We start from the raw sequence: 72,089 nt of genomic DNA, 5'->3' as shown, positions 1-72,089 counted from the left end.
GTGTCATTGATGTACTTTCCAGTTTTGGGCACTATCACCCTTCTTGACTCTGGGCATGCCCAATTTTTCTATGCAGCCTCCAATATGTTACCCAGTACAGCTCCCAACCTGAAAAAGGTTGCGCACCTCTGCATACATTGTTTAACAAAGTTTGATTTTTCTGTCAGTTCAATATAACTTATTCTACCTCACTCAGCAATGTAGAACCAACACACATTTTGTAAAACACACTTTGGCATTACTCAGCTGCAAGGATCATATGGTATAACAGTACTAGCCATTAGATAATGAATGCTAATTAAAAGATTGAACTCAGTTCTCAAATAGCATATGAGCAATTATTCTGCCCTCTTGTTTGGGTCTTTCAAATGCCCCAAGAAACTAGTTCCTGAATAATGAACTTAGAAGCTGAAAAGCACATCCAGAGCACAGATGCTCATACCCACATGACGATACTGCTATGTATAATTGTCAGCACAGCACACAAGCCAGGAAAGGGGCAGGAGCCATTTTTCTTAAGAATTCACTGTGGGAAACTAACCGTGCCAATTTCATAGCAGTTAGACATCTCATACCTCTGTAACAGAACTGATGGGGCTGTGACTTTTCCTACTGCTGGACTCTTTTTTTACAAGAATTTTCCCAAAAAATAATTACAGTAGGCTACCTCCAGTCAAGCTGAATCTCCTGACACACTCTGGTATGTCCAGGTGCATGAAGAGTTCTGAGCCATATTGGCAAGCACTTTCAGCCCAGTTCAAAGAATCAAAGAACAAAGAAAGAGGCTTCACATTTTTCTTGCCCAAAGGACAAGTTTTAGTGAGAAATTCCCTTTTAAAAGAACACAGTCCTGTGCTCAAATAAGGGGGAAAGAAAAAGGGGAAGCCAAGGGAAGGTGACGATTATTAATCAGAGTTCCAAATAAGATAAAGTCAATCTAACTTAGCTAGTTACAGATTATATGCTTTGAATACAGTCCTGAGTTTGAGCAAATGCAGAGTTCTTTCCAGAAAGGGAACACATCTGGTCCTCCTGATTAGAAGTTGTTAGGATGAGCCAGACTGATGGTGGTCTTAGATGTTTATGAGAATCAGAACCACAAAAGCCCGCCTTTCAGCTTATACTACTTGTTTTCTTCCATATCCTCGATTCCTGATTCCAGTGGTCAGGCCAGAAAAATAGAAAATTGCTTGGTGACTAGATGCTATACTTCTTAACAGCCCTATCCTTGAATAATCAAAGAGCTGACCAGTTCTGACTGGATAGAAGATTCTGTGAAAGCGACCTATTTAAGTTTCCTGGCATGGTGCTGTTTTGCTGGACACTCGCAGGCAATTTGCACCAATTGTGTAGGTTGTTTTGACCTACAATTCCCAACAGTCTTGAATGCATAGACAATGATGAGGGCTGGTGGGTGTTTTAAGCAAAAACATCTGGAGAGTGACTTCTTGTACTCCCCTGATCTAGAAGCATACTACTCTGAAGCCCATTTTAATAATGTTTTCAAACAAATAAGTCCTGTTCAGCTACATCACAAGAAGGGTCCTGACACAACAGCAGTTCATGTAGACGCTGCTGTGCCACAGAACCTCAGCAGTGCCTGTCCTTAATGCATATACCTTCAGATGTAGTTGATCAGCTTCTCATTAACTGCATAACATTCAAGGTGCTGACAATACTAAAGAAATAATTTATAAAAGATGAGAAACTATATTTGGGTAGAATAAGGACATAAGAGATAATGGAGAAAAATGAGAATATTTGGGTAGAATAAGGAGATGATGGAACATAGTGCACTAGACTAAAGTTGCAGAGGTCAATTTTCACTGTATTAAGCCAGGCTGGCAAATGGGGCTGAAATTTCTCTTTCACAGTGAAACATCTGCATCAGTCACATAGATGTAATTATAATGTACATATGGCTGTGCATTTAGATCAGAGAAAGGAACCATTTTCCAGTCAAGAACCATTTCCTGAGTTGAAACCTGCCAGGGCTTGCATTTCAGCAGTCAGATTTACCAGAGCCAAAGCAGGTGGGAGGCAAAGCCAAAGCAGGTAGAATTCCTAAACCCTGTGTTGGGAAGCAGGAAATGGGCTGAGATTCTTGTGAAACAAGGCTGAAGTCTGGGTCATAGGTTCACCACCCTGGTTTAAGTGTCCTTCATTTTTCCTGGGTTCTTGTGGTAAAGGGTTGCCTAAAAATACGAGAACCCATTCCCTGTTCCACCAAAAGGCTTAAAAAGTCATCACTTGTTCTTAAATGGCTCAAAATAACAGTGGGCTACGCTATATGCATGTAATAAAAAGTGTTAAATTACATTTTTCTTCAGCTTGCCTTGTTTAATTTTGCTACAAGGAAAGGAGCCTGCTCTGAAAAGCATTGACAAAATTTCAGAAATTGTTTTCCACTAATAATATGAATTGCTGTTAATCCCAGAAGGGCAAAGCTATGCTAGAGCATTCCCATCAGAGATGCTGCAAAGATGAGTATATTATTTAGAAATCGTCTAGAGGGGAAAATGTGGAAATTGAAATCCATAGAATCAGCACAGAAGCTGTCTTGGAATAACTTATTGTAGACTCTGAACATCTACTGCATCCCCTAGAGCAAATGAAAGAGAAGCAAAAAGGCAAGAAAAACAACAGAGTAGTAAAGTGGCAGCTGCAGGAGTTTGTTCAGACTTTAGAATTCTTTTAAAGTGGAAATTTGGCCCCAGGGACTATCACTTCCTAGCCGGCCACCCAAAAAGCCTGAAGTTGCTCCTACAATCTTGTATCCTCTGGGGTATTTCACAAGGCACACCTAATATTAACACAACACATAACATAATATTTGTATATTAAATGTGTGCTTAAAAATGGACAGAACAAGTAAAAATTACACTTCAAGTTAAAAATAGCCATTTATATATTTTCTGTGAAATGCATTTTCACTTCTTTGCACCCACTTTTGAGCACTTATAGCATGTTTCCTTTTTCCCAGTTTAAATTCTATCAAACTAGTGGGGAAGAAAGCATCTGTTAAACCTTTATTCCTGAAAAAAGTGAAACAATGTCTCTATTTCTACAAAATACTCAAGTATTCCCCTCAAAGGGTTTCAACTTTTGAAAAATCTCCCTGACTAATCTCGCTGGGATACTAGTTACTCATCTCCTTGAGAAAGGTTTCTCACGTTACTGCTTTAAGTGCATCTATTCTTGTATGCATGCCAATACATTAAAATGTAATGGAAAAATCACAGTTCATTCAGCTGCTTCTGAAGAACAACCTTGGGCCACTTTTCCAACTATTTTTGGACAGCTAACTCGCAAGCGAAACTGGGTTCTTGATGATAACCTCCAGCCCAGCAGAAGATTAATCCAGTCTACTACAATTACCAACCTCATGATTTTACTCCATATTGTATTTCTCAGATAACCTTTTAATGTGGCTGAGAGTGCCCCTAAAATGTTTGGTAACTTGGCACCATACCAGAATCATGAATAGGTATAGCTTATCTCTCTCTGTCCCATTCAGTGCACATTAAAAAGGAAGCTGTTTGGCAAAATGGCTTATCCAGATAGAACTGGTCAGCTCCTTTATAATTTTAGGGTAGTTAGGAAAGTAGGTCCAGTCACTAAGTAATTTTCTAGTTTTCAGAGTTATCAGCAAAAAGTTAAGCTCATCATATGTCTCAGCCAAACAAGAGTCAGTCTGCACTACAGAACTCAAAAGACTGGGTTCATGTGACATAACGACCCAGAATGAGTTGTTATCCACAATGGGCTATTGTGTCATGTGAACTGAAGCCACTCCAAACTTGTTCTTGAGATTCTACCACCTTGAGAACATGCAAATAGGAGAATCACCCAGTTTACTGGAGTAGTTAGCTTTGACAGCTCTGGGAGGTAATTCTCCATTTTTCATATGGAATTTAGAAAAGGTTAAACAAACAATTAGCAGGGAAGTGTACTGGTATATAAAGCCTGTTGTGAGGTATGGTTCTTTTCCTGAGTAAACATACTGCTCCAGAGTTCCTTTTCACAATGCTTTATTGCTACACATCTTCATTGAAACAACTCTGAGTTCACCCAACAACTCTCTAACACACCTCAACACACAACCCTTTCTCCTACACCAACCCAGAGGTGGGGCACTGAGGTCCATTACCTGCAGGCACCCCTCCCATTACTCCATCAACTGAATCTCCTACCTGTGCTGTCTCCTAGCAACTGGCATCACCTCCTCAGGGGGAGGGACCTCTACATCTGACAGACTGCTCAGCTCTTGGTGCACACCCTGGCAAGACCCCAGACTCTCCTATTCTCCTGTTGACAGACTGGGGTTCTCATCAGCTTCAGCTGCCAACTTCACCTCTTGCTGAGTTATCTCCCCATTCCCATGAGAGGGCTGGTCATCATCCCCACCCACCTGGAGGAACCCTCCTCATTCCTCAGACTTTTCCTGGCCTTGCTCTGATACTGTAGTTTTCCAAAACTCCTTCATCTTCACTCTGAATTCTCATTCCCTTCGAAGCTATAAACAGGCTGCACATGTGTGGGCAATTTTTCCCTATTCTCATGCATGACAAAGTCTAAATACCGGCATATTTTTCTGCCAAAAATTTGACAGCTCACCTTTTGAAAATTGTCAAATCGAAAATTAAGAGGAAAATAAACCAACCTGCAGCCTTTGTGGAGCAATGCCTCAGTGTGGGGCAGTGGTTAGGAGTGTGGGACTGAGACTCAGGCGATCTCAGTTCTAATCCCCACTCAGCCATGCAGTCAACTGGGTGACTTTGGGCCAGTCACACTCTCAACCCAACCTTCCTCACAGGGTTGTTGTTGTGGGGATAAGGTTTGAGAGCAGGAGGAGTTCTTTAAAAGCTGCGTTGAGGTCTTTAAAAGGGAAAAGCAAGGTATGAATCTAATAAATAAATAAAGCCTAATAAATAAATAAAGCCTTTGCTAGCCTGCACATTGTCCACCCAATTCCTCACTCCCATGCCCATAGCTGCAAATGTCCACACAGTTGCACAAGTGCAAGAAATACAGAAAGAATGAAAGATTCACAAATATTGGCAAAATGTGTGTGTGTGGGGGGGATAAAAATAGATTTGACCCACAGACACCCTTTGAACGTGCTGTTCCTTCTGAGGCTGCCAAAAGAGGGATCATGAAAGCCATATGAGTCGGGAGGAGAAGTGGGCCAACAACAGGCTGATCATTTGCCAGGTGCACCACTGATGGTTTGCATGACAAGCAACCCACTGTGGCTTATTGCCAGAGTGCGCCGTTGCGATGTGCAAACACAGCCAGGCTCCTCTAAAAATATTAAGTTGCTCATGCCTCATTGGATTGGTGATGGGATTCCCACTGGAGGCGAAGAGCCTCTCTCTCAGACAGTCATCTGGGCAATCGGCTCCGCATGTGCATTGGAATCCAAGACTCTACTCAAAATATAAGTAACTGAGTTAGACTTCTAATTTTATTTAGAATTTTGTTTGTGAGCTTGCTGCCTTCCATTGTTTTTTTCCCTTTGCTATTTCCTTTTGCCTCTAGTAAGCTTTTTTTGTATTTGGAAATTTCGCTGCATTGCTTTAGCAAGGAATTTCTCAGTAAAACTTTCCCCAAGTGTAGAGCCACATGGTTGCAAAATGTTTAATTGGGTTCTTGGTATTTTCACTAGGATTTTAGTAAGATCTGTGAGCTGAAGGGAGGAGTCCTTGGCAGTGGGGCTCAGAGACTCCTGTGTAGGTGGGTAAACTCATTAGGGTGTGTCAACATATTTTTCAAGAGGTTGCAACCTATCAGTAATTCTGTTTGGGGATGAATTCTTGTAAATAAGCAGTCCACTAGTTTTTTTAAAAAAATGTTATGGCCCATTAGAGATCCATTAGAGCAACTTGCTAAATTCTTAAGTTCCATAAAAAAGTAAAGTTCTCCAAAACCCAGTGAAGTTCAGATCTCACCAGAGCTGCATCACAAGAAAAGGCAGAAATGAAATCTTAACATCTCAGACTTTGGTGAGATCTTATCAGTTCTCCAGGCATTACTTATTTTCACACATTACAATTCCCTCAGGCATTAGAGCTGAGCTAAAAATACAGTAGGCCTGGTTGTTTGAAAATTGGCCATCTCTGCAACTTTAAATTCAAACCTACTTTTCACAGGAAATCAGTCCCACTGAGCCAATTCAATTAGAATTCAGCACTTCTGCTGAAAAGAGTTCTCAAGAATTGTTGTACCTGTGTTAGAATATATTTTCATATATATTGTTCTATTTTTATCTATTCCTGTTACCAAAAAGTGGGTTAAGGACAATATTAACAGGCATTCGTGCACGGTTTGTATTATATAAAACATTGCATAAAAATAAGAATACACAGTTGTAACCTAATCTGGGTTAGTGAGACCTTAATCTTTGGTTGTGCCTGTATGAACTAAAGATGCTCCATTGACTCGTGGTCTCATGTGTACCCCTTATTACCAACTGCTATTTTCTGGCCTTGGAACTTTGAAGCAGAAGCCAATTAGATTTGTTTATGCTAATCACAGTCTGCTACACATCTAAATGCCTTCCTTCCTGACTGTTATTATGCTGAATTTCAGGGGCGATCTTCCATACAGCAACCTGTTTGGGAATGCACTGAGGTAGCAGTGATTGATCCAGAAAGGGATCTTAAGGTTGTGCTTGACAGCTCAATAAGACTGTTGACCGACTGTGCTGCTGCTTTGAAAAGGCACCCTCTATGGTAGGCATAATTAGGAAAGGACAGGAAAATATAACTGCCAAGAACAAATTCCCCTTATAAACATTTTCAGTGCACCCACTTTTAGAATGTTGTGTACAGCTCTGGTTGCAGCCCCTGAAAAAAGGATGTTATACAGCTGTAAAAAGTGCAGAGAAGAGCAACTAAAATAATGAACAGTTTACAGCAACCCTTCTACAAAGAATGGTTACAACTGAAATTGTTTAGCTTAGATAAAAAGGCAGTAAGAGGAGACCCTGCCTAATATTTTCAGTTGGCAGGAGCTGTGCAGGCTAAATATCGATGCAGGTTTTTGCTTGTAGAAGCTGCAGTACCTTGATATTACCAAATTGCCAAGAGTTAAACTTTCAGCTTCTATGGCTATGCCCATATCTGGAACCTGCAATAACTATGTAAGCTAGGCTTGCATTTTTCTGTTGTCTGTATGGTATATATTTATGCTCTAAATACAACATTGTAATATTTAATGCATAGCTTATTTCATCCATATGTCATTCTGTTGTGGCATATTCCAAAGGGTCTGCTAGCAGTCATTCCCATTGCTGCAGAGAGAGAGAGAGAGAGAGAGAGAGAGAGAGAGAGAGAGAGAGAGATGAGTCATTCTGGGCCACTCCTTTGGGTGGGCTCACAACAACTCCCGGGCCCACTTCTTCCAGAATGGTTTCCTCAGTGGCCATTCCACTCAGACATTATGTAACTGAAAGTTTTGGTACTTGAACTGGTTTGTTTTCTTCTTCCTTCCTCTACCCTTTTCCTTTTGCATCATGTGTTTTCAATTGGAAACCTGAGGGCAGGGCATGCTGTCATTGTTAAATCTCTGTATAGCACCTAGAAGAGTATTTTAGAAATAATAAAATAAGTACAGCTATATCTTAATATGGATTAATGTAAAATATTTCAAATTATGTGACCATTGGAGCTATTTATTTATGTCAACTGGAATGTTGCTTTTGTTAAGTTCCAAACATGAAGGATGAGAATTTGTTCTGTACAGAAGAAAAAAGGGTGAAGAATTCTACCCCTCAGGAATAGTCTCAGAAACCCAAACTCATATCGTGAGGACTAAGATTCTGTGCAGATTTCCTAAAACATATTTTTTCCTGTGTTCAAGTCTGAAAACATTCCAGTCTTTCTGCAGTACCATCAGTTACTTGCCGCAGTGACATACAACTCATTAATCCGGGCCTTTTTCTTGATAGTTCCACAGAATGCTTCCGTCTGTTTTTATTTGTTCTCACTTCTCCTATTAAAAACTGCTCTGCCTCCCTCCTTAGATATCCCTTTATCTTGTTCTGTAATTTCAAATTGTACTCTAAATGACAGGTTTTAATCACAGAAAGCACCTTCCTCCTGAGGTGGGATGGGTAGATGGATATCTCTTTTATCTGCACTGGGTTTGCTTTGTGTGCTGCTGCCTGTTAGGACGCGACGAAAACAAAGTTATCAAAGCGAGGCATGCTGGTTCGTCTGACACAGATCTGCGAGACTGACACAGCCAAGCCACAGCTGACACCCAGGCTTCCTGCTTTCCTTTTTTCATGCTACTCTTCACCTTGGCAGGCAGCCCCAGATGACTTCATGTAGGCAGGAGGAGAAGCTGCCTCCAGATTCTGTGCTGTGTGGAAGACAAGGTGCTGGGGCCAGTTGTCTGGATCATTCTGTTGATCTATTTGGGTTTGGTATTGCTCAGCAAAGAATAGCAGAAGCAGCAGAGAGACAGACAGGAGGGGCTGCTGCATCTTGCCTTCTGTAGAGCATTGCCCATTCTTCTCTACTGGATGATTGTGGAGGGCAGCTCTGAAAACTGAAGTTCCCTGCTTACAGAACAGGGTCTTCTGGTGCCCCACATTCTTGCAACTGTAACTCAGGTAGCTGAAGGAAAAGATGGGGTAGAGTCTTCAACTCAGCCAGATCTATGAGCATGCTTTCCTCAGTTATTGCTACCACGGCAAGGTCTGATGGCTGCTAGGACCTAATATGGTACCAACAAAAGGGGAACAAGTTTTCAGGTGGTTTTTCTTACCTTGTCCCATACCATTCTTACTTTGGGAGTCCATTTTTTCTTTTAAAAAATAAATAGATATCCTACTAAGTGTTAGCCCCAAGGCAACTTGTCACTTCAGTCAGAAAATCCAAATCTCACCCTTCACCCCAGTCCTGTCCTGTCTAGATCTTACATTTGCTATAGGATATGGCATGGGATCTGGCAAATTTCCCACCCAGTTTTTGGTGTAATTGTCTGGGAGAGCAACTGAATTAAGGCAGGACCTTTGGAGAGTGAGTTTCCCTGTCTGGGGTCAGCTCTAGAATACAAGAAACAAATCTGGGAAAGCAAAATTCAAGGGGTGTTATGGGCTCATCATGACCACGCATCCTGGAAAAGCGAGAAGGATGCCTTATTCCAGGCATGGAAAGATAATCATAGATACATAGAAACAATGTGAGTCAGAAGGGGACTCCCAAGCCATCTAGTCTGACCCTCAGCTCCAGGTGGCTTCATTCATGTAATCCCCAACATGTGATTGTCCAAGGATACATGCCTAAAAATGAGAGTAGCCATTATGTGTTTTGTGGCAAGTTCTTTACCCACGACAATGCCTCATCAGCTCATTAACTTTCACCCTCTTGCTCCACACAGACACCATTTTACAATCAGTCATTCATGGCTGCACATTCTATCCCTGCAGCACAGGAGTGCCATCTCTTCCACAATTCAGTTTATTTTAAGGTGAATATACTATCTTCTCTCTGTCCTGTAACATATTTTTGCTGCTCTCATGCATTACCTGGAGAAGGAATATCATGCCAGTGGCATTCAATTGTGTTTGATCTTAATAATGCACTAAACATATTGCTTTTGGTCATCTGAAAAGCTCTGCAGAGTACAGAAATATATGATGATGAGCCACTGTGGCTCCAAACTCACATCCATCACTTAACATAGGAGACCAAGGGACAGGAACAATAAGAAATTGACACCTAACCTTCATACACAACCCTCTGCCCCTCCTTCAGTCTCTCTGTGTACACCCAGAAGCACTGATATACATAGATGATGGTAACTGATTTGGTTAGACTGCTGAGGAAAAAGTTCGCCCATCCTTCTGCAGTCCTCCACACAGCCTTGATATCTGATCCAGAGGGGTGAGAGATTATCTGCAGCAGATTCTCAAGGAGGATGGGGGAATGCAATGGGGAGAAAAAGAGAAATTCTTGTTCTGTGATGTTGTATTTCACCCATAAAGGGAATGGGATGACAGATGCTGTGATGATCATTGAGGCATTATTCTAATTTGCAAAATTACCATTAATTAGCTAAGCATGCTGATTAATCAATTATGATATTCAACTTACTGCAATAGATAATTATCATAATTTGATTTGCAGCACTCACTCTAACCAGCAGATAAGTTCATCCCCCGTTTTAGTTAAATCTGCCATATTTCACCATGGTCCACTGCATGATCAATCTGGAGAATAAATGATTTCTTAAGTGAAACTGCATGGTGCAGTGTCCTTGACTTGTGGAGTTATGTTCATTCCACTAACAGCGATGTGGCCTGTGGCGGCAGAGAGAACAGGGAGCCAGGAGGGGCACCACTCACATATCGCTTCCATGGCATTCTATGTCCAAACATGTTGCTGTATTTTTAAATAGTGAAAAGTGAAAACAAGGTAAGAATTCACCTGCGCCTCAGAGTGCTCTGCCAATATAAGTCCTGCTGAAATTAATAAGGTTTGTCCCAGCCAGAGCTTTGAGGACTGACTGAACTGCATGCCTCCTATTTCATCAGTCTGGACATGTAATGGAGTTTGGACAACAAAGCTGAAAGGGCCTCCCATTACACTCTTTTATCCCTTCCATCACAACAAAGCCCTAAACAACATTCCGTCTTAATTTCAGAACCTGTGTGAGAGAGTGAAAATACAGGGGAAGAAGCATGGGGGGGATGCTTTCTCCTCCTTTGACCGCACAATCAATATCTTCCTTTCACAGACATCCAGAGTGAAAGTGTCTCATTATCATAGAAGAATTTTCCATTGCTGTAACAAAACAGAGCTGTTCAAAAACAGAACCACTTGCCCCCTTTCCTCCTCCTTCCTTTCCCTCCCTTTCCTCTCTCCTGTGGCCTGCAGTCAGGAGAAACTGCCCAGGTTTGGCCTATGGCACTGCTGTCTCTCTGGAGACCCGTGTTAGAGGATTTACAGACAGAGAAGCCAATTACCAGCCGTCATTCAAGCCTCAGCCACGCTAAAACCTGAAGAGTAGTTATCCCCCACTTTCCCAAAGGACCCAGGCCATGATCTTCCTGAATAAGGACTTCCAGTAGTGTGCTGAACAGCCAGCCTTAGGCACGGGCACACAGACTGAAACTCTGCCATGTACATGGAAGTCCAACTCCTTTTCCTAAAGTCGTCATAAACCTCTCTCACACACTGTGGTTTCTGCTTATCAGAAGAGCCCTTATAACTGCATAAAAATGGGGTGGGGGTGGGGGTGGACATGGAAAACATGTGGCTGTTCTTTTTATCATTTCTTGTACTTGTTAATGTTTTATTAATATCCAGAGGGATTGTCATGTAACTCCATTGCAGCAAAAACAACCAAGGCATCTCTTGGTGCCTTAAAGACTACCAAATTTTAAGGGTGTTCAAGGATAGGCTGGACGTGCACATGGTGGGCATGTCGTGAGCAGAGCTGGCTGGTGCCGGAGGTCAGACTGGATGGCCTGGGAGACCCCTTCTGACTCGCTCTGTTTCTATGTTTCTAAATTTATTCTGGCGTAAGCTCACATGGACACTGTCCTTGTTATCAGATGCTTGAAGTGTTAAGCTCAAACATTGCATCATCTGATGTAAGTGAATGTTGCTCATGAGAGCTCATGCCAGAATAAATTTGTGGGTATTTAAGCTTCCAGAAGACTCCTTGTTGTTTTGCTTAAAGACTGCAATACTGTCTTCCTTAAAGGTCACAGACGTTATTAAAGATCGTCATATAATGGCACAGCACAGGACTCCAGAGCAGGTCTGCTGTTTTCAGGAACTTCTCCAAGGCAAAACAATACTAGACAAACAAGACAAGAACCTTGACTAAGTGCTACATCCATGAAAAAGCAACCCCTAGTAAGAGGTGTTCCTAAACAATCACCACTCAGTAATCTGCCTTCCTAACAACTTCACTCAAAGCTGGTAGACCATTTCTATCCATCCTGATCATTCAGAGGTGAACCAAGAAGAGAAATTTCCCCACATCTAACCCATGGAAGAGCCATCACAGAGGGGGCACATCAGCATTGATTGCAATATAGATAGGCATTGCTTTGTGGTTGCCAACTCCACCCCACCCCAAACAATCCCATTTCCTAGACCTCCATAAGCCTACTGAGAAAAATTGCAGAGCAAACTGTAACACATCGCTTTGGCTAGTGGATGGTATAAAAGATAGAAATATTCTTTATCCAGTCTGTAATGGGACCAAATCCTCCCCAAGTGATGGGGAGGATAAAATTATTTTGGCACAACCAGAATAAAATGTTTCTATTACATGAAGACGTTTCATGTATATCAGTTTTGCATAATAAACTGCCCAGAGAACTTGGGTTTCATGACAATATCATGTTAAAATTATTCTTAACTTTCTTAGCTCTCTCTTGTAAACTAACTTGGCATGGGAAACCAGGTTTAGCATACAACCTGTTAGACTACATATTACAATAGTACCTCTTCCCCAGAGTTAGACTGAGAGAGATAATTTTGAAGAGCATCTGGGAAAAGTTTACTGTACATTACTGACCTCTTTTAGAAACAGCATTCCCCAAGCTGGCATGTTCCAGTTATTTGTAGATACAGTTCCCATAATCTCCAGCCTGGGCTCACAGGAGTTGCAATCCAACACATCCGGAGGGTATCAGGTTGAATAGGATGATCTGTAGTTTGCATCACATGATTAGACAGCATTGCCACCTCACAGTTAAATATCACAGCCACTAATAGCGCAATCTCAGAAGTACATGTGAAATCAGTGGGACTAATTGTCAGAAAAGTGCGTTGCTTGTGACCTAATACACTGAAAAACATCAAAACCTAATAAGATGGTTGGAAGCTACAGATGGCCAGTTCCCCATGAAGTTAAATATTTTCTGCCTAACAGCTACTTACTGTTGGCTCTCACAATTTGGATCACACTTGTGGCAATAGGGTCTATTGCATGGTCTATTACCTTGTCAAATGGTAACAGAGTAAGAGGGTGAGTCTGCAAAGTGTAAACCCTTGACCATTGCGAAATGTCTAGCAGTTAACTGGAGTGCACTGGCAAACAAGAAAAACCTGTGAAGGTCAATGCACCAACAGGGGGTAAGCTGTAGATCTCCCTCTTAGCAAAGTAATGCCTGCATTTCAGTGTTCAGCTGACTCTTCTCAGTGCCCTTCACCTTTGGGATGCTTCCTCAGTCTCCAGCTAGTCCACACGGAAAGTGGTGTCTCATTCACTCCACCACATTCTGTAACCTCTAGGACGCTTGCTTGCTTGCTTGCTTGCTTGCTTGCTTGCTTGCTTGCTTGCTTTAAAGTTTCTGGGCAATTTGCACAATTTTTGACAAAGAAATATAGATTCTCTAGATGCTATGATAGGGAAGTAAACAGAAGGGAAATTTGTGATGTGGCCACACTCTCTCCATCCCATCCAGCCACCTTTTCAGAGGTTTTTAACAGCTGTCAGGGTACTGCAGAATGTATTCCAAAAAGGAGATGGCCTAAAAATCTTTCCTCTCTGGACTAGCTGGAGACTCAGGAAGTATCCCAATAAAGGGCTCTGAGAATTGTCAATTCAACAATTAAAACCCCAGGAATTACCATGGGGGGAGATCTACTCCCCCCCCCCCTTTTGATGCACTTTGCAGCTTTTCCCTTTTTGCTGGTGCATTCCAACTTAGCTAAGTTCACCGTTTTGGCTCTATGCAGACTTGACTCATTATTCTGTTACCATTTGATAAGCTAAGAGACCAAGCAAAAGCAGAATAGGCACTGGTGCAACTCTAAAAGAGTGATTAAAATCCAGGTGGTGACCTCGCAGTGAGATTGGTCCGGTGAGTTTGAATGACATGACAAGGGTACCCTTGAACAAGCCATGAGTTTTTAGGGTGGCTTGCTGCCCAACACAGACCGCCTTGCAGAAAGCAGTCTGAGTTCAGACAACACAGCAAGCCACTGTGGCTAGTTACCTACACTGGGTTGCCACGTTGTGCAAACCCAGTCTTTAACAATAACACTTAGGCACAGCTAATTTTTACTGTATTATAACTCCTATTCACTTAGAATCTCTGAGAGCAGTTAAGCTAAATAAATACATAGTAAATGCATAAAATAAATGTAATATTGTCTCTTTAATAAGCTACCCAGTTGAATTTGGAGGGAATTGGAAGTTCTTTCCATAAGACTAAGAGAACATTGGATAAGATGTCCTTTAGGATCACTTCCACTCTACATTTAACATGGCCTTATACTGGATGAATTAATACTGTGGAATCTACTCATGCTTTTACTTTCAGAGCCTCACCTGATATGGCAGAGAAACCCCCAGGGAAACAGATGCAAAAACATATTCAACTCCATCTCCTCTTGTCTTTTTCCTGGTCTTCCTGCCAAGTCCTGGGCCAAAGAAAAGAAGAGCAGAGTGAGGCCTAAACACTAATCTAAGTAGACATCTGTCATATACTGTGCACTGTAATGGAGGATTAGTGTGTAAAGAGGATGCCCAGTGCCCCATACTCTACAGGACACTCCTGCCAAAAGAAATCAGGCAGGGATGAATGCTAGAAGCATAATTCATTTTTGTTTATTCGCTGCATGTCAAATATAATAAAAAGAGCAGAAACTGCAGCAGAGAAAAACAAGAGAATCTTAATGCAAAACTCCATGATAGCAGCTTCTCTGAAAGGCGCAATGATATGGCATCCTTACTGTATGCATCACTCCTTCGTAAACTTTCTCAACAACCTGAAGCCCTTGCTTCTCCTGCATAAAGAACAGGATGCTGACCTAAAATCCTAGTGGGAAGAAGTAGCAGATCCTACTGTAGACCTTCAGACCCTGCTGTAGACTTTCTCAAAGAGCGTTTCTTCCCTGCCCCTGCAACTAATACAGTGTTGTCAGCCTTGTCCTTGTTGTTGTTGTGTTATCAAAGTTCCCTGGACGGTTTGTGACAGTAAATGCATAAATTGGGGGCGGGGGGTAGATTTCTTTTTTCCCCAGACAAGAGGCCGTACCACTTTAGGCATGTCTGTGGCTCCTTTATTTAATGCAAGGCCTCTGAAGAAGCCACAAGGATTATAAGACATCACAGCAAATCTTAAGTGGAGCAACACATTCTTCACACACAGTAGCAACATGGTCCCTTGAGTATTGATCAGATCTGCCCTGCTGGTCATCTTCTTCTCATGTTTGCTCTACCTATTCATCACTTCTCTAGGTCAGGTAATCACTTGCAAAATGGCCCTCCAGTCCCAGCCACGATGATTCCCTGTCTGTCTGGAAAAATTGGAAAATCAGTGAGTGTCCTTCATCTTTTTTCACTTCTCTTTCTTTGAGCACCATACATTTCTGGCTGCCTGATTTGTATTTATAGCCAGACATCATAGTATTAATTATACATAAATGCACTGACAAAGGCCATAATGAATGCCTCAGGAAGAGATCTGGAACTCTTGCAAGCCTCTGAACTTTTGGTTATCTCTGAGTTAGCCTAATAAAAGCAGTACAATATGCGGATTTTGGATTTTTCTTGTTTGTTCATTTGCTTTAAAACCCTGCAGATCCTGCTTTCCCATAGCTTAGGGATCAGGTGCCTTTGCCTGCCCCACATCTTCTCCCCACTTGGAAAAGTGCAGTGACTTCACAGTGCACAGGCTGGTTCCAGGCTCATATTTTGGAAGAATCATTGTCCCAGGGCACCAGCCAGAACTGAATGACATCAGGGGAATGTGACCATGCCGCTTATTCTGCAAGGGGCACAGCTGCATGTCTCATGTCAGGAATCGTGGCCAAGCCCCCTCGTGCCATCTTTCCCATAATGGGCTGAGTAAGTGGGGACATTCAGCGTCCCACCTCCTTTTGGTTGCAGTCACCTCCATAACTGGCATCAAACCTGCCATCACAAGCATGCAGCCTCGGGGGAAGCCAGACCACCCTCGGGGGAAACCACTTTCAAGCAAAACCGAAACGTTTCTTCATCTATGCTATAGATTATGCAGCATCAATCTAGTCTTGTCCTATGGAAGAGCATTAGATCGTTGCAACACTCTCTGAGAAACCATTTTCTCAAGATTGCTCTGAATGTCTGATCTTACCGCAACAGGAAACTGTGGAGAATGAGTCATGTGCTGTTTTAGTAATTGGCTTGGGTGACTCAAGATACTGCTGCAGATCAGAATATATCAGCAGCATGATGCTTTCTGGAGCCAGAATCAAAGAAAGGGCAGGAATCTGCACATGCATAATGCGGGTGGCATTTTTTTAATAATAGGAATTACTCCCTGGAATGGGATTTGTTTGCATACTTTAGTTCAGGGCATGCTGTTATGAGGTAAACTAACCACAGTGTGTTCCCATTTGTGGCCTCACTTAGGGAGTAAACTTATGCAGATGCTTCTTCTGTATAAATTGGAGGAGATGTTCACACACTCGTTCATTATCCTCACTTGCATGCACACGCTCCCAAGATGACACCAGCTGTCCTCAGGTGTCAGCCTCTCTGGAGGATGCTCATCATATGGATGCAGGACTGAAAATCACCAGTCACATAAGGAGCAAATTGCATGCATGCCCTGATTAGGCAACTAGTGGGCTACTGTGTGAACAGCGTCCTGGACTACATGAGCCTTAGGTAGGATTCAGTGTGATTCTTCTTAGGTTCAAATGTCACGGTCACCATCTCGCATTTATTTCAGGGTGTTCTCCAAGTATCTGCTGCTGTTGAAATGATCAATCTAGCATTGTCGGGAGAGCCAAGCCAAGAGATATTTTCCAAGCTGGTCAGGTATGCTCATATTCCACCCCTGAATCCTTCCAATGTTACCAAGACAGTCAACTAGCTCAAAAGGAGAAGATAACAAGACAAATGCAAGTGGGAAGTGGACAGGTTTCTTCTAGCCCACCCCATCCAGAATCCAAGTGCACCACAAAATCAGTTCTCATTAAGTCATCTTGGCATTTCCCATCACTTTTCATGCTATCTCACTCCCCAACTGCTGGCTATTAGTTGGTGCAGTGCAGTGTGGGTTTCCCCCCCTCTTTTTAGCACCCACCCAGAAGCGACAGGGAAGAAGCAGGTGCAGCAGCTGAACCTTTGGAGAGCCACTAAATGACAGCAGTTGATGAGCTGTGCTCTGCCTGCGCACCGCCTGTTTTTCTTACTCCGTTCCCCACTAGGACTGCAAGTCCTCTAACTGAGAGCAAGGAGATTTACTTGCTATGTAAATCAGTGCTGTCTTCTGCCTGTCTGGAATCTGCTACTGATCGATTTCATTGGCTGACTCCTGGTTCTAGTATCGAAGAAGAAATCTCTCTCCATTTTAGCCATCCATGCATGTATTGATAAACTTAGTCAGCCCTTTTTTCTCAGTTAAAGAGTCCTAGATGTTTTCGCTCAATACCTTTCCCAACCTGGTGCCCTCCAAGTGTGTCAGACTAACCCTGTCATAATCCCACTGGAGCTGTCCTCCAACAAAACTGGAGGGATCAAGGCTGAGAAAGGTGCTTCTAGCCTTTTCTTAGTGGGAAGGTGCTTGATGGCCACTTACGCACTGCCAAAAAGAAAGAAATGCATTGCCAAAAAAGATGATACCAATCTGTATAATATTTGGATATGTCAATCTGCATGCGTAATTGCGAGTTAGAGGCCTAGAGTTAAGAGGACTGTGCCCAGGCCACCACTGTGCCTCCAGAGTCTGCTGTCTCAGTGCTAACTGTTGAAGGGCCACCTCAAGGCCCTTGGCTTTTCATTCTTATAGAACTTTATCATTAAATTTATCTTGAACTAGCCAGTCCTTTAGACAGAGGACACCTTCAAATAAAGGACTGTCCACTGTAAAGTGGGACACCTAGCTACCCTATGCGATGATCATTGGGCATGGTTGGAGTGCGAAGGGTGCTTACATTCAAAATGGGCTTATCTGCCCAACTTGAGGTCCACCTCTTGACTCAGAAGGACTTCCAGGCAACACCAAAGCAGCTCTGGTGATCTATGTCACATATGACACAAACTTGGATATTTTCATTGCCTTCTTCCACAGTCTTATGATTTCCAGTTTTAAGGAGGAGACATTCAGAATTGTATACAACATTCTTTGATTTTACATGTAATCACAGCGGTGAGGATTACGTTTGCTCAACACTGGAAAAGTGAAGAACTATCCACCGTCGAACTGATTCTAAAAAAGATCTTGGACTGTGCAGAAATGGATAGATTGACTCTATCATTGAAGGAGAAAGAAGATACTGACTTCTATCAAACTTGGGACTCTTTTTATTATTGACTAGAGAAACGGGACTTCATATATATTTAAATACGTTTTTAAGTTATCATAAATGGAAAAAAAATGTGGGGGCTGACCCAGCAGGCCTGATGTTTTTGATGATTGATGTTTTTAGTTTTTCTTTGTTTTTAGGATTATAATTTCAAATAAAACTTATTAGGAAAAAAACCATTCTAACAGCCTTTTTTCAGGCATAGCCAACCAGCGGATTTGCTTTCAGTCCTCTTTCTAAAAATCCCTAACATAGCATTAGATAACAGCTGCCGTTTTGCTGAGCTGGGCTCCACCACTCCAAGATATCCTTCCTGGTTACTCACTGTCAATGTGGATCCCACCAATACAAAGGTATAATATAGCCTTGGGTAGAATATCTTGCGTTTCTGTTGAAATTCTTCTGTGTTAGCCTAAATAAAAAAGTGAATGATCAGTGAAAGGTTGTAAATTTTTATAAGCATCATAAATGAATTGGAAATTGAGGGCATTGCATTATAGGGTTGTTGAGTCTCTTTCATCCCAAGAGCTGAATTCAATTTCAAAGATGCTCTTAGGGGACACATTCCAATAGTGGACAGAGCCAAAAGAGCTGGAAAAAAAGCCCAACAGATTTTAGTTTGAAGCTCTCGCTGCTAAGTCTTTCAGCCTTTTAGACAGGGGGAAATGTGCTACAGAACCACCAGATCTTTGGTGGTCAGGAGACTGGGAGTGGGACCAGAAGAAGGATTTGGCCCATGGGCTGGATCCAACATCGCTGCTATATTGAGTAGGCCTGCAGGAAAATAAATGCTATGTGTATCTCTCTGATGTCATGCTGTATTTGCGTGTGATGGGAGGATGGACTGGTCTTTTTACATCCAGAGGAAACATGGGCTATGGATTTGGATTTGGATGCTCTTATCTCTCTGTCCTGCATTTTTTTTAAGCAGCATGACAGATGTGGATGAATGTGAATTAGGTAAGCTACTGGCTGAGCACAGCTGCTAAATCAGAGCAGGCAAGGTTCTGGATGTGGGTTGGTTTCTTTTTAAATCTCTCCTCCCCTTTGCTCCATTCCTCCCTGCCTCTCCCACCAACTTCTGCCTTTTAATCTTTTTTTTTTACTGTTTTCATTTCCGCTTTTGCTGGGGTTTGTGTTTTTAAGTACCATCCTGTGAGGGATTTCACAGGTGACACTTGAACTAAATCTTATTCCATACATATGAAGGGAGAGATTTATTGGGCCAAGTTTGACAGCAATGTGAGGAGCAGCTGGGACTGTTTGAAATTCATCTCTTTCCCGTCAGCTCAATGAGAGTTCAGTGTGATGGGGATAAATTGTATGTTATGTTTTTTCCCCCCAATTAGACTCCACTCAGCTACAAACTACCTCAATAAATAAAAAACGCCCACAAGTGAACATTAACACCAGGAAACCATTTCTGCCCACGTCCCCCTAGACGGGCTGAGCAATAAAATACCGCCTTGTTACAGTGAAACAGGGAAGGAGACAAATGACACCGAGGACACAGGGGGGAGGTTTGTCAGGGCACATCCAGATGACAGCTCTAATTTAGGGGATCAAACTTTCAGTCCCCACAGGGTGTTTTATCCTACACTGATCTTTAGCTGGTCCACAGGGCTCTCGAACCCTAGCAGCCCAAGTCCAATTTTCCCCAGGACACTTCCCAGCAGGGAATAGGGACCTGGGCTGAACTGCGGAATATCTACGCTACTGTTGATTTGAGCCTGTTTCCATCTGGTCTTTCCGGAATGGGTTCATACAGGAAGCACTGGGTATTGTAAGTCTATAATGCATATAAGGATCTTTCAAGACTGATTTTTGATGACTTGGTTATGAAAAAATTGTCAGCCCATAGCTGGATATGGAATCTGACCCCAAAGAAAAGCAGAGCATTGGAAGTGATGCTGTATTCTTCGGCTGAGCTTCTCAGGTGAACCCATCCCAGAGAAAGCAACAGAGGAAGGTTCAGGCTTAATTGTGGAGCAGAAGAGGATTTTCTGTCTCAGTGGCATATGCTGTGGCTTTCCGTAGCCCCAGCTGGAGGCGATGCTAAAGTTTTGACACGGGTATACAAATCTAATGGCTTATTTGCACATGCAGGCCACCTCCGGATGCTATAATAAGAACTCATCCACAAACAGGAATTCTCACAGATGATGATCCTCTTCGAAGCATCTTGAAGAGCTGACTGCAGACAGAGACTGAGGGACTATCAGCACAAGAACGGTTCTAGCACAGAAGGGAAGACAGACAAGTGCAGAGGAGGGTACCGCACAGGGCAAAGGAGAGCAGGCCGTGCCAGCCAAAGTCCATGGCACTCATGGACCCACTACCTGTCATCCTGCTTGCTCTGGATGCAGTTCTGCTCACACTGCTGCTGGATTCCCCTGCCTTCTTCCTTCAAGGGCTCAGTAGCTTCGTTTGGATGAACTGAGCATGTGCGATTGCCACACATGGGCAGATCATCCAATTCAGGCTAACCCAGAGGGAAGCTGGGGGAAATGATCCACTGTAAAAGGGAGAAAATATTTTTAAAAGTCAAAATTCACTCTTAGGATGGATGTTGCTGCCATTGCACTGACCAACAAGAATGAAGAAACACGGCTTTTTGAGAAAAGGCCAAGGCAAATAACTCTAAACAAAATAACTGCTCTTTCCTTGCATTATGAACAGAGAGAAGGGTTAAGCTGCCTGTTCTGCTTTTTAAGTTTCCAAATGCATGCTGTAGGGCCATTTAATTTTATTCTTTGTTGTTATATAATTTCATTATTGCTACTACTAATAGGAGTTAGCATTTTAATTGCTTTTTGAGCATTCAAAGTACTTATTCTATACTGGTTCAGTAATCCTGATAGCAACCCAATAAGTATGATTGGTTCCATTTTGCAGAAGCACTTTGGGTATAAGGCTGAGCATCAGTGCAGTTAGCTCATTTGGCTAAAAGGACTTAGTAGTCTTGAGGGGCACCACAGATAGCAATTTGCATTACTTCACACACACTGCAATCCTTTTTTTGGTTGTCATATTTATATAGTTTCTCTGTGCCCCCCATGTAACCACTTTACCTGCCTTGAAATGGGTGTTTGCAATGTTTTTATTATACGACCTTTGGCATATTACAACTCTTTGTCTGAAAACCTTTCCAGTTCTGAAATAGGTGCTTGCAGTGGTTTTTGTCAGACTTTTCTTGCTGCTGCAAACCTAGTGAATGTTGATTTCACTGCATCTAGCAGGACCCCAAGCTGTGAAATCCTCATTCCTGGGAAAGCTACATGTATTGAATGCTCAAGTGTGCTTAGGGTATGTGCAGAAGAGAAGGATGGGGAGAAGGTAATAGAGCTTGTTGGGTCTGCCGACAGGGACCACCCTTCTCCCTGTACTCATCAGCCGCAATAGGATGGACCTTTACGAGTTGCCTTTAGGATGTTAAGGGTGCAGTCCTATGCATGTGTAGATGGAAAAAGAAGCTTGCAACTCAACATGCCCGAGCCAGAATAGATGGCAGGGACATACTCGGAGTTGCAGGGCTTTTTTTTCTAAACAGACATGGAATTGCACATTATATGATATCGATGTATCTATTGAAAACATAGTTGCTTATACAAGAGACAACATTACTGTAAGTTATGGGGAAAGAGGTCTGTATTTCACATACTGAAAACACCTGAGATCTTTTGTCAGGGTCAACTGTTATAGCCACATGCTCCACGGTGCTGCTTTAACATGCCTGTTCAAAAATTAGATTAAAAAATGTGGTGCTTCTTGTCCATAAAGTTCATGTTGAGTTTTCCAGAGCTACTGAAAAATGAGAAACTGGAGGAATAGTTCCTTCCACTTTCCTGCTATGGGAACACTTGGAGGCTCCTTTCCTCCCTGCTGTTGAATGAATAATCCTTTCATGGCATGCAATTAAATCCTATTTCCTGGTGCTGAAGGAAGAGCAGCTCAGTGACACCATATGGCAGATGGCGCTCAAGGCGACCCAAAGTGCACACCCTAAGTTTTGTATTTATGTTCATGCGCTGACAATTTTGTATTATGTTCCAAGCAAAGTGTTAGGCTGGACGCAGTTCTAAGTCATTTGATCACATATTACAAGTGGGAGAATAGCTTGGTCTAGCAATGCATGCAATGGAAAGCTTAGGGAATGTACATGTCCTTTAACTGCTTCTAAAAAATTTCCCGATCTCTGAATTTTGGGAGGCCTGATTCCCTCAGAGGCTAGTAAAATGTCCGCAAATTTCACACCTTTCTGTGCTTGCCTCTTTCTGTGCTTGCCTCTGGAATTGACTCCCTTTCCCTACCTGTCCAACGTTTTGTGGATCCATTGCTCTGGGAGGTGGTAACAAAAGAACATCCCACATTCCATGCCACATTATGGAAAATGTCAAAATTATAGATAAAAGATGACTGATTACTTAAACTGAGAGGAGTTTCACCAGCCATCTTGGGAATACCACAAAACTAAACTGCAACTGATTATCATGTGAAATTCATAATCCATGCTTACATCTTTCAGGAAAACAATGAGTAAGATTTTGCCACTTTATCTGGTCCCAAAGGTCAAGCCCAAAGTTTTTTTTTAATGGCAGTGACTGGTTAAGCAGCCCTGATGTTACAAGTAAACTAAGCAGCTATGACCAAAAACTATGACCATGGTGGACAGGGATGGTGGAAATTGTGGTCCTCTATATCTGGAGGTCCAGCTGGGAAAGGCTGTGATAGAGGATTCTGAAGACAGTCTGTGTGGAAGAGGAAAACTGAAGACAGATAGACATTTAAGGAATGGGCCAGATCATAGGAGAGAAGGAAGCAGCAGGAGCAAGGAAAAAGAGGTCTTAAAAGGGGAAGAGCAGAAAATATAGGAACATACAAATGATGGAGGAGGAATCCATCCTCAGCAGTCATGATCAGCAGCAATTATGGCCTCTAGACTGGAAGTAAGATGTTTTGTGAATAGTCAGCACCAACATTTTGGAATGGAGTGCTTCCACCACTTCCTTCCAAAAATCTCTCAGTCTGAAAATAATGGCCACTGTTTTGTGATGTAATTTGGGAAGCAAATAAAGCATGCACATATTTGCTTTATGTAAGCAAATTTGTTTATATGCAATGGGAAGCTTTGTTATGCTTTACTTATTCTGCTACAATTTGTGAATCCAGTTCTGCCCTGATTTTCTCATATGCACATTATTCCAGTGGAACTTCCTTATAAAATCAAGTTTGCAACTTTTGTTATATTGGTACCTTGTCAGTATTTAAAGTCTAAATGGTAGATTTATGTCCCTCCATCTGACCAAAGCAAGTTGTCAAAAGAAAAGGGAATAAAAGTAGGTCAAGCATTTCAATGTTTAGATGCTTTCATGTCACTTTTCTAAACACATTTTTTAAAGAAATACAATTAAAGGGTATCCAGACCAGCACTTGTCACATTTCTTTTCTGTTTCAGCTTTCATCATCACAGAATGAATCCTGTAAATATTCATTCTCCCCCCGACCCCCCATCCTGATTAGGGGGGGAAGGGGGGGGGGAAGACCCTCTGGACAGGATTGTGAAGTAGTGGAACTCTGATCATGGGAGTTTCTGCAGGGTTCAGCTTCTGATCTTTTTTCTTAAGGAGCTGAAAGATAACAAATCTAGGTGAACAGATGTGAAGGTGTGTGATGTGTACAAATTCATTAGAAAGAAAGAGAGGGCAAGGGAAGTAATATGGCAGTTTTGTCCAGCTGAATCACACAATAGCTTTGAACAGCTCTTTTAAAATAAGGTTCACAAATGTGCCTAGTCATACGGAACTGACTTGGATTGTTCTGAAATAGTTTAAGCTAAAGTGGTACAGAACAGAAAACAAGATTCTATAAGGGTTGGGTTGATAAATCATTGCAAAGCTCAAGAACCTGCTTTGCTTAATAGGAGGAGGAAAGCACTTCAATAATATAAGCAAAATAAACTTCACAGACAGACCTTTGGCTAGTGCAAGTTTGCTTCCTTGCAGCCACACCATCTCCTTGGTTGTTTAAACCATGAATGGGCAGTTATGTGTAAACTGGGTCACTGAGTGGCAGCAGTAATTATTTCAATTAGCAGGGACATTGATATCATCTGCCACCCCTTCAGAATTCCATGGTTCTTCTAAGTTTAGTTGCAAGACTCACAGTAGAGACTTTCTCCCAGGATCATCTTAATGCATGGGCCTGATGGGCACTTGCCTGTGGGCCCCATACTAATCTGTGTATGTTAACCCTTGGAAAATTGGAAAACTTCCAAAATTAACAGTAGTTGTAGTTATCATAGGGGCCCCAGTACACTGCTTTGCCTGGGGCCCATAATGCTGTTAAGACGGCCCTGCTCCCCCCCACCGCCTCCCGCCCGCTGCAACAATATATTATTGTATAATATACCATATTCTTGTTGCAAAGCATGGTATTCCAGAGTGGCTTGGTCTCAAATGGACACTCAAGACACATGAGTTTTGCACAAGAGCTAGCAGATAAAAACTCCTTGAGTTAGTTTCTTGATAGGGATCAACACAGCTGACTGCAATTTTTGACTCTGGCTGGGGATGTGGCTTTGGGAAGGGTGCTTAATGTACCATTCCACTGCTGGCAACAACTCTCCAGATGTTCACAAGGCCGCTTTTGCAGCCGTGCCTGGAGATGCCAGGGATGGAAATGTAGGCAAAGCCCCTGTTGCATTGCTGAGCATGGTCCTTCTCCCAGAGTAACCTCAGGTTCCGCAACGGAAGACATGCATGACATGTCCATGAAATTAATAAATAATGCCAAGGAGGAAGAAAAACTGACTGGATTACCAAGAGCTAGAAGTAATTCTGTGTGTGCGCTGCAGAGAGAATAAGCAATAAATCTTTCGATAGCTGGCCATAAAACACCCACTGACTGGTTCAGATTAAAAAAAGAAAGAAACCTAAACAACATCCTAGCTCCCACCAAATGTATTCTATAATTATCACCTATGGGATTTCTTGTAACTGTCTCTGAAAACCAGGCTGCTGAGAGAGGGGGATATGGAATCAGATGACATGCATTCCACGACAGCTCTGCATCTTCCATGTACCATTCAGATAGCTGGACTCTGTAAGGCTCCAAGAACTGATTCCTACTTCCCTCTCGATTTGCCAAGATGGGGCAGTCAGGTGGCATAGCAGTGGGGAACTTGCTGGCACCGGGAGAAGACTGTTTCGCCGTGTGCTTAGGCCACAGCTCACCTTTCAAGCCCAGCACACTTGGAAGTGGGTTGTGTGAAGCCAGAGTGCATCAAAAGCTGCAGTCCCAAGATGGCTAAGCTACCCCGCGGTGAGCATTCTCTCCCTCGTGTCTCAGAATAGCTGGGGCACATCTCATCCTACCAGGCGCTAAGGGGGATTTTAGCATACAGCAGGAGTCCGGGGTTGGGGAGATGGTCATTTGTGGCTTAACACATGCCATAAATTAGTGGCTGTACATGTTGCAGCATTGCGTTTGCCACCAGGACACATTAGTGGGATGTTCCCACGGCCTGCCCCTAACGTCTGTATGACAGACAAGTGCCCTGAAATACACTGATTGCAGCTCATGTCCCCAACATGCACGAGTGCTGAAGGCCTACGGTTGGAAATGCATTTCCTGTGGGAACATTGCTGGGTCCTCAGCAAGCACAACTGCCCTGTAAAGGATGTGACAAGCTAAAATGTGCTGCTTTGAGTGTTTGTTTTTCAAGGCCCAAATGGCTATGTCAGTGTAGGGTAACTTCAGGCTCAGGAAGGTTACCCACAGAGGCATGGAGTTTCCCCAAAACGCCCGTGCCCTCTCCCTCCAGGAGTCTGAGCCTCTGTCCTGGAGGATACAGGGGGACTTGGTGAGAAAGCTAGGGAAGTTCAGCGCCCATCTCCCACTGGAGAATACCTAGACTGCAATGAAGCCGGTTCCTGCAAGGTGTGCTGGTAGGGCCAGCCCCTCATTAAAATGCACATAACCCATCTGTTTCCTGAAGATAACAAAAAACTTTGCAAGCCAGTCTGCAGAAGGCACATTTTCCAAAGAACACAGATTTATTTTATTTGCTTATTTTATTTAAAACATTAGTATGCCGTCCTTCACTATCGCATCTCAGGAAGGCTTACAAGATTAAAAGCAAACCATAAACAATCGGTAGAACAATACAATACAATTATCAAAACCAGAAACAACTAAGTCCAAGCAAAACCAAATATAATAAAAGCGACTGTAAATTGTAAAAATACACATTTTTAAAACAACCTGGTGCCAAAAAGAGTATAGGCTCAACGCCAGGCAAACCTCACTGGGGAGCATATTCCATAATCTGGGCGCCACCGCAGAGAAGGCACTGTTCTGAGTAGATGTCCTCTTTACCTCCTTTAGCAGGGGTTCTCAGAGCAGGGCCTCTCCCGCCGATCTTAAGAGGAGTGATGCCATATACGGAAGGAGATGTTCCTTCAGGTATCCTGGTCCCAAGCCATTTAGGGCTTTATAGGTCAAAACCAGCACCTTGAATTGGGTCCAGACTTCAACTGGAAGCCAGTGGAGTTGGTAGAGGACCGGTGTTATATGAGAATAATGGCTGGTCCCCATCAGCAATCTGGCCGCTCTATTTTGTACCAGCCGAAGTATCCAGACCATTTTCGAGGGCAGCCCCGTGTAGGGTGCATTGTAGTTATCCAACCAGGAGGTTATCAGAGCATGAATCACTGTTGCTAGGCAGTGCTCGTCCAGGTAAGGACATACCTGACGGACCAGCCGAAGCTGTAGGAAAGCACTCCTTGCCACCGCCGCCACCTGGGATTCCAGTGACAGCTATGGGTCAAGGAGCACTCCCAAGCTGTGGACCCTGTCCTTTAGAGGGAGTGCTACCCCATCCAGGACAAGGTCAAAATCACTTACCTGAAACTTCAATCCACCCACCAACAGGACTTCCATCTTATCTGGATTGAGGCTCAGTTTATTGGCCCTCATTCATCCCATTACCTTGGCCAGGCACTGGTTCAGTACCAGTTCACCTGGAGTAAATGAGAGGCAGAGCTGAGTGTCATCAGCACAGTGGTGACTCCGCAGCCCAAACCTCCTGATGACCTCTCCCAGCAGTTTCATGCAGATGTTGAAGAGCATGGGGAACAAGATGGCAAAGCTGCCATGGCGCAGAGCTATAGTCCCCCAGCATCCCAGATTTGTGTGCTACCTCTCCAAAGTTGCATGAACTTGAGGCTTCAACAAGCTACCTTGCAATTGAGACTGAAAAGATTAAGCATTACGGTTCATCTTGAAGGGTCAGCAAGGTGGTTTCATTTTCTTCCACCTCTTGCTTTTCTCTTTCTTGATCCAATTGAAGTAAAATACAGAAATAGATGCACATCTACTTGGGAGTCCAGATGTCAATTTTATAGCAGCTGTTCTGCCACTGCTGCAAACAAATGAACTGAAAGAGCCTCCGGCACAGAGTTTACAGACACAGATAATCATTCCAGAGTAATTACCAGCTTGCTCCCCCAGAGGATTTCACCTGCAGACACTGGGAGCTAATTACTCCCAATTACTCCCTTGACGCATGCAGCCTTGGAGACTAGAGCAAGCAGCACTCTCAGTAATAGTTCAAGTCAACCTTCCCCCCAGCACTGAAAGATGCTCCTTCCCCTGGAAAGCTAGGCCTCTGCCCATCTGCTGGGTGCTGCTCCACAGCCTTCCACCCACCCACATTAAGCGCAGCCACGAGCAATGCCGGCTTCACTTCATGTAGCCCCAAATTTTAGGTCACACTCCAGCTCTTCTCCTCTCTATACTGAGGATAAGACAACCGGCACTGTATTTGTCTTAGTTTAACCTAGTTAGCTAATTGAACTCCAAAGACAACATATTAAGCATTCATCTAGATGCCAGCAAGAACTGGAAACAAATATTGCACTCCGAGGGAGAAAGGGATCACATACACCAATGCCAGGAGAGCAGGGAAAGATGAGAGGAAAATAAACCAGGCAAAGTGTGGTATGAAAGCAACACAATAGTGCTTTCTGTTTCCCCACCTCACCATTTTCACAGGTGGGTCTTTATGACTATGAGTGTTTACCTACAGCATGCAAGAATGCTATTTCTCTAACATACTCAAGACCAGTGCTCTATCTTGGACATCCTTTCCTAAAAGCATGGGGTATCTAATGTATTTTAAATGGATGTTTGCTTCTGCAACAGGACTTAATCTTCTCCTCCCCCTGTACTCCAACTCTGCTCCAGATGGTCCCCCAACCATCCTGAACAGATTTGAGAGAGAGCAGCGGGGGATGCAGGGGAGATGGGGAACACCCCCCCACACTTCTGCTAAAAGAAGCAGTTTGCCACTGCAGGAGGACTTCACTGAATTCCACACATAATGCCCAATAAGATTCTTAACATCTTAAAAATAGAATGTGTTCTTAAGATTCTAGCCCTCATGGTTGTAGGAATGAGCCTGAGAACAAGAAAGCTGTGTGTTTCAGGAGACTGTACTCCCACCAAGTATTTTAAATGGCATTCTATTGGAAAGGCCATAGCTTCGTGGCAGATCATGTGCTTTGTCCCAGGATAAATCCCTGCCATTTCCAGAAAGGATTAGGAATGAATCCTGCTCAACTCCACAGAGTCACGGCTACTCTGTGCTGACAGTCCCGGCCTAGATGGACCATGACCTGGTTTAGTGCAGGTTGGGTGTCTGTATTCCTACTCACAGATGCAAGGTTCAGTCCTAATCCTGAGAGAATGCATTTGGACTTTTGCAGCTCGCAGTCCCAACTTGCAGAGACTTGCAGCACAATCCTATGCAAGTTTCTGAGAGGTATAATCCCTTGTCTTCAACAGAGCTTGTTCCTTAGTAAGTGTGGCCAGACCCACAAATGTCATGCTGCTCATGGTGTCATCCGATCCTTTACCCCAACAAGGCTCTGCATCACTTAGGCATCATGAAAAACCTACCCACCATAACCACCCTAGAGAGTAGACCAGCAGGGAAGCAGAAAAGCCCAATCCTCTGGCATGTTCCATTCTTTCGTCCCCTGCCTGAGCTGTTCTGCAACATTCTGGCAAGGCTAGAATATTGCATAAGACTGAAAAAGTAATGCAGTCAGAGTAAAAAGGGACAAAAAAGGACCAAGCCATTGGAAACAGCGGGAAGTCAAACACTGTCAGACTAGACATGATAAGACTACACCAAATCAGAATCTGTCATGTCTGAACAGCCCCAACAGAGCAGCACACAGGTTCCATGATAAAAGTGTGCCATGCTCAAAGATGCCAAGGCTTAAGGAACAGACTGTAACATTTTCTTGTAAGTTTCTCCTTGTCTCACCATAAAATAACTACATCAATGATGCAATCCATTTAAATACAACAGGATGATTCCTATTTGGAGTGTAATTAATTCACCAGAGTTTAAGTAAATGGAAAGGACTCTGCAAGGTTTGATGACCCCACCACTGATCCCAGTAGCCAAGGAAGCAAACTCATTCACAGTGTGTATAAATCAAACATCTTTTTTTAAAGGGCCATTTTAATAGATTTATCCAGTACATTTTCCCTTTTAGCTGCTGCCCAACTTCATGCAGATGGTGTTTGAGTGCCAGAAGTAGTTTCAGTTTGAAATATACATGCTCTAACATCCATCAAGAGACTGGCAATCAAGATCTTATTCCCATCATGATTTATAACATAGTTCTATGTATTCTAGACTTGCAGAAATGCCTTGCACAACTGCAGAAGCTGGTAGAAAAATCCAGTATTGTGTGTAGGGGAGAATTTGGCTTTTAACTAGCAAGTCACTAGTCCTAATGGTTTCAAAGAGAAAGCCAGGGCAATGTCTAGTCAACCTTCCCCAACCTGATGTTCCACAGATGTTTTTGACTTCAACTCCCATCAGCCTCAGCCAGCATGGCCAATTGTCATGAATTATTGCAGTCCACAGGCACCATGCTGGGAAAGGCTGATCTAGTGAAATCCCAGAGGCTTCCAGTGGTCAGGGGATGGGGCTTAAACCTGCTTCTCCCACGGCTAGCAAAAGCAGAATAAGCCATGTACTTGGATTGATAGATAAAGATCGATAGGACAAAATTATGGAAATTTGCTTAAATTCTACCATCATTTTGAATGTTTACAGAACTAGACTGCAATCTTTGGCACACTTACCAGGAAATAGAAATATAGAAAGTCAGAAGGGGTCTCCTGGGCCATCTAGTCTGACCCCCAGCTCCAGCCAGCTCCGCTTAAGACATGCCTGCCATGTGCATGTCCAGCCTATTCTTGAACACCCTCACCAATGGGACTTCAACCATCTCCTGTGGAAACCCATTCCATACCCAGAAATAAAGCCCATCACTCTACAGAATGCAAATGCAGAATGCTGGCCTCAGTCCAATAAACCACATAAAATCCTATGTACGCTTAATACAGTTTCATGGTAAATTCCAGCTGCAGATCCAGATGTAGCACTAGTCTGTAGAATGCTGCAAATACAGCAGCAGGGGCTGCACTTGGCTGCAAATCCTTTTACACCTTTAATACCATGTAACATCACACAGACCCATCTCTGCTGCCCCCTCCAAACCCCTGGCTCGTCCTACACACTTTATGACTGTCTGGTTTTCTGTACTAGAAAGAGAGTTCAGTGGGGCAGACACAGCAGCAGGGGAGGCTGACCCAGGATCAAACAGGTCTCTGTGATGCATATAAGCAGCAGCTTCTTGTGGTCTTGGCTACGAATTGTAGCATGGAAAAAATCCTGGCACAGACGCGCAAGGAAGTGTCCTGTTCAGCTAGGAAGACCCCTAGGCTTACTATGGGAATTGCATATGACATAGTGGACCATACAGGGAAAACAGAAGGGACCAGTGCAGGCCTGGACAGTAGAGATGAGGAATGCTTAAAACAGAGTTCCTGGCACAGCAGTTGCAGCCACCTAGACATTTCCAGAGGCAGGCATGGCTTGAGACACAGAGTATCCATTTTTTATTTTCTAGAGGAACAGAAAATAGGCAGGAGTGGAATGACTAAGGCAGAGAACACTGTACCTAAAAGCCAATTACAAGCATTTTCCAGTCCTACAATACAAGGGCGCCACCTACTGGGTCTGAACCTATTCTTTTATCAACTTATCTCTTGATACAAAAACTAGAAGTATCCTTACAGCTAGTAACTCAGGGTAAAAGGAAACCCAGTCCAACTCTCCTTCTTTTGTAGATAAGCGCTTATTGTTGCTTATCTTGCTGATGCCAGAGTGTTGGACATGGAATAATCAGTTCAAGTTGTGACAACCCAGATTCAGGCTGGACATCAGGAAAAGCTTCCTCACTGTCAGCGCAGTACAACAGTGGAACCAGCTGTCTACAGAGATGGTGAGCTCTCCCACACTGGAGACATTCAAAAAGAAATTGGACAGTCATCTGAGTGGGATGGTAAATTGGTGTCCTGCAACAGCAGGGGGTTGGCCCCGAAGGGCTTCATGGCCCCTTCCAACTCTACTATCCTATGATTCCATGATTCTGTGATGTCTATTTGAATGAAATGAGTAACAATCAACTCCCACCTGGCCAATGGTCAGAAATACTTGGAGTTGATGTCCAAAGAACTGGACAATAGTAGACTGGAGAAAGTTATTACCAAGTGATGTTACGCAAGAATATGCAGTGCATTTCTCACCTGGAAAGAAGACAGGAAGGAAGGTGGGCCAGTACCGTATGTTCAGAAGTACCATTTCTAGCGGATCGCTGGTGACAGTGAAGAGGAGCTTTGTGGGTGATTCAGGCTGCCATCTCAGGGTGCATAGCACTATTTCTGGGGTATGCATTTCTATTTATCAGCAAGGTATTCTAAACACTGCATACAAATGACATGCAATAAAAAGTTGAGAACTGTAATTTTTATTGATGAATTTTGCATCAAGCTTTCCCACCTTCCTCTTCACAAGTCTTGCCCAACTTGCCAGATGTGTTTGCCTCTAGCTCCAAACATCTGTGGGCAGCTTGTTAAGATAGAAACTGAAGTCTAGCACATCTGGGCAGCACCAGGCCCGGAAAGGCTGGTGTGGGTACACCATGGACTGCAAGGCACCAAAGAGGCACACCTGTCTTGCCTTCTGAAGCTGAGCTGGTCCTGGGTTGGCTTCATTAGCTTCAAGCTGGCTCAAAAAGTAGGCAAACGTGACTCGACCTGGCTCCAGCTGCCCACCAGGATGCACTGCCCAGCTGTCCCAACACCTTCCAGAAAGTTTTCCCACACATTTTCCAAAGGGGATAGTGAAGCAGCTTTCTCTGTCCCCTGAACTTCTCCCCTGGCTGGACATTAGAGCCCTGCCTGCTCTCCAAGACTAAGGACTTACTCCCCTCTCCCCCACTCCACCCCTTTCATAATACGGTCTGGGACACTTTGATTTCTTATCTTGTGGATTTTAATGAGGGTCTCTTGCAAGTAACATTGTTTTAACATAGAGATCTTGCAGATGCATCTTAAATGCACTGTTCATACATTACACCGAGAAGGTGACCTGGTAGAGCTAACAGTCTACTTGGTGAAGAAGATGAGTGCACCCTGCATCCAGTTCATAGAACCAAAGACCCCAGTTCACAATCACATTAAAAAAAGAAAGAAACATTTCAAAGTCAGTCAAAAATACGGAAGCATTTCAGAAACATAAAGAAGTACCCTCATGACCCCTTCCCCTTCCCCTACCACCACCACCACCACCACCTGTTTACTGGTCTACTCACTAAAAAAAAGAGGAAATCTTATCTTTTGTTATGGCCAGCAAGGTGGCCCAGCACAAAAGCAATGCATCACCCCCAATATCCTGTCCACCATTCTCCACACCTCCAGGGACTGAGGCTATGCAGAGTTGGTGTCCAAGTCCAGATCTAAGAACATGGCCGTAACAAGACAAAGACACCCTTTCCCACCTAAGAAATGTGCTCATGGCGTTTGCCAGTCCTCGGATGCGACGACAGCCACTTCCAGTAGCAGACTGAAGGAGGGCTTGGTGAGCCTAGGCATCCACCAGGGTTAGCCCTTCGTGCAGAGCACGCTTCCACATGTAGTATGTGGAGCGCGCTGTCAGAGGGAAATGAGCCCTGAACTCTTTGTATGTTGGGAAGGTCTTGGACTCAAACCGTTGCTGGAGAAACAGCTTGGCCTGGGCTTTGAACTGAGCTGTGGCGATCACGTCCATCACAAACATGCTGCTGTTGTTGACTCTTTCTGCCATTGAGTAGCCTGGTATCATAGCAGTGAAAGGTTTAGGCACTTGTCTGTCCATCGGTGCTGCAACGGTCGTCTCCTTTGGCTGTGGGGAATGGAAGTCAAGCCCTGTCTTTGCACTAGACTCAGCTGTAAGTCTCCTCTGCAAATCTTTGGAAACCCCATTTGAAGAAAGGCACTGCTTCTTGGTCTGGCTGCTGCTTCTTTTCCTCCAGAACCAATAGGCTGTGGAAGAGATGCTTGGATAGCGCAGGCGGAATTTGCAGAAGGGCATTTTCCAGAGGCGGACTCGCTTCTTGGCTAAGTCACGCAGCTGCTTTTGCCAGTGGCACAAAGATGGTTTGATGCGCATGAGAATCCGAGGTTCACTGAGCACCTTTCGGCTAGGCAGCCTGCCTGCCTTGAATGGAAGATGCAGCTGCCTGTTCAAAAGGGGTTTCTCACTGATGGAAAGCGGCAAGGAAGGCTGGAAGTTGGGGTTCCCCTTGATGGCTTTTCTCCTCCAGTTGTAATAAGTGGATCTGGAAATGCCAGGAAAACTATGCTTGAAGCTTCTGTAGGGCACAAGAGTATTCATGGAAATGCACTTCTCCAGATAAGACTTGGCTCCTTGCATGGAGGTCCCATTTTGGCTGGGATTCAGGAGAGGGCTTCTGGGCCCCGGGACTCCCTCACACTTGCCTCCACCATCTCTGCCAGCAAGAAGCTCCTCTGGTTTGTATGCCGGAGGATCCTTTGGCAACCCAGTTTCAGCAGGGGAAGAGGCCTCGCCACCATTTATCACATTTTGCATCTCATGCTTCCAGGCATAATAAGTGGAGCGCGAGATTTCCGGGAACATCTGGCGGAAGTGCTGAAGAGGGATGATGTTGCCCTCTTGGAAGCGGGACTGCAGGAAGTGCTTGGCTGCAAACCTGGTTGCTGCTTTCTGCCTGTGCTCTCGGGACTGGCGCTTCCATCGATAGAAGGTACTTTTTGTGATGCTGTATCTTTCACGCAGGTTAGAGTATGTCACCTGCGGATCCTTGTTCAGCAGCTCCAGAGTCTTCACCGGCTGCACTTGAGGCTCCGGAGGGGGGTTCGCGGGTTCCAGCTCTTCCAGGCCAACAACAGGCACAAAGGACTGAGCTTTGAACACCTGAGAGGACAGCTGCTGCCCAGACCACATGATGTGGAGTGTGGAGACTTGCAAGTTGCCCCTCCTGGGTCGGATCAGTCGGTTGAAGTATGGCCGGATCTTTAGGTTGCTCATCGGGTAGATGGAATAGATGTTGCACTGCAGCACTGATGCCAGGGCATACACGTGCCACATGTTGGCATACGTGCCCGGGAAGCAAGTGGCTTTGATGTCAGCATCGAAAATGGCCTCCAGGATGGCCAGAGGCAAGCTTGTCATCTCTGGAGATTCCTCAGTGCACATCGAGTAGCGGGCAGCCTGCAGCATCACCTTGGAGTCAATCATGCCATTCAGGTAGTACTGCTTGTGCAGCAACATTTCCACTGCGGTGCGCACCTGCAGCTCCAGACTCAAGCTGGTGCCCCCCCACAGCAGCATACTGGCAGCCTCAAACAGGTGGTTCCCTTCTCCTTTGCAAACCAAGGGCAGCATATGGCTGGGAGCATCTTCAGGATACAGATTCAGTGCCACCCGGTCAACTTCCAGCTCTTCCTGGAATTGCCTCCCAGTGTAGCTGGGTAAGGAGAAAGATGACAACGTGCGCTCAGCCTCCAGGGCTGCACTTGTCAGTCCCTCGAGCCCAAAGCATTCAGTAGCCTCCTGCAGCTCCTGGAGCACGGACTGCACCAGCTGGTGTCGCTGGATCATCCTGAAACACAGAAGAGTTCAAACAATGAGAATGTCACACATTTCGCACCGTCCCCCTCGTCAACACAGCCCGCCTGCTGATCAGAGCAACACAGTGCGGCTGCTTTCTCTCGGCAAGCATCTGCATTCACAAACAACACCTACAACCCTAATCCGCAGGCCACTCCTGATCTGAGACGGAAGATTCCTGCTAGAGGGATGATTTCATGAGAGACAGATGCCCAGCAACTGAATACTATGCATGTTTCTTCACAAGCCCTACTGAATTCAGTGGAGCTTGCTCCCAAATGGGTGTACGGATGCAATCTGCACAGGAGTAAGGATGTGTAGGATCTTTGTTTTGTTAAAAACAATGGGATTTAAGCATGTTTAATTGGGCAGGAAACAATCTTATAGAATCAAATCCTAACTATTTCATGGGTATGTTATCCCATCCTTCAGTTGGTAACACATACCACGTTTGCACCAAGTAATGCATCAAATGACTCACCTGAACCTGTCCATCCAATACGCAAGCAGATCTCATATTTGTTTATATCATTTTTATGCTGCTTTTTAGGGGCAGATATTTGATTTATGAACATTTTATCCAACTGTGGAAGCTGCTTTACACCACCTTTAAACCCTTTTCTCTTCGCAAGTGTTTGCCTTAAAGGAAATATCAATTTCTTTCTGGAGCACTGTTCTGCCTCCATTGTTCTCATCCCTTTCTCCCAGCCCCTACACTAAAACAATCTATCATGCTATTCTGCTTTTTGCTGAACGTTTCTGCTTGTTATATAGCAACTCAGGAAGGTGCTTCATTAATGTTTGCATTTTACAAATCAGGAAAGAAAACCAAGTGATACTGACTTGATCATGGCCAAAGAATGAGTTCCATGATCCAAGTGTGACCTCAGCTCCCTGGATCACAAACCTTGAATTTCCTTGCCTGATGAAAAGCTAATGAACAGTAAAATGAATCCAACTCAGGTAGAAAATACATTGACAGACTAGCTCAAACTCAGCATGCTTAAAATATCACACTGATGCAAAAAAAAAAAAAAAAATCAAATCTTAAATCTTTACTGTGAATTTTAACTATGTGAGTATATACCTGGTCTGCAACCCTCACCTGGAAGCAAGAAGTAGGGCCTGCAACACGATGTTGCAGTGCATCTATCCTTCCTAAAAGAAGAACTTCTCTACAATGTTCTAACTAGTCATTCCTCTCCCGGACACCACACATTCCAGTTCTCCCCAGCACAGACTTTGTGGCTCCTACCCTCATTTGCTCTATTTTGAGTTTGGCCCCCTCAGGATTTCTTTCTTTCTTGCTCTTCTGCAGACCTCAGTATTCCCACAAGCATGCTAATGCTTCGCTCTTCTTTCCCAGGGGCTCTATTTTTGGCCACAATCCTGGCAGCATTCACCACTTGAATTTGATATTAGAAGCATTAAAAATCCCTAAAATCTAGTTAATTCTAATCAGTGCTTTTTTTTTTTTTTTTTTTGGTCATAGAACACACCGGAATGGAGTTCCAGCACCGTTTTTCTACAGATTTTCCAAGTTTTAAAAGTAACTTTTGAAAATTTGATGTTTGGTCCATGTGGATTTGAGTCACCCTGTCGTGCGTAGCAGGTCGGTGGCAAAATCATTAAAATGGTGCATGCGGGCTGCTTGTGTGTCAAATCCGATGCATGCGTACTTCATCCACGCTGGTTGTGATGGCACTGCTCGGCTTGTGGTGCTGCTTGGCTTGTGATTGGTCATGTGGTTGCGCACTGAGTGCTTACTGAGGGTGGCAACCATTATGTTTCGTTACACAACTGACGTGTGCATGTGTGTACAGTGATTGACTACATGTGTAAGGTAAATAATTTCATGAGTTCTGGCACCTTTTTTCTTACAAAAAAAGCACTGATTCGAATACCACAGAAAGAGAGTCAGTATTATATAGATTTTGTTTCTGAATCCAACAGACTTTTGATCTAAGAAGCAACCTGGGCCATTTCACCGAGTCAAAAGGCATATCAGATCTTAAGAGAGCTTTTCTGCTTGAATCTGATATTTTTCTAACAGGATGCTTAGGGCAGTCAAAACAGGGAGGCAGAACAGAGCTGGCTCCTATGTAGCTTCCGTTGTTTGATCAATACCATTTCTTAAATGGAGCTGCTCCCTCTCAACAGTACAGCACAGAAAGTCTGTGAACAACTTCTGTCACATATCTGGCTAAGGCGAACATCAGCAAGAGGTTAGTTCAGAACTCAAGTCTGAAACCATGTTTGCACTGGTGTCCTTCCTGGTAAACACTGCAATGTCACTGCTTCTCTTAGGCAGGCCAAATGGTGGGAATTCAGGTCCTTATAGAAGGAAGAGTGAAGGAATGTGCATTAGCATGGATTGAGTATGATGGAAGGCAGCCATGGGCTTGTCTAAGGATGGAGCAGACCAAATGACAAGAAACAAGTACAAACTGCCAGCCCCGCCCCAATAAAAATGGTATCTTTGGCTACTTGTGAGAGAGAGAATGTTTCCTACAACCTACATATCTTTCCCCATATTCAGATTCTGCCTTCACATTATGAGATTTAGTCATACATTTCTAGCCTCCATAACATCTGCCACCCTATTCTGTTCAAAATGCTTTTCTGCTACTTGCTTTCCTTTAAAACTGATAATCTAATCTTGCTATCCCATCATCTTTTTTAATTCTTTCATAGCCTTGCCTCTCACACGAATCAGCCCATGTGCAGGTTTTATTTTTATGCCATATACTATGTGCAAATCAATCTTTAGCTGGGCCTCACACATTTTCAAGTAACTTAATCTCTCACTGCACCTTAAAAAATGCTTAACTATTAAAAAAAAATCCAAGACTTACTTTAAGAGACAATCTCAGCATTTACCAATAAATATTTTCCTGACGGTTCACAAACCATAAGATTGCTTGTTTCCATTCTGCTATTTTTCACCCTTCTAGACCTACCACCCACAACAGAAAATGCAGAAGAAAAAAAGATTTGCTAGAAGCTTCTATTCCTTTTGTTGAAAATAAAAATTATAAAAAACCAGGGCTTAGTGCAAGACAGAAACTTCCTCCCTTTATGTTTACCAGGAGGAACCTTGCATTCAAATGGTAAAATTAAAGTTCCTTAAATATGCTTTAGTAAAAATATTAGTGAGGGCTTGCTCTGGAACAAGAGTTCTGGCATGTGAAGATAAGCTCTAGGATTTAGGATAAGAGGCATAGGGGAGCCTAGTATGCTTTCTTGAATTCAATCCATCATACCAGTGATGTGTTCTTAGGGTTATATTAATTCAGTAATAGACATGAGGTAAGACCACCACCTCCAATATTGTCCAGCTCAGTTGAATTTGTACCAATCTTTCTAATAACCATTCTTTTCCAGTACAGCTGAAGTTACTCATAATACTAGCACCAGTGGTTAGTCCATTAAGCTGAATGGTGGGAGATCTGGGAGAGATAAAATGAAATACTTCTTCATATGGCGCATCATTAAATGATGGAACCTGGATAGTTTTAACAGTGAGGGGTGACAAATTTGGGAGGATAAGGCTGTCAATGGCTACAAGTTATGAGGGCAATTTATCACTTTCAATAGCAGAGGCTGAATGCAAGTAGGAGAGGTGCTATTACACCCCTCTTATTCGTGGGCTTCCCCCAGGTAGCCACTCTGCTAACAGGATGCTGACATCTTTGGTTTGTTCAACAGGATGCCTCTTATGGTTTCCATGCATGCACACTTCGACAGCAGTTTACAGCTTCTCTGCCCTTCTGCAATCACTTGGATATTATATGGAATGTGCTCCCCAGAGAGGTCCGCCTGGCGCCGTCGTTATTTGTTTTTCGGCGCCAGGTGAAGACCTTTTTATTTAAACGTCATTTTAATTGTTAACAATATTTACTTATTTATCTGGCCAGGGCGACTTCTTTTCTTTTCTTTTATAACTTTTCTTTTATAACTTCTTTTATATCGTTTATATTTTTTATTTATTTTATATTATTAATTTTAATTTTATATTGTTATTTTTATATTGTATTGTATTTTATTGTGTTGTAAGCTGCCCCGAGGCTTCGGCAAGGGGCAGCATAGAAATGTTCTAATAATAATAATAATAATAATAATAATAATAATATTAACTAAAACACTGGCACAGAACAGCCCAAGCACCTGAACCTCCATCTCAAGTTTATTATGCTTCTCACTATCAGAAAAGCTAGATGAAGAGTGCAGGAAGCATGGTCCAGCAACACCTGCTAACTGCCCCATGAAGCTCGCGCATCTCTGCATTAAAACACCAGTCCAAAACTCACCAGTTCTACACCAACAAATAAAACAGATTCCTGTAGTAGACATGCCTGCCAAAGGAAAAATTCTCTTTACTTAGAAAAAATAATGTTTGACCTGTGTGGGTATTGTTATAATCAGTATTACAAGTGGCATGCTGATCAACCAATCAGTCATATATTGCCAACTGAGACCTATTATTATTTGAGTGCAAATAATAGCCAAAAAATGCTATGGACCCACAAATGCTTAAACTTTTGGCCTGCTGGCAACTGCCTTAATTTTATTTTGTTTCTAAGTAATTTTCAGAAGGACAGTCCTCTGACAGACTGTTGCAGCAGAAACAAAAGGACTTGTGGTATCTTGAATGCCTAAAATTTGAAAGTTTATGCCCTAATACATGTATTATTTTTATAAAATCCTGAGGTACCTGTAATTTCTCAACAGCTGCTGTTCCTTGGCTTAAATAAATGTGTAACTGCAGGCCAACATTGGCATTCCAGGATAAAAGCCAAAGAGAACTACTGAGTGAATCATTCACATTTATATAAAACACACTGTTAAAAGCTGTAAGCAGAAAATTACACCTTAAAACAATTTAAACAACAGAAAATAAATTACCATACATTCAAACCTTTTGATAGTTAAAGTTGCTTGGCCCATCAACTGACCCCATTTTTTTTTTTTTTTTGTCAAAGCTTCCAAACCCTGTTATAAGGTATAAAAAGTAAACACAATACATGTAGAAGCTGCCTTTTGTAGGTCACCCTTGAACACATCCAAGAACAGGAATTCTTTCAACTTAGACATCAATCTAGTGTCTCCTTCATGAAGGGGACAATCCTATGGCTCCTAGATAGTAACTGAGGGGTCACAGGATTTCTGGATTCTCACATCTGAGGTCAGAAAGCACAACTCTGCTCCCTTTTTCCTCCTCACTGGCACAGAAAGAGCTGCACCAGTGGCTCTCTGAGAGCAAGGCAGGCAGTATTTTGGGAGGCAGGAGACAGGATGCAGGACAAGACATGAGATGTCTTGCAGCTGCTCCTGGCTCCTTCCCTCTCATTCCAAGATACTCCAGCTAGTGCAGAGGATGGGGAAGCCAAGATTACTTCTGCCACTCTTAAGAATGTAAGGAAAGTCACGCTGAAGCAAACCAATGGTCCATCCAGTCCAGCACATTCACACAGTGTAGCAAACCAGCTGCCCAAAGGATCCCTCAAGCAGGATGGGTGCAAGACCTCCTCCCGCCAAAGCTCCTCAGCAACTGGTGTGTGCAGGCAGGCCACCTCTAGTAAAAGGTAGCACACAGACTGCAAGGCTAGTAGCTGCTAACAGCCTCCTTGTTCATGCATCTGTCCAATCCCTTTTTAAAGCCATCCAGATTGGCAGCCATCACCAATTCCCATGGCAGCAAATTCCATAGTGTAACTATAGACTATGGTGACGAAGTATTTCTTTTATCTGTCCTAAATCTCTCACCAGTCAAGTGTTATGGGAGAGGGAGAAAAATGTCTCCCTCTGTACTTTCTTCATACTGCATAATTTTAAACCCCTCTATGTCTCCTTTTGTTTGCCTTTGTTCTAACCTAAACAATTCTAGTTGCTGTAACTATTCCTCAAAGGAGAGTTGCTCCAACCTCTGCATCCTTTTAGTTGCCCTGTACACAATATTCTAAGTGCATGTGAACCAAATATGTGTATTATTAATAATAATAATAAGCACAATCTTGGCAGTTTTATTTTCAGTCCCCTTCCTAATTACACCCATGTGGGATTTGCCTTTTCCACAGCAGTTGCACATTTTCATCAGCTTGTCCTCTTGCTTCTCCCACTTTGCACTGGATGTCCAAACAGGACTGTGACCTAAATTTTGCTCCCTCTCTTCTACTAAAACTGCACCTTGTATCCAAACAATATAGAACTGTGGACTGAGCACCTTCCTAATTATTCTTGGCTATTACCAGGCAGAGAGGTCCTTATACTACCAGTCAGCAAGCAGTGTGTAGCTATTCAGCCTTGTCTCCTTAAAGGATTTCCAGTGGAAAGAACTACTACTACTTCCGCTACTACTGGAGGGGGACACAGGGGAGCTAGGAGCAGAAGATGACCTTGTCTGGAACCACTGTCAAATTTATTTTATTTTATTTAAGGACTATTGCACTACAGAAGCCTCTATATTTCAGAATAACCACATTAAATCTAGTTGAAGTAAAACAAGATTGAAGGCTACGTTTTATTCATCTGATGCATGAAGCTGACTAAGAAAGTGTTACATTATAACACTGATTTAGCTTATCCCCATTTTATTTCAAGCCACTGGATAGCATAAACAACCACCTTTTTCACTGCAGTATACAAAATGACAAAATAGGCTAGTGCTAATAAACCAGGTACTGTTTTAGAATGGTTTGCATTTTTCCAAAGAATTCACCCAAACCACAGACAGCAGAATTCCTAACTATGCTTGCTCTGATAAGACTTACTGGGGAGCACATGTACTAAGAACTGTAAGCATTAAATCTGAAGATAAGACTTACTTGGGAGTAAGTGTACTAAGAACTGTAATTTGAAGATCTGCATCGGAAATGCTGCAGCTTTCCACAGGACACAAAACATTATCATACATTCAAGCAAATGCGTGACCCAAATCTGAAAGCAGGCTTCAGTTCTGGGGATCTACCATGCCTGCAGATTTTTTTCAAGATCTCTCTGAAGCCACGTGGGCACTCTGCTTAGGGTCCCCAAATAAGGCAAACAGCGATAACAGCTCTGCCTGGATCCAGCCAACTGCTCACCAAGAGCACAAAGGCCAGGCCGCAGCCAGCAGGCCTCGGAATATTTCGTGACCCTTCCAGTCCAAGAATGATCTCTAGCGAGGTCGTGAACGACAGCCGAGCCACAGGACGCAAAACTGGGCGCCCTCTACCGGCCGCTGCAGACCTGCAGCAACGCTGAGCAGCCCACGAGATACTTCCAAAAGGGCATGGGAGGCACAGAAATAAACTTGGGAATGAGCTTGATATCTGTATTCAGTGGAAAACACCCAAACGGCTGAGTGAACCGATCTAGTGCCAGCAGAAGTGCGTTTTCTATACGTTTAAAAGGTCCGAGGAAAACTGCACAGGGTTCTGTGAAAAAGGGATTCTCCTGCTTGATTCTGGCACCTTCCCACAAGAGGGCGGCTAGAATCCCCATGAAATCGCTTTCGGAAATGCTCTTGAAACAAAGGCTGCACATGGAGGGAGAACTTGAGAAGAAACGAGATTAAATGAAAGCTAGGACCAGAGCGCCAAACGCAAGGAGTCAGAGGAGAAAGCGACTGCCGGGCTGCGCTTGCCTGGCAACTGCGCTCTTGGCCCGCTGCTGGTCCAAAAGTAATGCACAGCGCAATCCAAGGATTGCTTACTCCGAAGTAAGCTCCACTGAGTTCAACAGGAGTACTCTCTAGTAAATGTGCACTTACGGCCGCAAACCTACACACAACTCCGTGCCTACACAAGCTTTGCTTGAGCTTGGGTTTGCACTGGCCTGCATGTAGAACCTCTGGAAATCTGCTCAAGTCTTGGCGTTGGCGGGGGTTAAGCCTTGGTAATCCGCCTTCCCTCGAGAAACCGGCTGACCAACTTCGGAAGTTCCTTCAAACTCACCTTTATTTGTTGAGCAAAGCCCTGATGCTCACCCCAACCAGTTCTAAGCAGCTCCTTGCCTTGGCTTCTCTGAAAGGCTGTTTCCTGGACATTTAAATCTTGAAGCAGGAAGCACAGCGACCTCCACCATTTCAGCTGTGTCCCACATTCAGACTGGAACTGGTTTCAGATCTGGAGTGAACCAATTGGAGTGGCTGGCCTGTGTGTGAAAGGGTCTCGGCTCCACCCCTCCCCCCCACCAGGAAATAGTCCATCCCCATGTGCTCTTATATCCAACATGAAAGGAGTTTAAATTCGGAGGTCACTTCCAAAGCTAAAGTGATCATTGCTATTGTCTAAGACAACTATGAAACACAGGGCTTCTTAAAGAGACAAGCCCCTTTACTCTTACGCGCCACCACACTTCTCACAACCTGAGCAAAGAAAAACGAGAAAAATACTAAGGACGAGTTGGGGAAGCAAGGTAAAATACAAAGGCAGAAAAGAGAGAGAGAGAGAGGCAGGCAGGCTGTGGATAGAAACCATGCAAAGGGAAACTGGTTTGGATACAGTATTGGTTTCTACTCCCTGCTTGTGCTCCTGTTGTTCCTATATTTCTCTAGAAAAGGAGAAAACAAGCGCCCAGAATCTTCTTGTGAATGCTAACTCGACCCGCACCCAGGCACACCACCTTTTCTTTCCTTTTCTCTATTTCTCTCGCTCCATTCACTCAGGGAAACGGTTTTTAGAAGCTGGCGGGGAACTGGAGTACTGAAACTTTCTAGGGAAAACGTTGGGACGGGGACGTTAATGGAAAACGTCCTTCAGTTTTGGGGTGGAGCCTGATATTGTGCGAGTGCTTCCAAGCGATCCAGTCCCTCTATTCGGGAGAAATTGTAAAAGATATCGCCAAAGCCAAGTTTTTCTCTGATTCATTAGATCTCTAAAACAGAAACCTAGAAACATTTCTTATAGCCCCAAGTGTTCCTCAGGATCACCCGGCTCCAACCTGGTAACTTCCAGATGTTTTGGACGACAATTCCCTGGACTCCTATATTGTTGGCTCTATTGGCTGGAGCTGTTGAGAGATGAAGTCCAAAACTTTTGGAACATGCCAGGCTGAGGAAGGCTGTTCTAGCTACTTTGATTAAAGTGGGAGCCAGCAATGTAACAGCCCATGTGGTTTGTGCATATCTAACACTGACTTTAGATTTATTTCTTCTTTCAGCAAAGTACCTGCAGAAATGTCTTCTCCCATATATTCCACCTCGCCAGCTAAGGTCCTCAAGGGAGAATCTTCCTGAATTCATTTTTGTAAGATCAGTGCCTACTTTCCAAAAGGCTTTTTCAGAGGTTGCCCTCAAACTATGAAATGGCCTGCTGGGAGAGATACACTGGATATCCCAGTTGCTACCTTTAAAAGGGCATTCTAGATTAGTTCCCAGACTAGTTTTATTTCATATGCTTGTTTTTACTTGAAATGTTAATTGTTGTGGTTTTAATCATTTGTAAACTGCCCAGAGCTTATGGGAATGGAGCAGTCTATATTTTTTAAAAGTATCTTTTGGTGACATAGACTTCCAACAGCATTTTATCAAGATTATCTAGAAGATAATCAAGAAGATTTATCAAGAAGATATATCTATCTACTGAATGTACAGCTATATCGAGATTTGAACTCAGGTCTCTCTGGTTCAAGTAAGAATAATATATGGCCTTTCACTGGGATGCTGGTCCTACCATTTTAGCAATTGGTTAACCAAAGATTTGGTTTCATAGATACTAAAGAAATGTACTATAGAGCTGCTTATAAACAATCTGAGAAAGGAGCAAATTCTAAAATTGCTCTGCTATTATTATTTCTTGAAGGGATAACTCCCTTTCCAATCATAGTGTATAATCTCCCTTCAAAAAAATGAAAACAGTAGGTAAAATGTGGCTGCTGAAAAAAATATCATGAAGAAGCATGTGACTTTGTTACCCTGTAACTAAGGGTAACTTGTTGTCTGCCAGATATTTTGGCCTATAGCTCCAGTGACCCATCACCATTGGCTATACTGGCTAGGGCTGAAGAGAGGCCAGATAGATGAATTCTGTTGTGAAACTCAACAAGATAAAGTTTGAGAAGCACTCTGAAACTGATACTAAAGCAAATACCTTTGAAATCAGAAGTTCAGTATTTTAAAATTAGTGGAGAGGCAGCCCATTAAAAACATATGAGATTCAGACAGGCTTGTCGATGCAATACTGTTATAACGAACATTTGTCTGTGAATCATGTTCACTATTATAATCATACATACATTTTGGTAGCAGTGCAGAACCTCAGTGTACCATACTGCTGAATTAGCTAGACAAGCAACCCAGGAGCTGGAAAAGCTGGAAAACAGAAACATTTTGTTTTGCAGGTGACTAGATACATAAATGAAACTTTCAATTCAAGTAGTTTGTGTTTTTCTAGCTCTCTCTTTCTTGGGTTTTAATTAGGAATGAACTTGATTATTATCCCTGGATTTTAAGAAACTCAGCTGCATGATGATGAAACATCATACTTTGGTTACCAGCTGTGATTACATTTTGTATTGATTGTGGTATATTTTTCTTGGCAGAACACACCACTCTTCAACAAATGTGGGTGCACAGTTCTCCAGCTGGGCTTGATTTCCTGTGCTGATTTGCTTATGGATGCACTCTGGAATCTGGCCAAGGAAACCCAAGTCCTTGAATAAGAATATGCTATTCTAGGACATGAGCATATTTCCCTGTACTTGGTTAGTTTGTCCAATTTATGTTTCTGGTAACTTCGGCATGCCAAAGAGTTTGGCAGGGCAGTGAAGCTCCACCCTCACCATAGCAAATTCTGCTGAGTGACACCTGCTCAGGCATCAATGATTTCTCCTAACATCTGTAAACTTTTGAGCCCACATTGGTAATTAGTGCTAAAAACTTGCTTTTTAAAATAGCTGAGATTTTCAGAATTTTAGTGCAGTAGCAAATGTTGCTATTTTTGGCACTTCTGTGGAATTACACATATAGTAATATTATATGGGTAAGGAGATAAAGAGCAGATCAATGCAAGACATTAAGACTGGTTCCAAATTTGTCAGTGGAAATCCTATTTAGATTTCTTGCAAGGTGTGGATGAGGGGGTATTGTGCCACTATCCATTTACTACTGTAGAAGAAACAGGTGGAAGTAAATCAGGAAGATAAGCATATTTCCCTTTATTATTTTCTTTCCCCTTTCTGTTGCACAAGTTTTTTCTTTCCCTCTCACCATGTAAGATGCAAGGAACAACATATATGAGTTCACATCTCAGATCTATCTTGATTAAGTCCATGGCTATTAGCCAAATCAGCAGTTGGGTTCAGACATAACTCCCACTCCTCAAAGGCTGAGTCTGGGTTGAGTAAGATTGCTGTTTAACTGTGAGCTATTGAATGCGGTTCTTTTCATGGACCATTTGTAGTTAATAAGGCATGGTTTGTACTGTAGCTAGAAGCAGGCACACAATAACCCACATTTCAACAACAATCCACATTCAGCTTTTGAGTGTGGGTTACTGTATTGTCTGAATCCAGATAACATCTCCCTCAGCCTCAGTTTCCCTTCTATAAATTGGGAATAATAATGGTCTGCTCCCAGGAAAGGGGAAAAATCTATAATAGAAATGACACCCTAAACATTTATTATAAGGTTGAAACAACGCACTCCTAAACTTATCTGGGAGTAAATGACCCCATTTAGGGTCAGCACAAGACATTTTGCTGCCAAAGACAAAGAACAGGATGTCAGTTCCTCCCATTTTATGTGCAGATGTTGAAATGCAGATGCTTCCATTTCATTTTAAATCTTTCTTCAAGATTGGCTATCACTGATCAAGAAAGGAGTCTTGGGTTTGTGATGGACAGCGCAATGAAAATGTTGGCCCAGTATGCTGCTGCTGTGAAACCTCTGTGTTAGGCATAATTAGGAAAAGAACTGAAAATAAAAATGGCGGAATCATATTCTCCTTATACAAATCTTTGTTGCAACTGCGCTTCGAATACTGTGTACAGGTCTGGTCACCACACCAGGGCAACTGAAATGTTGCATGGGTTGAATCAATTCCCCCATGTGGAATTATTACAACAACTTGGATTATATAGTTTAGGAAACAAGATGAACGAGAGAGAAACATGATAACAGTGTTTTAAAACATGCATGGTGTAGAGAAAGAGGAGACAGACATTTTTCTCCCTCTCCCCTAATACTAGGATGAAAGCTCATCTCATGAGACTGATCAGTGGATATTCAGGACAGATAAAAGGAAGTGTTTCTTTAAGAGTGCATAGTTGAACTATTAAATTAAATAGAATATAATGAAATGCATACATAATATGACATTCATTGGAAGTAGTGATGGCCACCCATTTGAATGGCTTTAAAGGGGCATTGGACAAATTTTGGTAGGAAAAGACTCTCATAGGCTGCAAGCCTTGCTGGCTGTGTGCTACCTCCATTATCAGAGGTGGGATTCCAGGTGCGGAGGAGCTCGGGCAGGCAGAAGTCTTCTATCAATCCTGCTTAAGGTGTTCTGTGGGCAGCTGGCTTGCCACCATGTGAACAGAGCACTGGGCTTGATGGACCATTGGTCTGATCCAGCATGGCTTTTCTTATGTTCTTATGACTGCATCTTCCACTGTACCTGAAAGCAACAGACTCAAGCTCTCTCTTCCAGCAACTTGCTGCTATCTTGCAGGATCTGCTCCCTGACTCTGCCTAATGGTAGGGCTGGTCCTGTCTCCACTGACCTCAGTGGGCCTTACTGTAGAATAGACACACATAGGGTTGCATTGGAACTAAGAATGTATACATTTGCAACGGTCTTTGGGAACAATCCAAGTGTAAGAAAGCCCAGCGTTGATATTAGTCGGTCCTGTTCCTGGTGGGTAGTTTTGCTCTACAGAATGTCAAAAGGGACATCAAATAGCTTAACAGAAATAGGAGAGGACTTTAAGTCATCTTCCATTTGGAAAGTGAGTGAGGTGCTAAACTTGAGAATTCTGCATAGCGCAAAAAGAAAAAAAAAAGAAAGCAAAAGAGAACTAGGAGGCTATAGAAGTCAACCTTCCATTGCAAACTTTTCAAAATTACATACTAAGATGTACAGATTGTAGCTGTCAGTTTGCGGCAGGTGATATATGACAAGACCCAAAAGGGACAAGTCACTGTAAAATAGCTCATCATTATTGCAGCTCAACAACTCTGTGCAAGAGCATCAAAGTATTAAATACAAGATAGTCTCAAAACCAATCATGACTGTACGTGCATTATGTGTTCTGCACACACACACACAAACACAATATGGACGCTGTTTGTAGTGCTTTAATATAAACTTCACTTAAAGGTTCAGCAGAGATAGTTTTAATAGCAAGATAGAAAGCTGATTTGTTTTCCAATAGAGCATAATAATGTACTTATCTGAGATTGGTATAGGTAAAGGTTAAAAAAAACCTTTGCAAATTTAACATTAAGATAACTAGGACTGTAATTTTCACATGTCTGCTCAGAAGTAAGACCCACTGGATCAGGCTGCAAATTTCATTAGTACTTTCAGTTTAATAAGCAAACCTTTCCTATGTCTGGATAATTAAATCAGTCATTCATTTACTTCAGCATGTTTGTTCAGAGTAGCACAGAGAACAAAAGCCTGTTTGGAGATGAGTGGATTGCATGTGGAAAAATTGCCCCACCTCTTCTAGTAAAGGTTGCAAATAGATAAACATTGATGAGGGCTGCTGAAAGTTGTTTCACATTACAAACTTTCAAGGTCCAGGGTGCAATCCTGTACATATGTAGACAGAAAAACGTCCTACAACTCCCAGCATTTCCCAACCAGTGGCCATGACGTTTTTGTCTACATATGTACAGGATTGCAGACTAAATCTAGGAAATAACATTCAGTTTTTGTGCAGTTTGTCACACATGACAATCACTACAACCACACACTCTGTGTTAATGGAGAGTATGGTGCAATTCAAGCTTTCTACCTTACTTCTTTATTCAAAGTGTTCTTAGCAGAAGCTGAAGCAAAACTATATGCAGGATGGGACCTAAGCACAACCAGGTCACTAGACACTGAAACATCATGTTTCTCAAACATCTTGGGTTTTTAATCATCTTCTCAATGTATTCTAACTTCTGCATCCCTCAACCCAGGACCTACCATTTGTCCCACAGCAGAGTGAGCAAAAAGTCTCACAGCCATGTGCATGCAAGTTGCAGGCTGCTGTGAACTGGGACACTAATTCAGAAGAAGCATTAATTACAAAGGGGAGACTCAGTGTGGAGTAACAGAGTATTCGACTAGGAAGACTGATGAGACCTGAATTCAAATGCCCTCTCATGTGAACACCTGACTTCATGGCACAGGAAAATGCAGCCACTATCTCTTGGACTAACTTATTTTCCACGGTTATTGCAAAGGAGAAAGCAATATTGCTGCCCTGAGTTATTTGGGAGAAAACAATGATGAATAAACACCTGAATTCTCTTTAAACCACATGAAGGAGCAAGTTACATATTGTATATGGGGAAGCCCCCCTTCTTTTAACTCTCCACTGAAGTCAGTGGAGGCTTTTTTTTCTTTTTTCACCCCCACCAAGCAACATGGTCCCAATCCAGATTAGGCCCACATGTGATTATATGACAGTAAGGAAAATTATAATACATAACTGTATGCTATAAGATTAGCAAATTGTAAAAATTTATTCACAGAGAAGCATCGATAGAAACAACTGTACTTCCCATATCAGGTTGGAATAATGGATAAATGTCTGGATTAGTCCTTGTATGTCCTGTCAAGTGAGGGATTTAGCTATGTAAGGGGAGCATCCTGGTTCATTGGATGGGCTAAACAAAAAGCACATCTCTATGAATAGTAGAATAGTAGAGTTGAAAGGGGCCAAGAAGGCCATTGGGTTCAGCCTTCTGTTGTTGCAGGTCACCAATTCATACTACCCCACTCAAATTATCTTGCATAGCTGAGTAAATAACTAAATTACAGACAATGGACCAAAAAGTCACGTAGTCCAAGCCTCTGATACAAAGCACACCATCTTCTTTCCAAACCCATGGAGATCCATAATCTAGACTAAAGTGTGCTACAACCAGACTTTATTTGCACTGCAGAGAGTTCCTTGCTGAGCAAATATCTCCAAGATGACTCAAGAGAACATGTGAAGTCACTTTCTGCAGGGGAAAGTCAACAGCCACCCCACCCCCCACCGCCCACACACACAGTTACTAATTGGTCTGACTTCAGAGAAAATTCCCCCTCATCACCTAACATGTCATCAGATCCTAGCCATGAGCAAAATCCCTGCAGCAGGTCTTTCCAGATGAAAGATTCCATGTTCAAGGTATCTTTTACAGGAGATTGTCTTTTGCTAGACGTGTCATACCCCAGAGATGTGTGATTGATATGCATGTGGATTACACATTAAAATTGTCCCCATAAAACTGTTTTGCAATTGCAATTCCAAAATCAGATTGTTTTCCAGTTTTCAAAAGTTCCAGGCATATCTGACTGGAGGGTCAATAGTATGTAGATACATCATTTTATGTAACACCATTAACCAGCTTTCATGTAGTTTCTTGTTTTTCTGTCCCCACATTTCCTGTTAGTGACATCTATGGAATGATGCACCAGGCTCTAGCGCATCCCCAAATACTGCAAGTTGTGGGGCATCTTTGGCACACTGCAGAACTGATTGTTCAATAATTCATCAGAAGGATGCCACAATGGAAGCAAATGCTTCACTGAATTTCTCCCTTGTTCAATATATATAGGGAGAGAAACAGGATGGATGGGAGGAATTGATTGCATAGGAACAGTTGACAGCATATTAATTTGGAGAATATCATGACTCAAAATTGCAATGCGTTGATGCACTGTCATTACTGGATTCAAGAAAAGCAAAGAATCCTCTCTGAACAGCTGAAAATGTGTTTTTTTGTTGCAGCTTATTGCTACAGCTAAACTGCTCAAGTAATTTGTGGCTAAAGAATAAATTAGTTTATTTTGCATGTATGTGCTTCAAGAATGACTAAGAGAGAAGGAAGTTTAGATTTCTGGAAAATGTAAACTTCAAAAAATAGGATGAGAATGTATTAGGGGCAGGCAAGGAATATAGCTCAAGGAATATAATAAAAAAATACTAAGTGAATTTCAGAAAATCTTTCCTGACAGTTAATACAACTTGAGTTGGGGCAATCAATAACCCCATGAGAAACAAAAGCTAAGAGAGCTCTGCTGAATTTAAAATAAGCTTGTACAGGGTACTAGAAAAGAAGCATCTCTGCAGTCTCCAAGGCATTTTGTGCCACTAATGATCTAAAATCAGAATTCCAAAAGCTTTTCTTCTTTCTGGCAGACATAAGTGGCAGCACCCTACCTCTCCTGACATCCCATCAAGGTCTGAATTAGAATCTCACGACTTGATACCAGTCCGTCCATGAATGGCACTAAGATCTGCCCATCTGTGTTGAAATGAAATAACTCCACTACTATTGCAGCAATAAAGGAATTGTGACATACACTTACCCATCAATTTCATTTTGACCCCTATACACACGCTAAATTAACCATTTGGTGTGATCTGGAATAAAGACTCCTTTGAGGAAAATGGACTGATTGTTGGATATATACATTGGATCAACTCCTAGCAGCAGATGGAGATTTTTTGCTCTATTCAGAGTTACAACAGAAATTTAAACTGCCTGCTATTTCCCACTTGCAATATTTGCAATTAACACACATCTATTTTTGGTCCATCAGCTCTTAATATTTCTGCAACCTCCACTATCATTCCATATAAGAAGAAATAATGTCTAACACACATTAATACAACTACAATTTGGCTATATAAACATTTACTAGACATTACTAAGTTTGATACACAGGGCATTAAAGAGTGGAACAGGGAATTGGTCCATCCCATACTTGAAAGACAATGGATAGTTGCCTTTTTCTCTATGTGTTCCATTTAGCTTGACCTGAAAATGAAATGAATATAACATAAATTCTTTTCCATACCTATTAGATATGGGATCATCTTTTTAGAAAAACTTGCCAAAAACTGGCATTTTGGTACGGATTTTGCATCACTCTCCCATGTGATGTGGGCATGTCCTGAAGCTGCTCCATTTCGGATGGAGTATTTTTTTAAAATGCTATTGATTTAATAATAGAAAAATCACTGAAGTTTATTGATGTTCATGTAATTTTGGATGAAAGTGGATTTTAAGAGCCTCATAGTAACTGACGGCCCTCAAAATTGGACACTCAAGTCCACCCACTGACTCTTCAATTGATAGAAGACCTTACTGCTTTTTCCATACTGAGTGAAAGGAAAATCTTTTGAAATCTCTTTAAAAATTGGAATTCTGAAGACAACATTGTTCATTTTTAAAGAGTAAGAATTCTCTTTGCCTCATTGTCACAGAGAACCAAACACGATAGTGATATTATCAAAACATGTAAAGAAGGAGGTAAATAGAGAAAAGTACAAATTAATTGCTTTTCAAGCATTCTGATTTTATAAATCCATGTTGTCATGGTTTTCCTAAAAGCTCACTCCAAATTTAAAGCTTGGGAGAGACTACATAATAAAAATGAACAAAACAGTATGCAAATATCTAAATTTAAAAATAACAGATTCAGTCACAGAGTTTAGTACCTCTCATGCAAGTTCAGTTCAGTCATGCAAATGAAAATGAGGTGCAAATTACATTCAGTAGGTACAACCAAAGTACATAAAATTAATTCCAGTTCTCTGGCATATAATATTTTCTCTATTCTCCCCTCTGTTGAAAAAGTCAGTCATGTGTGTATGTGCAAGAAGAATTTTCCAGAGTCCAAACAAGAAGTGATCAAGCTGCATTCTTTGGGATGGACGTGAACTGTACATTACAACACCCAACTACTGGCCTAAAACCACACCCCTCTGTTGAGTTTTCCTCTTCTACCCATAACATAAGGGATTATGGTCCTGGAAACATGCCAATGCATCCCTGACTCAGTTCAGACATAATTAAGGAACTCACAATAAACATAGTCCTGTGCATTGCTCTGCCTCCAGAAGAAATACTGAATAGAAGGAAGACAAAGATAAGCAGCTCTAAGCCAGTTTACTCCCACATTACAAACCATGATTTGTTTTCTAAGCTATGGTTAGTGCAAACATTGTATGCACTGAAGAGATGCCTGAATTGAGCCATACTTAAGCTAGTCTGCTTAAAAAGCCACATTTTCTGCTTGATAAATCACTGTCCGTATTTTAAGGAATCTTAGGATGACTTTCAAAGCAATGCCTATCAAGTTAATAAACACTGCTAGATGTGTTTGCAGTTCAACCACCATAAAGTTTACTTTACATGTAAAGTAGGGGGAATTTGTCTTTCTAATATGTTCTTCAGAAGCCAGTTTAGGACAAGCTATCACAGTGGAAATTGTGCAGACAACACAAAGAGTTCCAATAAAGTGTAGTAGGAAAGTGCAGGCGGTTTGCCCCAAGGCAATAAATGTTGACCTGAGAATATGAACACTGCAAGTTTATTTATTTTATTTATTATATTTCCTGGAAGGACCCACAGTGGCTTACATAACCCTCCTTTCTATTTTTCCTCACAACAAACCTGTGAGGTAGGTCAGACTGAGAGCCAGTGATTGGCCCAACATCACACAGTGAGCTTCATGCCCAAGTGAAGACTAGAACCCAGATTTCACAAGTCATAGTCCAACACTCTAACCCCAGTGCCACAACTGGCTGCTGTGCAAGGTAGCTGAGGCACCATTTAATTCCAACAACAGCAACCCTGTTTTCACCAGATAAACACCAGACATTAGTATACCAATGCAGAAAGAATGTGCATGAATAGTGTGATTTGCACTGAGTTCTGTTTTTGAAGGAAAGTGGAATATAAATTTTAAAACTCCTAAAAGCTTAGTAGCCACAGACCAGCTCCTTCCTTGCCCAAGTGGAATCCTATCGGGACCCTTTTCTTTGACTGCAGACAAAACCTTAGGAGGGTGTGGGAGGCAAGAGCTATTGCTGGGAACTGTCAGAGGTTCAAAGTCAAGATCAAAGTGCTTCCCTTCTGAATTCCTCACACTGTTTTGCCCTCCCACTTACCCATAAAAGTTGACAACACCCAGCAGGGGCCCAGCTCTGGGAGGGGATGAGCACTCCTTTTCCTTTCCTGTGTTATCTGCAGCTCCATCCAAAGATGCTATGGAAACCTGGGAACATTCTTCTTTCACACCTCCCACTGTTCAAAGGAGTAGAAATGAATTTATCAGGTATATTCTGAGATAATACAAATGATTCCTTTTATTGGACCAAGAGTGATAGCAAAGCAACTGGTGAAGTAAGAAATTCCCTAGATGTCAAAAAAGGGTTCTAATAAAGTAATTGTGCTTTAAATAATCAGCTACAAAGAATGACAGAGAAATCTGGTGAAAGAGAACCACTAATTGAAACTCAGTAACACTTGTGCATGCTCCAAGACAAGAGGAATCTTCTATCCCACCTGCAATTCAATACACACACACCTGAAATTCTCCACCAGTCAGTAATTTCTAGAAGGCTGCGTAAACCTCTACATGTTTTTCAATCCTTTCTGCCACCACTAAGTGGAAATCTAGTTCAGTATAGCAAGACTGAGCAGAAGGTAGATTAGGACTGACTGATAGATCTCTGGGTTATTTGCAGTAGATGGACAAGGCTTTCTGGTGCTGAACTTTTTAACAATGAACAGGTGAAGAGCCAGAGGGACACAGTGGTCAAAATGCTGAGCTGGCGATCCTGGTTTTAGTCCCCACTCAGCTGTGAAATGCACTTGGTCACGTTGAGCCAGTCACTGAGTTTCAGTGAACTTCCCCGCACATTTTGGCGGGGGAAAGAGGATTACATGGACCACCTTGGGCACCATTCAATAAAAAGGCATTGCATAAATATGACAGTATCATCAGCAGCAAAATTATCCTCCTCCCACGAAAAAAAAAATTCCACTGCCAAAATGAGGAAAGCTTGGAGTAACAAGGCACAGAATTTTATGTAGAAGGATTGTGGGCTTAGTTAAGTTCTGGGATTCAAAATAAATTCCTGGGCTCAGAAGCAAATCTAAATTCTGGTTAAAAAATAAACATAGATCCCGCAAGCCTGACATCTGCCCACCCTTATGGGATAGTGATTAGAATTAGCAGATTCAGGAGAGGTGCAGATTCAGATCATCACTTAGTACTAAAGCTTATTGGATGTCCTTGGTTCAATCACTATCAATGTAGCCCATCTCACAGGGTTGTTGTGAGGATAAAGTATACAGTGGTACCTCAGATCACGAACGCCTTGGTTCACGACCAAATTGGGTCACAAACAAAAATTTCATGAAATTTTGACATGGGTCGCAAACTCCGCATTGGGTGGCCACCAAGATCGCAGCCATCTCCCCACCAACCTCGAGTGGGGAGATGGCCACAATCGCAGTTGCATTCATGCAGGTAAGACATGCGTGATCACGGGCGCGCTCCTGCAGAATAGATGGGCGCAATCTCGGCCATCTCCCCCCCCGAGTGGGGATATGGCCGTGATTGCACCCACCTCTCTGTCCCCCAGCGCACCCCATTCATGCCCCCCCTCCCCCAGTGTGCCCATGATTGCACCTGTCTCTCCCCCCACCCCCAGTGCACCTGGATGATGGGCCCATGCAGGAATGACAGGCATGATCTCGGTTGTCCTGGGGGGTCGGGGAGATGGCCACATTTGTGCTCGGGAGGTGGGGGAGATGGCCGCAATCTTTGTTGTTCTTTGTCACTTTGCTTCACATTTTTCTGATTAAAAAAAAAAATGGTTACAGAACGGATTAACCTTATTTACACTGAACCTTATAGGGAAATTTAACTTGGCTCACAACCGATTTGGGTCACGACCAGAGTCCTGGAATAGATTAAGTTTGTGAGCCAAGGTACCACTGTATAGGCCCAGGTACAACACTTTGATGTCCTTAGAGGAACAACTGGGATGTAAATAAAAGAAATAAGCAACACTGAATAGCTGAACAGCTTTTTAAAAATCAATTGTAATGCCATTCCTGGCAATTCATGTACTCTAGCTTGCATGATTAACAATCCAGCTTAAACAAGCCATGATGGCTTGACATCTTTGAGCAAGCCTCCATACTCTCCCTTGAAAATATAAACACAAGCAGTTTATGGATGTATATCAGCTGCTTTTCTGCCAGAAGTCCTTCAAAGCAGCTCTCAAAATTAAAAATCAATAAAAATACAATTATAGTTCTTTAAATCCATAGGATTCATGGGTTCTTTGCAAAATTTAAATGTGTATGTGTGTGTGTGTGTGTGTGTGTGAGAGAGAGAGAGAGAGAGAGAGAGAGAGAGAGAGAGAGAGAGAGAGAACAATACATTTAAAAACAATTTTGCATGGCTGTTATCTGATTTTAAATATAATAATTAACATGAAGGCGCTCTGGTTTGCTCTGTAGTTAACACATCAGATATGCAAAGCTTCTGGTGATATAAACAGGACTGTGCACTTCATGGGAAGGTTTGATGCCTTAGCCTTGCCTTGGGGCATGTCCTGCAACAGACAGTCCCTTTACTGATGAAGTGTGAGGTGGGGGTGGGGATGGTGGGTGTTGTGCTGTAAAATATGTAAATGTGTTGGTACTGTGCTCGGCTCCAAGGGTCTAGGACTCCAGCTCCTGGGGGAGGAGGAAAAGCTGATAGAGAGGCCCAGAAAATGCTCTCTTCCTTTGTTCTTGGATTTGGATGTGTCAGGAGGGGCCATGGAAATTTTTTGGAACTTATACACTAAATGGAGCTCACAGCAGGTGTTTTAGCTGGCATGGAAAAGACAAAAGGGCTGGTGGGGAAGTGTTTGGAATGGACAATTGCAGCTCAGCATGTACTGTGTGTGTCAAATCCCTCAGCTTCCAAGGAGATGATGCGTCATCCAGAGCAGTCCAGTTTTTCACAAACAGGTTGTGCATATCAAAGGGACTTGATCTCCTAAAGAGATGGGGAATACAAAAGAATTGGGTCAGACTTGGAAGCTCAAATGCGAGTCTGCGCAACTGCAGAAGTTTAATGACCAGGCAGGCAGAACAAATGCCTCCACTAAATGTTCACAACTGTTAAGCAAGTGCCATGCATCCAGCCATCTGAGAGCATATAGTACAACATGCATCCATTCATACATTCAAAGTCAACATGTATCAAGAAATTAGCTGAGTTCTGTGAGAACTGGGGAAAATTCTTCCAGACTGTTGCAGACCAGTCAACCCCACTTACGCACCAATTTCCACTTCAGCACACATTGGCTGTACGCAAAGTGGGCTACTGGTCCTGAAGTCAACCCTACTGGGATGGCGGTTGAAAAGTATCTTGTAGATCTTGTAAATCTATCCTAGCATTATGCTTGGGTAGTCCTGGACCCACATTTTATAACTAAACAATAATGTCATGGGATAGATCCAGATTTAGTCATACTGAAGAGTAAACTCTTTGAAATCTGGGAACTGTTTATTTGTTAGATTGATATATCACTCTTTTCATATAACAAACTCAAAGCTGCTTACATTCTCCTCCTCCTCGTGCTTTCAGTCTTATCCCCACAACAACCCTGTGAGGTAGTTTAGGTTGAGAGTCTATGACTGGCCCAAAGGAACCCAGTTGGCTCTATGGCTGATCAGGGACTAGAACCCAGATCACCTGAGTCCCAGTTCCACACTCTTAACCACTACACTATAATGGCTCTCAAGACTAACTTTAGTCCTATTGATTTCACTAGCTCTAATCTGACAAATTCAGTAGCCAATCTGTCTTCAAATAAAAGCAATCTGCAGCCCTCCAGATATTTTGACCTGCAGTTGTCATGTTCCCTCACCATTAGTTATGCTGGCTAGGGCTGCATAACCAATGTAGGTCAAAACATCTGGAGAGTCATAAGTTGCCTATCCTGGTTTGTTTTTTCTTCCTTGCTTGTCTTCCCTTCTTCATTTGAGTTGTCTTTATGGCATGGACTACCTTGTTTTTTGAGTCATTTGGAAGCCACTCAGGGAGGCTTTTTTGTCTGAAAAATGGTGTACCAATACTTTATTAAAGAAATAACATCTTAGAATATATATAATCCTGAAGAATGCTGTAAAGTAGGCCCTGAAAGTTAGTATTATTATCACACATTACAGATACGGAATGGATGCTAAGAAACGAGTTATCCAAAACTACTCAGTCAATCCCTGACAGTAGAATGATTTGAACCAAGGAGTTCCTGGGTCTTGGGTACCATATCACCATATTTATCTGTCCTTATCTATTGTCTGGCAGTCTGAGGACCAGTTGTTCTCATAAATAAGCAATAAGAGCATAAAAGAGCAGTGCTGGATGAGACCAAAAACTTAACTACTTCAACATCCTGTTGGCACATTCTCTTGTAACAGTGCCCGCTTGCCCATGCTGGTTACATGGACCCACTGATTCCAGTACTGGGTAGATTTGCATTTCACACTAACCAGCTCTGGCAGTGAGCTAGTTCTTCCCCAAACAATTCAGAATATACCCAACCAACAATCGAGCCCACTGTGAGTTCTTCCCTATTCCTTCCCCCACAGTCTTCCTGTGAGTATCACAGGGGACTTTGTAGCAGGACTTGTCTTGTCTTCCCTCATCACCATGATCACAAGCCATTAGTATACTGGTAAACATGTAAACTGTTCTGAGACCAATGTGCTGAGGAAAGGTTCTATTAATTTTTTTAATTAATAAATGTCCCTTTAAAAAACTCTGAATTGCCCTTTCAAAAAACAAAAAATCCTTTTGAAATGAACCAGAATTTTGACAGCTAGCTGTCAAATCTCCATGCTTCTGTAAAAGGGGGTGGTTTGTATTTTTCCACCTTCCTAAGCACTTGGAGTCTTGAAAAAGTGTGACAAACCTGACAAGAGAGAGGTCCCCAAAATAAAGCCTTTAGGATCTTGCTGTGAAAGGTGGTGATATACTGGCCACTCCTTGTCAGAAGCAAAGATCACTCATGGCTTTGGTTTCTCTTGACGGCTCACCTTTTGATGGCTGTCAAAAGATAATAAAATAAAAAATAATGCATTTTGAAAGCAGACACCTTCCAGGACATTGCTCTGGTGAGGCTTCCCATTGCCAAGACAAGGCTGCACTCACTTAAAATAATAATTTAAAAACTCTGTCAAAAATGGGCGATGATTTATGACTGCCTTTCCCCTCTAAATGTGCAATCCTGTGCATGTTTATAGAGAGAAAAGGCCTACCACTCTCAGAGCACACTAGGAGTGGTATGCCTTTTCTCTCTATAAACATGCATAGGATTGCATCCAAAATTAGGCTTTTGAAAAAAAAAATTTGGGGTTAAAAAATGGAATCTTTGTGTGAAGGATTTTCAAAACTTGCTTTTGGTATGGTTCACAGACTCCTGAGCTGAGCTTGTGCTCAGTGGTACCCCATTCTTTAATTCTTAATGTACATCTTCCTGCAGCATTATATTGCACATAGATTTTTGTAAAAAGCAGACTAGATCCTGGATTCAGTCCCCTCTTTTTACAAGGTCCATATATACATAGGAGAAACAGGAATACATCCATTGCATATTTTTACTTCAGACATCAGAACTGCACTCACATGATTGGAATTCATAGTGTTAGAAAGAGCCCGAAGCCACAGTGGGTGTTAATTTGTTTTTTAAGTGATGAGACAGAGCAACAACATAAAGAGGAAGCAAAAAATTGAAAGGAGCAAGATCTGATTTGATGAAGGAGTGAAACTACTAAGTGGGTGAGAAAAGCACATTTAGTTCTGGCATGGGCTAAAGGCTTGGGAAGCAAAAGCTGTCCTATACCACCAAGACAAGATGTGAAGAGGAAATCAGGGCTTCAAATCCAATGTCTAGTGACCATGATCCTTGCATCTGTTGGTTCCTAGCATTTTGTGCATCTCTGTGTGATCCAGAAATAAACCACCTTGATAGAATCCATGATATCACCGAAAGCTTTGTTAGTTCGTCTGACTCTCTGTGGAGCATTTGTGACTCCCACTGCAAAATTGTAGGCAGTGGGCTAAAAATAAATATGTAAAAATACATAGATAAAATGAATAATTATGCTAAGGAATATAACAAGGGCCCTGATACACTATAATTATCTGAGAGTAATAAAGTGTGAACAGTTTTCTCTTTCCAAGGCAACCTTGCCCTAACAGTTCCAACAGTTAAAAATAGTTAGTGCTCTCTCCGGGTTCCATTCCCCAGTGTGACATGCCAGGAGGGCAGTGCATGAACATGCCACAAAATTTAGAGGGATGGCAGAAACTTTCCATAGGACAACCAACACCTGCATAATCCACAGCAACAAAGGTTACTCACTGTGTATTGGTGAGAATTTACTATCAGCTGAACACCATTATTATAAGCTCGTCTAGGTGCAAGGGGAATGCGACAAACTAAGTTGCTTTTCAGAGGGCATGTACATTTCTGACAAAAATGACAATGCTTTTAGCTGGGAGCCTGGCTCAATTTGCAGGATTTATTTCTGGATGCTGAAGCTAGGGGATGGGGCACCGGGGGGGGGGGGGGCAAACTCCAAAGTCAGCACACTGTATAGCAGTGGCTTGCTGTGCAAACTCCTTTTCTGTTAAATGCTCCACATGCTACATAGCGAGTAGGGTAGAGAATAACAGCAAGTATTTTTCTTCAAAGGTAGCATTCCTCTTCCTCTGTAATGTACCTTATCTCATGGGTTCATGTGTAAAGGACCTCAGGCTGTGTTATTAAGCACAAATCTCACACTCTGTTTAGAAGTGATATGACCTGAATCCTCCCTGCTCTGCCTCTGAAGTCTGCATTGGAAGTCTGATGCTGCAATAGGGAATCTATTTAGTATTTTGTTCATTTTAAATAATTATACCCACCTTTCCTCAAAAAAAAAACCTAAGTTGGATAAAAGCCTGAACTGAAATCATAAGGTAATGATCAGTTCCAAAAATGTTAAGGGATAGAGCCAGAGCTCCGGCCTAAGAAGGGGGAAATCAGAGTGCGGAAATTCACACACACTCTGCCAGCATCACAAAAAACTGTTCTGGCTGCTCTCCCAGGTGAGGAACTTGACCTCAGGGAAAGAGGTAAAAGGAAATTCAGTGGGCAAGGAGGAGAGGCAGGATATGAGTCGCCTGAGACTTCTTCAGCCTCCTTCTCTCCTGGTCCAACAGACCTCCAGTAAGATGGGCAAAAAGGGCTGTTTAGCAAAAAAACAAAAAAGAAAAAAACGCAGGGTGCAAGGACAGAGAAGCAGATTGCCTCTGCCTCTCCTCCCACCATGGATAGGATGCACATCAGCTCCTGAATTTGGGGGCTTACAATCATCAAGGGTGCAATCCTATCTATGTATAGCCAGAAAAAAGGTCCTATGCACCCATCATGTCCCGGTCAGCTAAATGAAACATAGGTCAGTGTTTTTTCCAGTTATCACCAAACTGTTGATCATTTTGCGGAGATAAGCATATATCCCAGCTGCCATACAGGTGAGCTCATACTGATCCCAGTTCAAGCCATTCCTCTCTCAGTTAAATGATTCCATCCATCTTTGTCTAGCTTCCCTGAAACACTGCAGAACTTATGGAATCAACATCACCATTCATTCAGGCAGGGACAAGGTGCAGCATGATAGGTTTCTAGGCATTTGTGAGCAGTTTTGGCCCAAGGAAGGAGCATTCCCTCAGCCAAACAAAGACATTCTGCACATGTTTATGTGCTCTTAGATCCTTTAAAAATATATCCTTCTGAGAAAAGGTGATCTACTCTACACATACTCAAACAACATTTTTGAGAATTAGGGAACCCTATCAGTAAATAATTTCATTCATTTGTTCTTGTGGTAAAAACCAAGATGGAAAATAGCTGCAAAGGCAAAAACAGCTCTACAAGAACCTTTTGGCACCACACTGACCACCTCTGAGAAACTGTCCATCTTGTCTATAACAGACAAAAGGATTTAGAAATGCCCACTTTTCTGTTACTAAGAACAGTGCACTCCATCCTTCCCACTTCCCTTATAGATAGCTGAGATCTCGATAGAAGGGTGCCACTTTCCTAAAATTGAAATTATAAACCCACACATGTTGATTTTTAATTATTTGACGTTTATCCTGCCCTATCAGCCATAAGGCTCCTTGGGAAGTTTACACTTTAACCCATAGGGCTAAAGATTCAGAAGTAGGACCCCATTAAATTCAACAGAATTTACCCAAGTAAGTGAATAGGGCTGCAGCCTTCGTTAAGAAATGTGAAGTTCAGATTTTTGGGAACGGTAATCACTGGGACTTACATTTACTACTGCTCGAAACAAGAATTCTCTCTGCCCACCACCATTTTTAAAGATGAAGAGAGCAATGTTGCGTAATTTCCTTCTGGTAACATCAACTTTATAAGCGTCAAAAGAACGAATGCAAATTTTTTATTCATTAAGTTCGGGGAAAAGAGTTCGTGAGAAAACCTGTGATCCCTAAATGTCAAGATAAAAAAAGGAAGGCTTACACTGAACATCACTGAGAATTTCTTGCATCTTGGGTCTTCGACGTAATACTGCGAGTGCACGTTTAGGTCGGTAGAAGGAGCTCGTCTTAATTCCCCTCCCTCTCTCCCTCGCTCCGTCTCTCAACATGAAGCCGCACAAGAATTCCACGAGCAACTTGTTTCCGGTTCCGATAACTATTTGCAGAGCCTTCCATGTGCGGGGCAAGAGTGATGCATAATACGAACGTTCTAATCCAGCTGTAATATTTTCATTCTGCTTTGGTAAAAGACGGGGATGGAGCTAGTGTCTTTTTACTTTGAAATAAATAGCTGGGATCATATCCATTCCATGCGTCATGCTGGGAATTCTAAATTTTTCTCTCTATAAACTTGAATAGGGGTGCATTTCCCCCCGAGAGTTCTGTTGCTGGAGGAAGCTTTGCAGAGGATGGAATTGGGGGTTGGTTTTTATTATTTAGGAAGCTGAGCTGTGAGTCCATGAAAAGAGATGAAAAAAGCAAGAACTTAAGAGCACCATTCAGTTGTATTTATCAGTAAGCCTTTGCTAGGGAAATTCGGTGGTCTTGCCACTTCATAATCGAATAACTTCTTAGGGCTTCCGCCTCATTTGTCCCTCACATGGAAAGTTCGGCTGCAACCGAGAACCAGAATTATAGCTTCATTTTATGGCGGCCACAGCTCTAGAGCAGGGGAGTCCCCGCGCTGGCTAGTCTCTCTGTCATTTCTAATGGAAACCGCGTTAGCAATTACCGTGGTTTAGCCATAGAAATGGGAAACCGCTTTCAAGTCATTGGATTGCTCTTAGTTTCTCTTCTGTAACCCTCGTGAGGCGGAGTGAACTCCGCCCCTTTCAGAACCCAGGCACCGCCGTCCTTCCGTGGAGCTGCTCTAGCCGGGTTTGCCCAGCTCTATCTCCCTCCTCCCATGACCATCGAAGGCGGCCGCTCTGTCCCAGTCGTGTAATGGGCTCTGTGCTCACTGTTGGGCTGTTATGAATATTCCAGAGAGGATATGAATATTCATCAACACTTTGTGTGAGGCGGGACCAGAGCAAAGCCCTGGAGGCGGATGCGATTCCCGTGGACCTTGCTCTGCTGCGTGCGATTCCGGCTCGGGAGTTTGGCGAGCCTCGGTTTGCGGTCTCTGCTAATTCATGGCTCCCGGGACAGCGGCGCCAGGGAGCGACCGGTGAGCAATTTGGGTTGACCACAGTGGATGGGGTGGGAGCGCGCGGGGAACGAGGCAAAGAGCGGCGGTGTTAGAGGACGGCTCGCTCGGCGTGGAGCCCTGAAGCACTCATTAGGAACCTTGAGTCTGGCCCTCCGCTTGCTGCCCGTGGGCCCTTGCTGCAGAAGAGGCACAGGGGCCCTGGGGATCTCTCTTGCATCCCCTTCCCTGGATTAGCTGCCTTGCTGCCCCCTCCTGGTGCTCTTTTTGCCTGAGAATTTTTCCTGAAAACAGATGCTCTTCCCACTCTCCAGCAACCCCATTACAAATATGGGTCTGCTTGGAAGACGGGGTTTTTGAAGATGCACAAAGCATTTAAAGACTATGTGAATTTGCATATGCTAATATGTGCCTTCTTTTGTTGTTCCTGTGAGCCAGAGCCCCGAATCTTTACCTGGCATTACCTGTACTTTACACTATTGCTGGGGCAAAAAGACGTGAGAGCTGCTCCTGGTGGCTCAGAGGGAGAAAACGAATTGGTGGAGGTCATAAGGAAGACCAACACAATGTAGAACAATTATTATGGTAGAAGTTTTCCAGAACCACAGTTTTATTTATGTATTTATTTTATTTCTGCCCCGCCTTTCTGCTAAAGAATGGTGATCAATGTGACTGACAATTAAAATATAGAATTAAACTTAATTAAAACAGAATATAAAACAAAATTAAAATTTTTTTAATTTCTCATATACTGCCTGCTTTCCTTCCAGGGGGCTCAAGGAAGCTTACATAATTCTCTTTCTCCTCCTCTCAGTATTATCCTCATAACAACACTGTGGGGTATGTTGGGCTGAAAGTTTGTGCCTGGCTCAAAGTTACCCACTGAGCTCTATGACTAGAAACCTGAGTCTCAGTCCCACACCCTTAAGCACTTGACCACACTGGCTCTAAATAAATAAAAATAATAAACAACCAATTTTGTTGCTTATTCTTTGCCAAGTTGCATATCTGTCAAAAAGCCATTACTGGCAGCATTCAACAATTTAAAATTAAAGTCTTACAACAAGAACATTAAAAATGGAAGAAAAAAATTAAGGGTGCAAGCAAGGATATGTTTAGGTACTTAGTTTGTGCATGCTGGGAGATTTAAGTCTCTTTTCTTTTTCTTCCCAAACTTGCATAGGAATGTGACTTAAAACATTAGCTTAAAGTGAGTAGGGCCCAACTATAGCTCTTGGGAAAACCTTTTCTACAGTTTGGGGTCAACACATGGCAGATAAATGCACCTCTGTGGGTCATAGTGCCATCACATAGGACTGTCCTGCAGATGTTAGAACTCTGGCAGATTCATAGAAAGATTGGTAGACCCTTAGATACCCAGAGCACATGTCAGCTGCATTAAGAACATAAAAAATCACACTGGATCAGACCAAGGGTCCATCTAGTCTGGGACCCTGTACACACATGGCAAACCAGCTACCCACGTAAGGCCACCTTCTGCAGAAGCAAATAGTAACCCTTTGCGTCTCTGAAGCAAATAGCAACCCTTCCTGCAGGCTTCTCCAGATGGGTGCCCTCAAATGTGTTGGGACTGTGGCTGCCATAATTCTTAGAACATGCTACATAATTCCTATGGGCCATGCTGCGTGGGAATTATGAGAGCTGCAGTCTAACGCCAGGCACCATGTCAGACAAGTCTTTCTAACTGCTTTTATTAATGTAATGTCTTAAAAGGAAGAGCTCTTATTCTCGGTACCAAGTTTCCTATTCAATTTTGAATAGCTGACAGGGTGTACTTAACATTCTATGTAAAAATTACTTCATAGCTACTATTATGTCTCAGAAATTAGGGTTTGTACTCTTAATTATATCATTGTTATTAAATATACCTGTCAGGTCAGAACACTAAAAAAAAAGGCTCATGTATATATGGGTAATTAAATTAGATTAATTTTTAAAATTATATCTTCAAGAAGGTACCTTCTTATTCAAAATGTCCTGACTAAATCAAAGTTTATTCATTTTTCTATATATTTTTAATATGTGATATCAAGGTTTTGATGTGCATATTTTATGCAACATGCTTTCCTCATTCATTGATAGGCAAAAGCTTTCTATACTTTTGAGCTGGAATTATACAGTTTCATACCTGTTTGTGAGCATTTTATCTTTGAATACCATCCAGTTCATCTTCATTCATTTTTAATACCAATTAAACTTATTGTGGCAAAATAAAGCAGAATTCATAGTGAACCTTTACTTTCACTTTCATTTTCAAATTCTTGCTTGTCATTAAAATTTAGCATTTCTCTGTCATAATAAGGAATCTTATTTTAAGAGAAGTGGGCTAGTAATTTTGCAGTAGCTTTATCAGCAAGTCTTCTAAAATAAAATCAGTTATTTTCTAAACATTCAGGACACAGTTTCAGAGGCAGGGCTTGCTTGAATAGTCCTGCAACATTCCTCCTGCATTTTCCAGCTGGGAGTTGGGGTTGCAGGTCTTATTTGACCCCTTTCCCCTGATCCACAGCTTGGCCTATTAGCTGCCACCACCCTGCAGTGTTACAATGAAAATAATCTGCTGTAAATCTTTGAGAAAAGCTGTAGCAGCATCCAGGGAGGAATTAAGAGCACATCACTGGGATAGAGGATAAATGCCTTAAGGGTGCATACTCTACCTTAGATCACATTAAATCAGGGGTCCTCAAACTTTTTCACCAGAGGGCCAGTTGAAAGGTGCCAGAGCTGGCCGCGGGCCGGAAAGGTGGTGCCAGCAGTGTGGGCGGCGTGCTGGGGCAGGATGCATGGCGAGGAGAGGTAAGGTAAGGTGCAGGTGGGTGCGCGGCGAGGCGAGGCAGCGGTGGGCACGCACTGCAAGGCGGGCACATGGTAGCGGCTTGCTCGCTTGCAGATCATTTTCGAGCAAGCGAACTGCTGCCTCCCCACACGTGGCCGTAGTTTGAGGACCCATGCATTAAATAGATTATTTATCCCTCAAGCATGTTCTAGCCGTGTGGTTAAAGAACAGCAGAGAATGGATTATTTCCTGTCTTATTTCAGGATTGGAAGTAATTTAACAGACTCAGTATATGTGGCAAATCTGATAGGGATGTTTTCCTGGATGCTGTTGGTGCAAGTTTCTTAAAGAAGTAAGAAACAAGTGAAGAAAAGGAGCTGTAGCAAAAAAGATTGAGTTGAAGTTTAGTTTATGGAAGTTTTAATACTCACCCCAGCAAATTAGCTGAAAGATCAAGCTATCCAAATTGCATGGATGGATAAATAAATAAATAAATAAATTCTGGTAGATTTTTTTTTAAACTATTCTACTGGTATATGTGGGACTTTCTTTGCCACTGTGCAGAATGCTGGTTTTTCCATATTCCCCATCTACAGTGCAGGAGCCTGATGGAAGGAAGGGCAGGGATACAAATATCTCTGTAAAAATGCCTTCTAGTACTTCCTTGTCACACTGCAATGGGGTGCTGCCTTGGCATGCTAGCACAATCATACACAACAAAGGAGTAAGAGTAAAAAAAAGGGGGGGATTTTGCAAAATAAAGGTTCCCTGCATCTCACAGTTGCAGAGAGCCCATTCAAACTTTTCACATCATTTATATAGCTTTCCACACAAAGGATGTCAGAAGCTTTGGTTGGCTATAATTTGCCCACAGTACAAGTATTCTTAATACACCTGCTCGCAACTATTTCTACCAATTAACATTTGCTGATGCTCCAGCCTTTACCAGTTAAAACTATGCTTGTTACTTGTAGTTTCTCATTACCTGAGTCTCCCTTATCACTTCATATATGTCCTGTGTGCCTGAAGGTTATGGCTGTTTCTGCCCATCCAGAGATCATCCTGTGTCCCCTTCATGGACTCTGGAGCATGGACTCAAGACAACAAAGTTTTGCTTCCATTTTCTGTAGCCCTTTGGTCTATTGATGCTACCTCTGGTCTTCAGGGGAAATTTCTTACCAAACGTGAAGAAGATTCTTCATACTTATCAGAATGATCCCCCCCCCCCCCCGCACTCCACCGCTAAACATTTCCATTCCTGCTCTACAGGGAGTATTCCAGAATTTAATTTGTCTTTCATGGTAGTAATCTGATTTGCAAATAGCTGGTTGTTTGTGTGGCAATGTTTGCTTGATTATATCACTGCTGTCCTTGTATGGATCTCTTGCAGGCCCCGGCCCCAGCTAGACTGGCAGTTCCTCTGGCGTTTTCTAAAGATTCAGGCAATTTTATTTCCTTCTTGCTGCTCCAAGAATGTGCTGATGTTCCTAACCTTGCTTGTAGTTGCACTGCTGGGTAAGTGGGAAGACAGCTAAGAAGGTACTGAGAGCTTCCTTCTGCCATGCACTGTGAACTCTTATATCAGCACATTTTTAATATTAATTCTCCTCCCCACCATCCTATTTACCTCCCATAGAGCAGCTGATCATCTTCCAGGTGGGACTGATTCCCAGCCAGTATTATGGAGTTCTGGCCAACAAAGACATTTATGGATTCCAGAAAGTGACAGCAGTTGCTCTGGTTCTCATTGTCCTGAACTCTGTGGTAAGAGAAATATCTTTTTAAAACAGCATGGCCTCTTTTTGTAGTTGTTGTGTGAAAGGAGGCTAGAGCACTTGATATCTTTCATACAGGTTTGCCCTAAACATACTTGAATATGTTTATCCTGAGGGTCAAACTCCATGGTACATTAATTAATTTTTAAAATTTGCTTCATGCTGCCACTTTTATTCTGAAGAAGTAGTTAGCGGAGTCCCAGTCAGACACTCCTCAGTCTGGATCAGGCCCACCCAAACTTACTCTTTGTATTTCCTGTAAGCAATTTTTTAAAAAGTGTGATTTAATATAACATATAGTTTGACCATTATTCTCAAAAGTAAACAGACAGGTTCCTCTGTATTTGAACAGAGATCTGTAGACTTAGCAACATAATATGTATACCTTCTTACTGGGCTAAATAATTTTTGGTCTTTGCCCCCTTAGAATCTGCTTGTGTTGATGATGAGAGAAATATATGCATATGCCTTTCATTCTCACACAGCTTGTATCCCCATGATGGTTTACAAAAGTAGGAAACCATTTTCTTAATTTATTTTGAACTACATGCTTCTAAATTATTCTTAGTGCTACCTGTATGAAAAAACACCAAGCTGCAAATATACATACTTATATGAATTTACTAGAAAACATTACATAAGGCAGGCAAGTGCTATCTAAAGCAATGGTAGGAAACATTTCTAGGCCAGAAGTATCAGAAGTGGGCAAATAGCACCCCAAACACTATGCCTATGCATGTCTATTCAGAAGCAAACACGATCATGTCTACTCAGAAGTAAGCCATCCAAGCCTCTGCAAGAAGCAGAACTCCCCTGTCTCTGCCTTGCAGGGGGGAGCGATGTGACCAGAGATAAATGTTTTCTCCAGCAGAGAAAACATTTATCTCTGAGAAAGAGCCTTTTTCTGAGAAAAAGAGAGAAAGAGAGCCTTTTTCAACCCTAAAGGAAAAAGATTATCCCCATTCCCCTGCTGTTTGGTGATAATAGCTTTTCCCTCCAGGCAAGAGGGGGTAAGGCCAAAAGAAGAACTTGCCAGGCTCAATGGGGAATACCTGAGGGTCCAAGGTTCTCCATCTCTGCTTTATGCAATTGTATACATTCATATACATACATATATACGAATGTATACATGTCATAGAAATAGATACAGATGCAGATATAGATTAATATATTGGAAATAGATACAGATGCAGATATAGATTAATATATTGATAGGTGAAGGGTCATTTTTTTCCTTTCAGTAAAAGCTATTTCTGTGGCTAATTCTTCCAAGTTAAATAATTAATTTTAGGGGAATGGACTTCTTGTATGAGCGGTAAGAGGGAATGCATATAATACTGCAAATCAGTTGACTTGAGCAGAGCTCCTGCTCAGAATTAGGAAATCCTTGCTAATGGAAGTTGATCTCTGGTAGTTCAGCCTGCCATACGTTTTATGATTCACAGTATAGGCAGCTGTACAAACTATTACATGCCATAACAGTGGCTGAAGGTATTGTATCATTCAGTCACATTTAGTCAGCCTTAATATGTTAAGACCCTGGTGGCCAACCTGCAGCATGTCTGCAACAAGTGGCACAGGGAATGGTAGCTGTGACATGCTTGAGCAGAAGTTGGAGGGTCCTCAGAGTGAGCTATAGATTTGAGAAGACCTAAATTGCTGCTAAGTATCTCCAGGGCTATGCTGTTACCTGCTCGGCTATCTAGAGGTGAAACTATGCTCAGTTACCTTGAGGTGGAGGTGCTTTTGCACTGAACCTGTACTTAGTGCACATCACAATGGTGTTGCATGAAACTGTGAACTTGTTGTGATGGGTTTGTCACCACTGCATTAAGTAAGTAGTGAAGTGCCCTGTGTTAGAATTCCGCTGCAGATGACTCCTTGGGGATTGCTGAGAGCGGAGTCCACTGCTTTCTGCCAGAAGGAGAGCCTGGGACTCCTCCAGCCATTTGACCAGAGGAATTTCCTTAGCTGAGTATTTCTGTCTCACTGTCATTCTCCCTTTCCCCATTTTTGAGTTTCACTTCTCTCTCTTCTCTTTCTCAGCTTAAGAGTTTCGACCAGTTCATCTGTAAGCTCATGTATGTGAGCTGGAGAAAGACTCTCACTGAATACCTCCATGGTTACTACTTTCAGGGTCAGGTGTATTATATCTTGAATGTGCTGCATCAGGAAATTGATAATCCGTAAGTTTGTCTGTAGCCTACAGGCTTCTGCTGTACAGACGTAGCTAGTCCTCCTTTTTTCTCTCCTCTAGATGTCCATAGACACGTCCTGATTAAGGATTAGTGGTTAAAGAGATCATTTAATTTGCTTTTGTTTTTTATCATGTGCTGTCTGTCCTGTCCTCCACACACTATATTTGAAGTAAGCTAAACTGTAAAAACTAAAATACAAAAAAAAATCAATAATTATTTTGTCCATATGGAATTTCTATTGGGGGAAATATATAAAGAGATGGATAGAGCAATAAGATGTCAAAAAGTTCAAATATGTTAAAAGCCAGTACAGTTTTTGCTTTAGAGGATTTAGAGGGGGGTTTTTTTGTTAAAATATACTCCCAACTAAAATGCTACCTGATATACAGAGGGGTGCAAAAGTAGGTATACAGTTTTTATTATGTAAAAACAATAGCTTTATTAAGGATGACATACATTGCAATTAAGTACCATCTCTTAAGTGCTCAAATTGCTGGCCTTCAGCATTTACACATTTCTGTAGTCTGGTTTCTACACTCAAGCACACTTTGGCGCAGGGTGAGGAACTCTGTATAACTCTTATAACTGTATACCTACTTTTGCACCCTCCTGTATATGGAATCATTTCCTGGGCACCAGTGCAATTCTGTAAGCTGCTATTCAGTAGTAAGTTCCTCTGAATTCAGGGTAAAATGATACAGGATTACAGCTTAACACTTGCTTTATATGCAGGGTTTTCACCAGAGTAATTGGAGGAATAGCCAGGAACAGCTAAAGATGCAGTTTCATAGACTACACTTCTTAATTTTTAAGGACTTTAAAAGGAAGGAAGCTCTGAAAGAGGAGTCTGTCTTTCTTCCTATATATAAACCTGTAGTCTCACATCTGGAGGCTAAGAGATATTAATACTTACATGGTGGCAACCCTTTCAAGTTTGTTGGTACAGGCATACTGGTTTGTTGTACATTTCCAGTAGACGTAAGGTAAAATTTTGATTGATTTATTTATTTTATAATGTTTTACAATTATCTTTTTATATATCTTGTTATAATTCTGTGGTAATTCACAGAGCCCTGTTATCTGGGCAGCTCACCGTATATTAAATAAAATACGGTGCATACAAAGTAGAAAATGACTTGACCATTGTACTTTACAACTGGACTCCTTACACCAGCTATCTCAAACCTGGTGCCTTCTAGATGTTTTGGATTCCAATTCCCATCAGCCTTAGCAAGCATGACAGTGCTTAGGAATGCTGTGAGTTGTAGGCCAAAATATGTGGAAGTCACTGTG

At 42.5% G+C, this 72,089-nt stretch overlaps 2 protein-coding genes across 6 annotated transcripts in view; one reads left to right on the top strand and one right to left on the bottom strand.

Moving 5' to 3' along the window:
- Positions 1 to 20,674: 20,674 nt before the first annotated feature.
- On the bottom strand, positions 20,675 to 45,639 carry VRTN (vertebrae development associated). 2 transcript variants are annotated; one of them, XR_006415330.1, is made up of 4 exons: positions 45,550 to 45,639; positions 33,203 to 35,326; positions 31,950 to 32,126; positions 20,675 to 20,790 (listed from the first exon to the last, which is right to left on the bottom strand). XR_006415330.1 is itself a non-coding variant. In XM_044436419.1 (2 exons), coding segments are annotated over exons 1-2 (2,040 nt in total). In that variant the 5' UTR covers positions 45,552 to 45,639; the 3' UTR covers positions 33,013 to 33,288. The 2 variants fall into 2 exon arrangements, 1 of the variants encoding a protein (XP_044292354.1); XM_044436419.1 differs by lacking the exons at positions 20,675 to 20,790; positions 31,950 to 32,126 and having other exon boundaries at positions 33,013 to 35,326.
- A 17,986-nt stretch (positions 45,640 to 63,625) lies between these two features.
- Positions 63,626 to 72,089, top strand: part of ABCD4 (ATP binding cassette subfamily D member 4) — a 29,427-nt gene continuing 20,963 nt past the window's right edge. Inside the window, exons 1-4 of one of the 4 annotated variants that reach the window (XR_006415384.1) lie at positions 63,626 to 64,047; positions 68,214 to 68,338; positions 68,460 to 68,587; positions 70,645 to 70,784. Coding sequence is in view for 3 of the 4 variants with exons in the window: in XM_044436798.1 (XP_044292733.1) it covers positions 64,013 to 64,047; positions 68,214 to 68,338; positions 68,460 to 68,587; positions 70,645 to 70,784 (428 nt within the window). In the remaining variant the exon portion in view is untranslated. The remainder of the gene's footprint in view (positions 64,048 to 68,213; positions 68,339 to 68,459; positions 68,588 to 70,644; positions 70,785 to 72,089) is intronic. The other 3 variants (XM_044436798.1, XM_044436796.1, XM_044436797.1) reach the window with 3 other exon arrangements.

Source organism: Varanus komodoensis, unplaced genomic scaffold (assembly GCF_004798865.1).
Source record: "Varanus komodoensis strain SLA01 unplaced genomic scaffold, ASM479886v1 scaffold3, whole genome shotgun sequence".
Classification (NCBI taxonomy): Eukaryota; Metazoa; Chordata; class Lepidosauria; order Squamata; family Varanidae; genus Varanus; species Varanus komodoensis.
The sequence above is the reverse complement of the archived record's forward strand: the minus strand, read 5'-3'. Positions and strand labels throughout refer to the sequence as shown.